The sequence below is a fragment of the Trachymyrmex cornetzi genome, unplaced genomic scaffold (genome assembly GCF_001594075.2).
Source record: "Trachymyrmex cornetzi isolate Tcor2-1 unplaced genomic scaffold, Tcor1.1 scaffold21, whole genome shotgun sequence".
In the NCBI taxonomy this organism is placed as follows: Eukaryota; Metazoa; Arthropoda; class Insecta; order Hymenoptera; family Formicidae; genus Trachymyrmex; species Trachymyrmex cornetzi.
In genome coordinates, this window is record NW_017296741.1 from 78,351 (window position 1) to 150,439 (window position 72,089).

General features: G+C 34.8%; 2 protein-coding genes across 3 annotated transcripts in view; both read left to right on the forward strand.

Moving 5' to 3' along the window:
- Positions 1–5,649: 5,649 nt before the first annotated feature.
- nmo (serine/threonine-protein kinase nemo) lies at positions 5,650–50,348 on the forward strand. The gene is made up of 10 exons (XM_018505519.1): positions 5,650–5,654; positions 6,016–6,145; positions 6,824–6,879; positions 24,875–24,981; positions 39,418–39,503; positions 39,739–39,948; positions 40,545–40,733; positions 41,320–41,521; positions 43,367–43,460; positions 49,920–50,348. The coding sequence occupies exons 1-10, from the start codon at positions 5,650–5,652 to the stop codon at positions 49,972–49,974; spliced, it is 1,134 nt and encodes a 377-aa protein (XP_018361021.1). The 3' UTR covers positions 49,975–50,348.
- A 20,098-nt stretch (positions 50,349–70,446) lies between these two features.
- Positions 70,447–72,089, forward strand: part of Sarm (sterile alpha and armadillo motif) — a 117,465-nt gene continuing 115,822 nt past the window's right edge. For both annotated transcript variants that reach the window (XM_018505628.1, XM_018505629.1), the window contains exon 1: positions 70,447–70,712. The gene's annotated coding sequence lies outside the window, so the exon portion shown is untranslated. The remainder of the gene's footprint in view (positions 70,713–72,089) is intronic.

Genomic DNA, 72,089 nt, shown 5'->3' on the forward strand with positions numbered 1-72,089 from the left:
GTTTCTTACTTTTATTAGTTAATTATAAGTTAACTATCATATGCAAGTATGGAAAGATGGTTTTGCTGAAGTGTCTAAAATTTTAGCTACATAAATCTGAAAATAATTTTGTTGGGCTAAAGTAATTATGTGTGGTCTAACTGATTGCTGGAATATCAAAACTTTTTGCTGCATTGCTCATCATATTTGCGATTCCTACGTAATTATTTTAATAGTCCAACAAAAGTTTCAATTTGTATCTAGCTAAACTTTGAAATATTTTAGCAAAATCATTCTTTCCGTGAAAATATAACTAATGGAAGCGTATGTAATTTCATTATATCTGTAAAATGTAGATTTACAAAATACCGAATTTTTCTTTTCGTTTTTTTGGAACACCCCGTATGTACAAAAAAGCGGTACATCAACCGTCTGCCTCTTGAGGTGTAGTATTGCGTTCGCCACGTGGCTGAGGATCGCGATCGGGGCCCAGTTTTTTGGAGAGCCCCCCTGCGGAACATCTGCCGCCTTTTAAAATACGCCAGAAGTCGCACACTTTCTCTCCGTCGCAAATCCTTTGTCGAATTTCAAGCGAAATATTCTCTGAGCGGAAGTTTGTAGTTATAACATTAAATCGCGAACACAGAGCACATAAAAACTTTATTTTACCATTTAATTAATAAATATTTATCATTTGCACAATAAATAAAGTAAGAAAAAATAACATGTATGATAACATATATACGTATATATTTATGTGTAGTTTATTCTTATTTTTATTCTTTACTCTACTTTATTGATTCTATTCTGTCTGATACATTTAGCGATACATATTTTTTTACCCTAGGTAATATTCCTTTTTCTTTGTTGTGTATGTGTGTGTAGATACATAATTAGATAAAAAAAATATGTATTGCTAAATTTATCAGATGGAATAGAATAGAGAATAAAAACAAGAATAAATTACGCATAAATATGGAACCTGACGGATAGAATATAGTATTATTTTTGCCACTTACAGTATAATATACACGAAAAAACGATTTTGTCAAAGTTTAAAAAATTTAGCTAGATACATATATAGATTTGAAATAGGTATATTTAAAAATATAACTATAAAAAATATATATATAATAATATATATCTTTTTTTCTTAAAATAATTTTATTGATCTATCAAAATAATTATATAGGACGCTCAAATAAGCAATACTGTAAAAAGTTTTGCCATTCTATAAGTCACTAACTTCAAATTATTTTAATGATTTGACAAAATGTTTGCATTTAGCTAAATTTTTATATTTATTAATATTTTCCAGTAAAATCGTTTTTTACATTCTTGGAAATATATATTAGAATATTTTTGTTTAAACGTTTTTCTCTAACATTGTCTTTACCTGATTTTTAAACTAACTGTATTCTTAACGATTGCAAGGCACGATATTTTCGTATGATGCAGGAAAACTCAGTACAAAAAACATTGACGCGTTATGAATGATTACATCTGGTATTTATAACCACATTAATAATGCTGTTAAAGCGATCGATCAATGAAATCCACTGCGGAATGAAATATTCAAGTTTGAGAGGATTAGAAAGAGAACTCTTTCGCTCCTTTTTCTCTTTCATCTGATAAATTAATTTATTTGATTGCTCACCAAACTGCGATTCTATTTTCCATCTGTTCGGTGTGAGAGAGGGATCGTAGCTGGTAAAATAAAATCGATCCGATATCGAGCCGATATCCAAGCTGCATGAGTAACATTGTTTTGAGCTTTATGCGCTTTTTTTCAATACATCCGATCGCATAACAACAGGAAATAACGTAACACTGAGTAAAGCTTTCACGAGTACCTTCAAACAAAAGCATAAAGCTGAAAAGCTTTTGGTTTTACTTTCTTGTTATTTTTCTTACAATACATGTACGATAAGCACGAAGATTAGAGCACGTACGACTTCATGACAAAGGCTATATTATCGCTCGCGATAACGTTTGCAAAAGATTGCGGACAATCGTTCGTTATATTTGTTTCTGTCGGACAAAAAGACCGCCGGCTACAATGACACTTTTTAAAATTCTCAAGCAGCAGGTGAATCACTCGCGAGATTTCGTTCGACGACCTCGCCGCACAAAGGCTTTCTTGAAATAACGAAGAAATCCGCTGACGAAGTGACGAGACACGAAAACCAGCGCACCCCAGTTAGATCACAACGGTCGGTCGTTAACTTCATTATCGGTCGCTAAACTGATCGACGACGTCTCGAGAAAGCTCATTATATATTTATGAAATCGCTGCAAGTCTGGGAGAGTAAAGAAAATTGGATCCGCATATGCTTTAAGTAAATCTCACTATGAATCTATATAAAGAGATGTGTTCACCAATCTAAGATTAATCTTTAATTAAGTATGGAAAGAACGGTTTTATTGAAGTATTTACAGCTAGATACAGATCTGAAAATAATTTTGTTTAGACCATTAAAGTCATTACGCAGAACGCTTAAACTGGTTCCAAAAATGTTAAAACTTTGGCGCATCGATACTTAAGCATTCTTATTTTAATGATCCAACAAAATATATATTTTCAGATTTGTATCTAGCTAAATTTTTTTAATACTTTAGCAAGATTATTCTTTCCACGAACAGATTTAATTCTTTTAATAGTTCATTCTTTTACTCTTGAAGTATCTTCTTTTCAGAACAATTCGTGACAGACAGAACGTTTCATAATTCGTAATTTCGACGGTCTCGTGAATTGGCTTTGCTTTCGCGAACATTTTGTGCAATTACGACGTTACGCTCGAGTATTCGTCTCTATATATCGGCAGTTTATTTTTTACTTAAAACGGACATGCCTCTTTTCGGCAATACCGTCCCTCCTCTTCCCTCAGCTTCCGGTGACGAAGCCAGTACGTGTATGTGTGCGCATAGAAGCAGTCCCCGTCGTCGGGTTGTCGGGATTTCGAATGAATAAACATTGTCTAAACCGCGACAGTGGGTCCCCGGGGGCGCGCCTCCGCCCTCCTCTCACCACCCAGTGCATCATTTCACGGTCGTTCCGCTCCAAAATTCGTGACTCCACTTCCGCCTACTACACTCAGCGCACTCCCGTGGCAGCGGGTGCGTTGACCCTTTTCGAAGGTCGTCGTACCTTTCTACGTTCGTGACTCGCTCGGCTTCGTGGATCGACCTTAATCTCTCGCCGGTTCGCGACGGCTCGTTCACCTCTTTTTTTTTCCCCTCTCTTTCCCCCTCTTTCCCTCCGGCTATTCGAAGAAGCTCGATGATGTAATTACCGTTCTCATACGTTAATTTTCGCAGGTGAATCGAATCGAAAATGCTCGTCAAAAAATCTTTAGGAAAATCCGCGTCAATGATGATTAATATGAGAACCTTTGTCGAAAATTTTGTGTCATGGAAATATTAATTACTTTACTTTTATCCTTTTTTTTTTGTGGAGTTTGATCCTCCATTTGTAGATTGTTTTCTTGACTTATGCGAAAATCGAAATTGTATCAGAGTGTCGTCAAGTAATTAGAATTTAATTAATTAATTAATGTATATTTAATATAGGCAATAACGTTCAATATTTTGAAATACTATTTATTTGAGCTTTCAGATTTCCATGCTTTGTAAATATCATTATACATAAATAAATTAAATCGTAATACAAGGACATTATTAATGGAGATATTAATTATAATCGACCTCAGTCGTTTTATCTTTTTTGCTTTCATTATTATTATTATTATTATTGTTATGCGATGCGCGTTATTTTCTTTGCGCGTTTATTCTTTGCACATCTTGTATCGACTTTTTTATGCCATTATAAAAGATTTGAATTTAAGACAAATAAATTCATATTTATCTATTTGTACATTACATTTTCTTCACCGAATTAAAAATTTGCAAAAATGTCGGGACTTCCGCTATTCTTTGCTTCTTCGATTCGACTATCGCGAAATCACAGTGATGGCGCAGCGAACATATCTGACCGGTCGGACATACATGTGAGTAGGACTTGAAGAGACGACACTCGAGATAATGGGCCCGTTTTGGCCGCTCATCGACAGCCTCGTTTATTTTGTCGAGTCCCGGTCCATAAATGTGTCGTGCAAATCTACACGAGAGCCAGCCGTCTCGTGCGAACGAATCGATTTAGCGTGCCATAATGAAGTTAACGACTTCGACCTGATTAGTACGAGAGATTTGTCATTCTCGTCTATCTTATATAAAACCTTATATAAAACCGGTATAAAGTACGAACGTTCGAAATAATTAACAGCTAAATAATTGATCTCAGTAATACAACATATAGCAATTAATTTATAATAACAGTAATAATAAATCGTAAAAAATAATGGTAATTATTGCATATATCGATAAATCATATATATAAAATTGCCAATTGCTCTATCATTTAGAAATACCCACTATTCCATTTCTTTATTTGCTTTTACTTGTCGAAATTTTATCAGTTCAACGTAATTGTACATCGATTTTTATTTATAGAAATGAATATTTTCACTTAAATCTGTATTTACATTTTTATTTGTGTCATATACTATTTTCTATCTTGATACGCGAGTGTGAGCATCGCAAATCGCGGAATCGTTTTCACTCTCGCCCTCTTTTCTTTCCCCTTCAAAAACGAGGAATTACTTTATCTGTCTGGGCAGATGATATGGCACACGACTGAAAATGGGATTTCGGCAGCATCAGATGCGTTTTCTATGTATATATATAGAGAGAGAGAGAGAGAGAGAGAGAGAGAGCACACATACACACACATACGTTCCTTTCCCTTCAAATCTCGTAAATCGGAATCGTCGGTTTTGCGGTAACGACAACACTCAACAATGAAATCGAACCTGTAGCCGTAAACGGACTAATTGCTGGGATAATAATTATTCTGGGATCTCTGGCCTAGGGCTGGGAGAGGCCGATGCAAGGGAAAAGGGGTTTAGATCATCGTTCGCTTGTGTTTCCGGGGTTATTATTGACGCAAGTTTCCGGACATTATTTAGCTAATTATTTGCCAATGTATATTCCCTCGAATCTTTTCTCTTAAATTGAAATCGAAACCGATTGATACTTTTTCCATTTTATTTTCTTTTAATTTCGAATCGTATTTATAATTGGAATATACAATGATATCTCTGAATGCTTTAACTTTAAACATAACTCGAGTTTCTTCCTCTTCTCGCTTTGTGTTTTCATATAATTCTTTATGAGCTTTAAAATATTTTATTATACGTATTAGAGAGTAGATAAATGAAGTAGCTGACTGTATATAAATAAATGTATGTGAAAAGTTGAAAAATAAAGAGAGAAAGTAAAATAATAAAATGAAGTAAATATGACGAAGCAAAAGAAAAGGAAAGTGATTTATTGTCTGAAATAACTGTACTTGTTAGCTATAATAATTATAACGAGATACCTATCCAATCACTTTTTCTTGTGTGAACACGTAACGATATTAATAAACGTAATACAATAATTACTGAAATATATTTGATCACTGCAATAATTATTATGATAAATATCATCATATGTCTCAATAGTTATAGAAATGCTCTTTTCTATGATAATAGAAAGATTCAGGTTTTGCAATAAATACTTTGCAGTATTTCAAGATGATTCTCAAGTAGAATAAGTCTCGATAACGTCAAAATGACGTAATTTTGACGTCATTTTGACGTTATCGTGACTTGTTCTTCTACTTGGGTTTATTAGCATCGCTATTAAATTGATAATAATTTATAATATTACAATTCCAGCTTTTTAATTTAAGATTGCGTTTGAAGTCCAACAGTAACCAGTGAATAATTTATAAAACTAATAAATGTGTTTAAAATTTACATAGAAATAGTTTTCTTTAAGCACTAAAATTTACTTCGATCGAACAAGGCTTCTTTTATTTGTGTTACTGACATATTTCTTTCTTGTCAAAATATATTATTTTTAGTAATTACATCGATTGTTGACAAGATATAAGAATGTATTTGTAAATTTTGGTGTTGTTTCTATGATTTCCAGGGCTGTCACGGATCCGAGGGATGGTAGGAGAGTAGCCTTAAAAAAACTGCCGAATGTCTTTCAAAGTCTCGTAAGCAGCAAGCGAGTCTTCAGGGAGCTGAAAATGCTTTGCTTCTTCAAACACGATAACGTGAGTAATATTATTGCGTCAAACATGTGTATGTGATCGATGAACAAACTCAGAAAAAGATAGAAAAATTCCGATAGAAACTAGCACGAAAATAAAAAAAGTTACAATTCTATCGATAATAAATGAAGTCGATATCGAATCTATACTTAGTTTTCAAATATTTTATATTTTATAATGATTGTTTACCACACATTATAATTATTAGAATAGTTTGTAATTTCCTGAAAAATTTATTGTATAATATAATAAAATTAAATTTTTTAAACATTTTTTTAAACATAATTTTTAACATTCAAGAACTTAATATATGTTATTTAAATATATGTTACAGTTTTATGACATTTTATAACAATTATTTAATAATTACTCTGTTGTGATAATAAAGTATGATAGCTGTTTTGTTTTATACACCTTGTAAACAAACATACTGTTTGACATATATTTTTTGACATTGAATACCTGGACGAACATTCAAGATGGATCGTATATAAATTGTATGATGGGGTCTCGGAAATTTCCGCGTTTTATTTCCCCGAGGACGAGGTTGTCCTCCCCCTCGTAGTCTTCTGCCTGCTGGATTCTACTTTTTGTATGAGAAAAGCAGGATCAATCGCGCTCTTTCTATCTTTCGGCTAGTCAAAGGACGGAGCACTCAATCTCTTCCTGTCTCTTTTGCAGGTCCTTTCCGCGCTGGATATCCTTCAGCCGCCGCATCTGGACTTCTTCCAAGAGATGTATCCTTTTCTAAACGCTTGTACTCAAGGACACACTGAAGATAAATCTTAGCATTGAGATTTCCGGACAGGTGAATTCTCCTTTCGACGGTCGAGGTATTTTCTTTTTTTTATCCCTCTTGCTGGTTCTCTCGCGGTTCTCTCGAATCTCGGAATTGTGATCGAGACAAATGCGATAATTCCCCGAAGTAAAACTAATTCGATCTGAATCTAATTAATTTTCTCGATTTTAATCTAAAGTTTTCGAATTGTCTTTAGCCTTCGGTGTGTTTGCGATGTTTCGATAGGGCGTCTCGGAAGTATTTCCAGTCTCCGATTTTCCTGGATTCTCGTGAAAGAGTGTCACTCTCTCACGCAACGCTCGATCTCTCGGAATGAGTATCTTGAACGACACGGAAACTTTTAATCGCCGAGCAATTAAACTCGCGCAGATCACGAACACGATTCTCTTCCAGTCGCTTTCCAGAAAAATTCTTAGGAAAGATAGAACTCCTTTCTCTCTCTCTCTCTCTCTCTCTCTCTCTCTCTCTCTCTCTCCCTCTTCTACTATTATTATTGAAAAAGGCCTATTTTCTAATCCATACATAAAAAAAATCTTCTTTACTTATTTTTCTCTCTTTATTATTTTTTTATATCAATAAGATTTCGGAAAAATTAATAAAGGATTAAAAAAGATTGTTTCCGCAAAGAAAGATTTTCGCTAAAATAAAATATCACGTTAATATTTGAAAATTGTATTTCTTGAAAAGTCATTCTATGAGAAAAACTCGTCCTTCGTATAAAAGTAGTAGATATTACGAGATAATTTTCCGGTCGACAGCAAAGCAGGAAGTTATTTCAGCAGCCAGGACAAAGTTCTTACGGGATTACTTTACTCGACTCTGCGAGCGTCATTCAGCGTGGTCGCATGATCGATCGATCAATGAGTCCTTAAGTGAACGGGATCTTTTGAGTTAATTTCGATCGACGTAGCGTGAGCAATAAATCAGTTCTCTCACGCACGTGTTCTTCTTCCTCCTCCTTTCCTATCTTCTTTTTCCGGTAAGGTCTCTGTCGCATCTCGGGGCCCGCCGGACCTCTCTCCTGTTTAATGAGTCAATTCTAAACAGAATCGTAAGACTCGTAACATGTTACTCGTAAAACTTGTAAGAACTTATGACTAGTATTTTAATTTTATGCGTATGTATCGTAAGACGTACGATTATTCGTAAATCTACGAATTTCTTATAAATTTTATAGCTAGTAAGAAGCTGTCTGTAAAAATATTGTATAAAGGTATAAGCATTTAAAAATTCTTGCAAGTCTTACAGGAATATGGCCTTACGATTCTGCTTACAATTTAGGCATAATTTACCCAGCTGATGCCTCACGGTCTCCTTTTTTATTTTTCCTTTTCTCCTATTTTTCTTTTATTTTCTTTTGCTTAAGCTCGTTCTGGCTTATTTCATGATTATGATAAGATCTATAAAATATTTCGTAGACGTACACGTGGACCTTTCAGAGCTTTGGTTTTGACAAGAGCGAGAATAGCTATGAAATAAATATAAATGAAACAAATGAAAATAAATTGGATTACTCCAGAGTTGGCTAGTCACTACATAGGCGTGCGTACACGTAATTAAATAAATAGATAAATCCGTGAATAAACAAGTGGATAACCGACGTAATAAATGATACCATAAATCCATCAATAAACAAACGCGAATGAATGTTTCGTTAATAAACGAACTACGACGGTCACGCAGATCAATCAGTTTTTCGCAGCGGGAACGACATTAATTGCGCTGACAAATAAATAATCGGGGCGCAAATTGCGCGCGCGGTCGCGGAAACTTCATCAATGGACCACCGCTGACTTTTTACCTCCCCTCCCCTCATTGTCCTTCCTGCGATTTAATTCTGCGGTCCCCGCTGCGATCGATTCTAATTTCGTCCGCATGAAAAATTCAGCGCGGCTCCCCGACGCCGGAGTTTTAGAGGGCGAAGGAAGGGACCGACATCGAATGAAACCACCTAATTTCTAATTAAGGAGCGACTCCCGATTAGCTTGCGCAGCCACGAACACAGAAATCGCCGGTGACCACAGTACCAATGGAACTGCGGGAAAGAGGAAGAGGGAAGCGAAAGGGATTATCAGTGATGTTACCAACCCTCCTGTAGCTGATATTGCATTTGCATCGCAATTGCGCCATTGCCTTGTCATCAATCTCCTATGTGCGTGTCTCTGTATCTCTTCGTCTATAAATGTCATATTATTTTATTTCTTTTTATCAGGGATGACTTACTTTTTGTCAGGGATGACAAAGGTAATACGTTATTTGCCATCCCTGCATCTTATATAATCCTAATCCTAATCTTATCATTTTAATTTTATTTTAAACTTCTTCAGGAGATGGAAATTTCTTGTCAGACCTAATCGCATACTGAAAGAAAAGATTGGTTGCTGCAACAAATTAGATGGTTAAATATGACATAGTATTTTTAATTGGCTGTAGCAACCAATTTTTGGTTTGCGTTAGCCAATCGAAATCTTATACTGACATTGCGGATAGGCTAATACAATCAAAAATTGGCTGTTGCAACCAATTAAAAATGCTATGCCATATTTAACCATTTAATTTGCTGCAGCAGCCAATCTTTTCTTTCAGTGCAGTATCCAGCTCGTATTAAAACTAAAACGGTATGAAAAAAGAAAAGACCAAAGTGCTCGAAATTACACGCGAAAATTGATAGCGAGAACGCGGGTCATTTTCTTAATGGTCGCGACCGCGGCGTTCTTCGTCGGATTCCTGGTTGCTTATTCAGGATAGCGCTCGCGGTTCCGGGTTATAGTTTTTAATTGTTGATCGGGGCGACAGTTCCGTTTCTGCAGATCGGGCGGAGGTGGTTTCTATCCGGGACGGACGGTGAACGCCATGAATACGCCATGGCGCGCCCGGGATGAGTTCGCTCGATGGTAATCACGTGTATTATTAATGCGTAAGCCGCAGCGCGCCATTGATACGTCGATAGTGCGCCATTAGCAGCGGCTGCGGTCGCCGACTGTACGCCGCCCATGCATCCTCGCATTGCCGTTTACAATGTCGCATGTAATTGATAACTACAACTTCCTCGTATAATATCACGGTTACAACCCCCGCCCGCAACATCACCCTGATTCTCGTTCTTAATTTCCGCGAGATCGAATGCAATAACGTCCCTCCTTACTCCGCGATATCGTCGCGACGTAATTTTAATTGTGGATCATACGATGTGTAACGACGAAACAAACTAAAATAATCGTATGCGTTTAATACATTATGATAACGTAATGTATTAAATTAATTGACATCAATAATTCGTATTGTAACAGCAAATGCATAATTTACCTCAAATTATATAATATCGCAACTGTGTATCAATTGGTGTATTATTGCTAATACGCGTCATTATCTTCAATGAAATATCTTGTTGCAACACTTGCAATAGTAAAGATCTCTTTTCTTACATCGAAAAAAATTTGCTAAGTCTTATATATTATATTTCTTTGAATAGTACTACATAAGTAAACAATAACTTATAAATATTTATTCAATGATAGTTAAATCGAATTAATGGTATTTATGTCAAATAAATACATGTTTACATTAGTAAATATATACTTGGAGCTATTTAAACACATATTTATTAAAATTTAGTATTTTTTTTCAGTGTATATTAATGCAATCCGCCCGTCCCGAATGGAAACCACATTAGTCCGATCACAAACGGAATTGTCGCTTCAATGAACAATTAAATACAACGCTGTCATTTTTCGCTGATTAGATGCGCGCGAGAGGAAGCTTAAAAGCCGGATGTTCTAATTAACTACATTTCGCACACTCTGACGTAAAATCGCCCGAAGCGATCGCAATCGATTTCATTCGCGAGAAAGGTGCATAGGCGGTTGCATCCGTTGCACCGATGTGGCTGGAGAATGACGTGGGTTCGATTACACATTATAACAACGTAATTTTTTCGCCGTGTAGAAGATACGACGTAACGTGATACGAACGGAAAAGGGAAGAAGGCCCGCACATGACATTCTCGATCGCCGACATCCGCCCGTATCGCATTGAGAAAAATGATACGACAGGCAAAAATTTCACCTTTCGACGAACTCGTTGTCGTACACGTGCTTGACGAGCGTGCGGGATCATTACGACGATTAGATCGTTGGATATATCAAGATTGAGTCCTTTTGAATTTTACACAATTTCTACCGGTGTTTAACCCTCCATCAGCCATGTGAAATTTTGCATTTTCCATCAACCTAGATTTTTGAACGTGCACATTTTTATATTGATCTGGACTGTATAAAAATCTGAAAGTTTTACATACTTGTGAAAGCTTCAACGAGTTTTTACTATGTTATAAAAGTCGGATTTTACTTATTTTTTACAGATTTAAATTTATCTATCAGAATTTTACAACGAAAATATCGACTTCGAAGTCCAACTTGGCCAGCGCAGGGTTAATTTTAACTCTCCGTCTACAACCTGAATCTTTTTTATCCAGCCCAAGTTTTTTACTAGTCTTTCAAACAATGTCGAAAAATTCAGGGTTACTTTCAACATCTCTGTTACATTGGCAAATAGTTTTTAATTCAAATGTTAAAACCTTTCTTTACTAAAAATTGAAATTTGAGCAAAAAAATAAGGATGAAATTTAAGAATGAAATTTTGCTTGTATTACAAAAGACTCAAATTACAGACAGAGAATTAAGAAGAATTTCGTTTCGCTCTCTGTGGGATGTACGCAGTGCTTTAATTTTGGTTGTCATCAAATATCCGCGTTACTATTGACAATAAAAAGAAGAATCGGATCTCTCTCTGTAATTAGAGGATCGCGAGTTGACGATAACGTGACTTTTCCTCACGATTCCACCATCGCTCTTTCGGCTCGCGGGAAAACCCGAGCTTTTCCTCAGGTTTGAACTCGGGGCTTTAATTGCACGCGAGACCGGTTACGTTGAGCTCGAGTTTGACGGTTTGATCTAAGTTCTCGGTGGCCGCAAACTAATTTCGCTTCATCCCTCCTCTTGCAGGGCCTCTTTGTCTTCCGAGTCAACAAGTCCATGTGCAGAGGAACCCGCTCTTCCTGAAATACGCGTAGAAACTCTACCTCGTATATCTCCAGATTCGTATTTTCACGTAATTATTAAGGCCGACTTTAATAATTAATCAACGCGTATTTCCGATATTGCATTTCTCGCTTCCGCATTAATCCAAGAGACTCAACGTTTGTTACTTTTTCAAATCCCATTATGGCACCCAGTCCTTCGGAAAAAATAAATTTGCAATCTATATTATTAACTATTTACTATTTCATTTATTTTTATTTCTGCCTTTATCTTTCGGAATATAATAAATTTATTATTTTTTTAATCTATATTTTAACGAGTACCATAAATGTTTAAATGTAGTAATACCGCAAATCTACTTTTTTAATAGATATTGAAAAAGACAGAATTTATCATTTCTAATAATAATAAATTAATGTAAATATCTGATGGATTAACGATCTTTTTGATTAATCATTGCATCAAATAATTTCCGTAATATTTAAAAAATTCCTGAAATACGCGTAGAAACTCTCCCTCGCGTATATCTCCAGATTCATATTTTCATATAATTATTAAGGTCGACCTTAATAATTAATCGACGCATATTTCCGATATTGCATTTCTCGCTTCCGCATTAATCCAAGAGACCCAATGTTTGTTACTTTTTCAAATCCCATTACGGCACCCAGTCCTTTGGAAAAAAAAATTTGCAATCTTTATTATTAACTATTTATTATTTAATTTATTTTTATTTCTGCCTTTATCTTTCGGGATATAATAAATTTATTATTTTTAACGAGTACTATAAATGTTTAAATGTAGTAATACCGCAGATCTATTTTTTTAATAGATATTGAAAAAAACAGAGTTTATTATTTTTCTACTAATAATAAATTAATGTAAAAATATCTGATAGATTAACGATCTTTTTGAATAATCATTGCATCGAATAATTTTCGTAATATTTAAAAAATTATTTTGGATCTCCTTTTTTAATTATGGCGACTAGTATTGAAAAAATTGAGTATTTTCACAAACAAAATGGTTTTTTATATAAACAATTATTCTCGCGCACTACGATTTACATGAAATACAATTGAACGATAAAAACTCTCTTTGCCTCTTTCACGATTCTATAAGATGGGAATGTAGTGCTACTTTTTTCAACGATTAATATTAGCTATGCCATTACATTCAGCCACCTACTCTTTTTAATCCATTAACGACACGCTATACTCGCGCGTGGCTGTTGTTATGTTAATGTTCCGACATTTTTCACGGTATCTAACGTGTTCGATCGATGTTACGTTCACGGGAAACAATTTTAACTGGAAGCGAATATCTTTGCGTGGTTTTTTGTTTGTGTATTGAGAAATATTTTACTACTTCGATAAATTAAAATCTCTTGTTTAATTAAAAACATCTGTATATGTAACTTGAAAGAAAGCAAAAGAAAAAGATTTTAAGATATATAAAATATAATAATTTATGTTATAAAACTATAACGAAATATAGGAAGGAAAGTGAAAATTAACATAAATAATGTAAAATATTAATAAAAACATTATAATATATGAAATAAATAATAAATAAAAATGTCATATTAGAAGCAAATATTTATATTTATAATGAAAAATCTCGTGAAATCTTGTGAATATAAACGTCCAATTTTTGCTTTATTCGAAAAAATTTTTCTTCACACTTTGCATGATACTTCAAAATTATCATAAAGATATTTTAGAAAAATATTACTCTTTACAATTCCTTGCTATTGTATTATTCAATTATCTTAAATAGTTCAGATTATATATATTTAAGTCTTAGACTACTCTGTATTTTACATTAAATATATCTTCTATGTATACTTCGATATCTTTCCGGGAAATTTTGTAGAAGCTCGGTGTTTCGAGCATTTATGCTATTTCACGACGTCTCGAGTTTCCAATGCGCGTTGGCGGTTGCATCACATTGCACACGCCACGACCTCCCACGTTTCGCTCGGTAGAATACGCGGCGGGAAATCGCCGAGGAAAATCGGAGGCGAGCGAGCGAGCGAGCGAGCGGGCGATTGCGGGTGAGAACGAAAAACGCCTCTCATCGACCTGGATAGGTTCCGGCGTGGAAAAAGAGTTTCCGGCGGGAACGAGACGCGCTCGAACGAGGCTCAGCTCGCATCTCACGTTAGTTGCTTTCCATTTGCACACAAGTGAAACTGAGTCTGAAGTGAGCTGAGCATTTCATACTCAGATTAATGACGTCATTATTTGCTTAGTTTGGTAAAAAGTTGTCACAGACAACACAGGTTCGAACCTGACTTTTAAAGTGAGTTTACGAGACTCACTAAAGCACACGGTCTCGATTCTGTGCAGATTATAGGCAAAAACTCAATTAAATCATCACTTGTCAAAATGTAAAAGGAACACGCATTCAACTGAGTTATAACGTCGCAGGTGAGAATTATCTGAGAACCGGTGTAAATGGAAAGCAACTATTATCTCCTTACGGTAATCACGAAATTCGCTGTCTCTGTCTCTCGTTCATATCTTAAAAACATTGTTCTATTTCTCGGATTTTACGCGAATTCCCTGTTATTTTCCGGTAGAAATAAATGAACGATGACAAACATAAAGTTTGAATAACACCTCAGAAATACTGATCCGTACAGCACAGATTGTTCCAGTGATATTACAGCAACGTTGCAAACTTTACAACAATATTGCTGCAAGTGTTGTGTGGGGAGTTCAGTTACATCGCGACGTTCACACATATTGATATTGCAAATATAACACCCCGAAAATACTGATTCGTACAGCACAGATTATTCCAGCAATATTACAATAATATTGTAAACGTCACAATAATATTGTTGCAAGTTTATGTATTGTGTGGGGAGTCTCGTTACATCGCGACGTTCACATATTGTATATTTATATAACACTCCGGAAATACTGATCCGTGTAACACAGATTATTCCAGCGATATTACATTGCAGCAACATCGCAATGTTTCAGCAATATTGCAATGACATTATAAACGTTACAACAATATTGCTGTAAATTTATGTGCTGTATGGCGAGTCTCGTTACATCGCGACGTTCACGTCGTGCAAATTAACCGGATGTCTTCGGTGCGTTTCGCACGTTATCGATTGCCGATGTCAATTCGTGATCAGTGATGTCAGCTGTCATCGTCGATTATTGCCTTACGCGAAGACTCAACTTGCGTGCAATTAACTCGGCGACACGGTGACGGGTGACAATGTTTCCGTTCCTTGCGGCATCGGGGGATCGGTTTACGCTGTTTATTAACGAATGGATATCCGGCGGAGCGCGCGGAGGCGTCTCTCTATCTCTTTCCCTTGCCGGAAAAACGCGAATCATATGCGCGGCCGCGTGGGCACACGCGCGCGGTTTCCCACGCCGTTATCCACTTGCGAAAGAGGACTACTCTGACGTGTTGGAAATTGCATTGGAAAGTGGGGAAGAGAGACAGAAGTTCGTCCTCAAAATTTCTATTTGCATAATTTCTATTTTTAAATATAAAATCGATAACAATAACCTGAGAATATCAAAAATGAAAACAAAGAGAGGGCTAATGAGAGTTTTTAATCGCGGTAATTCGTGAGATAAAGAAATTTATTGCATATTACGATAAGTCCGACGTTTCGGCTTCCTTTCGAGCCATCTTCAGTATATCTGAACCATACAATATAGAGTAACTTCTATGGCTAAACGAGAGAGTGATCACTCATTCCATCTCCACCAATTCGTGATACAAGGTTGACAAGTCTAGTGGCAGCAATCGATGATGAATTATATATACAGAGAAAAAAAATCGTTACCTCAATGTGTGATTAAAAAAATGACAAATGAAACAAACAAGCCACTCACCCGACAGCCATGAACAATTAATTACAAATTAAGAACATTCCGCAAGATGTCCATATTTAAAATTAAGAACGTGATGTCTAATGCAAGCATGACAACGATTAACAATCGAATGAGTCAAACTGAAATAAACTACTATTTTTAATTTATATTGAGAAAAGAAAGTTCAATTTCTCGATGAACTCAAATGTTGAGATAATATAATATGTACTTAGGCATAAATTATTCTGCGCGTGCGCATAAATCGACTATAATGTCAGAAAGATATCAAAAATCTATATTAAAAAAAATCTAGATTAAAAGAGAACTCCGAATTTAAGCGAAAAGCTAGAAGTTTACACGATATTTAACATTCTTTTTGACGTTTTTTCCACCTAACATGGGATATGAATAATTTTCTATCTCTCCCTTGATGATCCCTTTTTATCCGAGTATTCCCTTTGAGTATCGATGCGCGGTATTTAGAACGTGTGCTATTAATGAGGGCACTTTGTAACATGCACGACATGATGTTAAATGATAAAACCACGCATGAAAATATTGCGAATAAAAACTGTACAAAAAGACGTCAGTCTTTTTCATTAATTTCATATATAATTACATTTATTAATTATTCCAATAATACAAATCGAGTTTTGTTGATTCAATTTATTTCCGTAGAGAGAAGAGGAAAGAGAGAGAAAATTAATAAACGAATCATTTTGGGATGTTGAGCTTGCTGGGAAGAGAGGGTTGAAGAAGATTTTTCTCGACTCGATTCAGACGATTTATTTATTTTATTTTTTTTAAATAAACGGCTCGGGGCTGCTGGCGCGGACGTATCTTTTTTCGTCGTCTCGTCTGGAATATCTCGACGATCGACGAGCGCTGTAGGAGAGGCCGTGAACGCTGAAAGAGAGAGAAAGAGAAAAGCAGGACTTTATTGATTATCCGCGGTCAGATGTTGTGAACGGCGCTTAAGGCGTCGCGTCGTCGGGACTAGCTGAGGACTATATATGTATATTGTGTTTTAAAGATCCCTAAATCAAATTTATTCAATCTAATGGAATTAGAAGTTATTACGTGTTGATTCAAAAGTTCGTCTGTTTTTTCTCATACACGACTTTTAGGTATAACCGACATAAAGAGAAATCAAGAAAAACTTTCCGTTCGATCCGATTTTGCTGAAGTATGTAAAAATTTGTCTAAATACAGATCTAAAAATAATTTCATTGGATTATCAAAATAATCATGTAGGACGCTCAAGCTGATTGCTATAGAGTGTCAAAATTCTTTGCAGCATCGCTCATGCTTGAGTTTCCTACATAATTATTTTGATTGTTTAACACAATTATTTTCAAATCTGTATTTAGTTACATTTTTAAATACTTCAGCAAAATAATTCTTTCCATATAACGTACGTTCATTTTTTAACATTAATTATGAAGTATGTTAAATGTCGGAACTTGTTAAAAGTAAAAGAATGAACAACGAACAACGTAATGTAGGAATTCGCGATAATTTGACCGGATCTGAGGTACGAAAAGTTCGTACCTCGCGTCTCATATTTCCGAGATTGATCGCAGTTTCCTTTCGCTTCTTCGAGGCGTATTGAATATCACGCTCTGTGGATATCGATCCGGAGTTTTTGGTCGGTCTGTTGAGGGTCCTTTGTTCGCAGCCATTCGTTTCCTTCCATTTCCCCTTTCTTTTTCCCGCTCAATATACGTACATAAAATTTCATCGAATAGCTGTCATCTCCAGTATAATCATTAGACTCCGGTTACACGAACGAGAGAAAGACAGAGAGAAATAATTAGCTCTGAATAATCAGCTAATTAAGAATCGTGTTATTTGCTGACCAAATGAGAAGTTCAACTTTTCTGCGGTGATGTAGATATACCTACAGTATTCTCTCGTCTCTCTCATTTTTCGTCCGAACGCTCTTAATTCGTGATTATTATAGAAATAGCAAATTCGTTTTACCTATATAATGGACTGGAAACTTTACGAGATGATGACTTTACGTACTAAGATTGTATATCTAATCCGACGTAGAAAGTCATAATAGTTAATTTTACAAATTTAGAGATTTTATGAAGAAGCGAGACTTATCGAAAAACGAAGAGAATAATAGTTTTTAACGACGTTTATTATTTCCTATAAAAAAATTTCTACTTTAAAGTATAATGTGACTTTTCCGGATAAAACCAAACTTAAACGGTCGAAATAATTTTTCTATCTCGTTTTAATTTAAATTCTCTTTTTTTGTATTTTTACTTTAATCTCTGGTTCTAGAAACAAAGGGGCCAACTTTTGCGCTGTGCAGCATGTACTCTCACGAAAAACGTGGTTGGTTGCATTTTCCGAACGGGTTTTGCTCGGTCAAAAATAGAAAGAAATATAGAGAATCGTTACTTCAGATCTGTTCGCGTTTTTACGATATTACGCGAAATGTCCCGATTCGATTTCCAATATATATCGATGCTCTGACGAAACGAGGATACTGGCGGAGTTTCTGCGGCTTCAACGACACTTTTAATTTAGAGGCCTCGAGCTCGGCGCATTGCGAGGGATTTATCGCCGACGTCCTCTTCTGAAATACAGATATTCTAATGCGAAAATCGACGTGAGTTCCTAACTCTGACACACGAAATAGCAATTGAATGGGACATGCGAAAGAGTTTATCTCGTCGCGTTTTGCTCACGCTAAATATATACCGCGACTCGAAATTTATACCGGGTGTCCGCATTGTGGATCCTCGACGAGATTCATCGCGAAAGTATTTAAATATATGCAAAATCGGGAGCGAGCACGTGATTCCCGGGAGAACGAGTCGGAAGGAAAAGTCGCGGAAACTTATTTTGTATGCGCTTCTCCCGGTTTTTAAACGGAGCGTGTTAACGTCGCAGGTATAATTAATCGCTCACTGCTGCTCGTTACGTTTGCGCAAAACAATCAAAATTATTTTAAATATTATGTTAAAAATTATATTATCTTAGAAATTATTATTACCTACCTGAATTTGGTATATAAATAATATGCGTTTGCATGTATAGGTGCTCATCCTAATTATAAGTCATTGTACAGTAAAATTTGCTTTCAATTTAAGATATTAATTATTTAATGAACATGCTTCGTTAACACAGAAAAGTATCTATTTTTAATTATAATAATACACATTTTAATTCTAATAATCCAAATTTTTATTGATTTAAGTTACTTATTGATTTAAGAATCTCACTTTAAATAACTTCAAATTAAATTAAACATTAATTTATAATTTAAAATTAAATATTAATTATTTAGAGACTGTATATATATTTTTTAAATTGATATATTGAAAAAATATTTTTTTTATCATTTTCTATGAAGTCGTTCGAACAAAAACCGATCCTGAAATTGAGTTTTCATTCACGATGTGTCGCAAACTCTTCTTCAAATCGATGCAGCTTAAGTTCGCGCCTTTTTTAAGCAGCGCCAGAGAGCAGCATCGCCAAGAGTTCTTTCTCTTTCTTTCTAAAGGTTCCAAAGTCGTTCGCGCGAGTCGAGTTCGAACTCGGTTGACCGGTCGGACGAGCCGGATCGGCCTTGCTCGAACACCTCGGAGTCTAAGTCTTCATCATCATCATCCTCATCCTTATCTTCGTTGTCGCATTGAATGGTCACTTCTTTGTCATCCAGTTTAGCAAATAATCTGAAAGGGTGTTACCGGTATACATTCCTGACAGATGCAAAAGCTCGAGAGTCCGATGTAATCCGATACTCCTGTTCGATACTTGTTCGATAGTGAATTTTAATTTACGATCCAGACACAAAGATGAAAGCGTAAGGTTTCGATCAATAACACAATATCTACTGAGGTTTATGCCGAGAAAAAATTAACTCCAAAATTCCGATTTTAAAAAATATAGTAAAGAAATAAGACGCATTCTTTCGCCCTTCTCATAATCTCTCTTATAACACGTCATGAATCTCACTGCTTATTCGCGAGATAGGACTCCTAGCGAATTCGCACATCCAGAGTCCTCCAGATTCTTCTTCCTTGGACCGGTATCGGATAAGAGCGACGAGAGGAATGAGGAGGGAGGGAAGAGAGATAGGAAGGGTACGGAAGGGAAGGGAAGATGGTAGAAAACGGCAGGATACTCAATTCCCTTCGCGCTCGCTGGTTCGGCGCGGTGCGGAGCAGAGAGCTGGGAGAGAGATGATGCTAGGGGCAACTCTCGCTTTGTCCAGGAACCGGTCGACGTGCCTACCAGGAGGCAGGCAGGCAGGCAGGCAGGCAAGCAAGCAGGCAGGCACGCATCGATCCGCCAATCGTGCGGCGGTGCCTTAAGCATGCTGCACAATGCCGACAATGACGAGAGCTTTCGGGGGAAGTGTCGTACGTGATCCACCTCTTTGTACTTTCTATTATTCGTCGCAATACTTTAATATATTCTTACGTGGAATATTTGCACACATATCGTACTGTCAATTTTTTTTGCAGTAGATTGTTCATTATTAATTTGGAATTGATTTTTTTCTCTTCACGGAAGTATTCTAGACACCAATGACATTGATATTGAATTTCGAGGAAATTGACGCATCAAATATTTCTATCCTGAGAGAAATATCCCACGTCAACCCTTCTAATCTGATCTCTAAAGTTCTGGAAATGTATCTGGCGCGCAAAGTCGCCTTCGGCTATTGTTTCTCGTCTCTCGCATTCTCACCTTTATGGTGTATCATAGACACCGCAAAAAGATGATAATTTCCTACTCTCATTGATAGTTGGGAAAATTTTTATGGTTTTAGTTAAAAGAGGAAAATCGTGAGAAAGGATCGCGTGAGAATGATATAAAAAAGAAAAATTAGAGTTACTTTGTCTAATTTTTACCTATTGTGATGTTCAACTATATAACAAAGAATGTTTCAATTTGAACTTGAATACTCGTTAAACTCGTTGAATACAATTACAATAGGGAGAAAATATTCTTTTTCTTCGTTTTAATCAACGACAAAGAGAGAGGCTTGAAAGAAAGCACGAAAATTTACCCTTCTCAGCGTCCATAACATGATTTTCCTGGCGAGATCTCGCGGTTGTTTGTGTCGGAAGGCATGCGCGGCCATCAATCATGGTACTGAAACAGCAATAGAGACGTTACGACGTAGTGAAGAGATATCGTATTCCTGTAAACGCAAAGTTCAATTCGAAATGGAGCACACTCGTCGAGATAAATCGTCTTTTGCTACACGGATTTCTTTTTACGTGGCAAAAGATACGAAATCTTACGTTCCTTTAGATGAAGTTGCTCTAGTAAGCAATATATTGTAAACTTTTTATATTTGATTTCAGATAACGCTCACGTTAGAATCTTTCACGCATAAAAAGTCTTTCATTTCTTTAAATAAAATATTTTCATATTAGACAAATGGATCTTTTATACATGAAAAATATACAGTTATTTATTTATTAAATGAGAAATTTTACATCAAATTATACAATTCTATCATAAGATGCACAGAAGATTGATAAGGAATAACTTTATTTTTTGTCGCGAAATTTATATTTCATAAAATTTGATTGAAGTGTGTTTTTTTTAATCATTTAGATATGAGGCGTAAAAAACAAAACGTTATAAGTATTATTTTTTTAATTTTTCAGGAGAAAGGAAAAACTTATTCTCTTGAAAACTATCACTTAAAAAATTCCGCGAAAAATTACCGGAATAACCAAAGATAAGAGCAATCAATCTCTGCAAATATTTTTAATTAAGTAATTCTAATTTTTGAAAGATCGTGTTAAAATTATTAAAATTTTAAAACATTATAAGTAAATATATGCAAGCTAAAACGTTGTAAGTCCAAGTAAAAGTGCCAATTTCACAATGAATTTACAACGTTTTAAATTGTATCATCCTTTTTTCTCTGCTCTTAGCAGCACTTTTCGCAGATATTAGTATGTGGTAGAAAACAACACTTGCAAGCTATTCATAGAATAAAACACATTTTCACAATTTCGGCACTAACGTTTTATTGTGGCTTGCCTCATATACTTATAATGACTGTCAAAAAAGTTTTCGACTAAGTATTGTAATTTTATTGTATAACAAATCTTAATAAATAAAGAGATCTAATCGAATACTTAATTCTAATTTTTATTTTTAGTTCTAATATTTAAAATATCGTATTTTTAAGTTGATTATAACAAGAATTTTATTAACTTATAAACGGAAAAACAGATTGACAAAAATTATCGTAAAATTTATATGTTAGCCGAAAAATTTTGGCAGTCACTGCCAAAATTTTAGAGAATTTTTAAAGTATAATGAAAACAACTTTTGTTGCTCGTAATTCGAAAACTATCAACGTTTCTATGTCGAAGCAAATAACTCTTTTTCGTATATTCGTCATCATTGTATGGTTTTCGTAGTTACAGTATATCCAGTATATCCTTCTCGACGCTTCAATTACCAAACGGTAATTATGCGTCACGAACACTATGAACTGCACAGTACCCTATCCCACTTCGCATCGCGAAATCGAAACGTCGAGCTTCTGATAATTCAAAGGGGCCGATGTGTTCGCTCTTCAGTCTTTGATCGCGATCGATCGATCGGAGCTTCAGCTTGGTTGCACGCTTTTAGGAGTGGCACAGCTCTCAAACCAATACTCACTTTTAGACAATAGATAATTTGACGCGGCAGAATATCAAGGCATGAGGATAGTTTTATTGCGTGTCTACGACATTGAGGTACGAAGCCACAAAATTTACAACCGTCTCAAATCTTAGTTTCAGGTTCTCTTTCAAAGCCAGTTTGAGTTCTCGCAATCTCTCTTTCTTTCTCTCCTCTCTCCCTTTTCCTCTCTCTCTCTCTCTCTCTCTCTCTCTCTCTCTCTCTCTCTCTCTCTCTCAACCGCGTCAGGTTCGCGGCAGGGCAGCCTCTACCTGCATTCCAATCTACCCGGTCGACCTCATTCCGCCATTATACTATTTCGTTCGGTCTCTCGACTATCTCGCGTTCCCTCGAATATCGTCTCCCGCGTGTTTGTTCGCGCGAGAGTGAGTTTTCGGAACCGAATTATGTCACACGACGTCGCGTCCTGTCCCTGACATTGCACTTCCGATTCGAAGTTTGTTCCTTCGATATTTCCGCGACATTCTCGGCCACCACAAACATAATACAGTTTTGTATCTGTGATCATTAACATTTATGAGAAGAAAAAAATTATCGGTATAACATACAAACATCGCTAATCGCGAAGTCACTTAAATAAATTAAATTAGTTTGAATTTTTTTAACGATGCTAATTCTTATTTTAAAAAAAAAAAGAAAGAAAACTTCTGTCGCGAGATAAGGATTAACCCTTCGTAAGCACACATAGACGAACTGCGGAAAACTCTTCTTTATCTTTATAAGTAACTGTAGAATTAGATTTAATGGAATGTCGTTCTAACTTCACAGATCCACATAAATTTGGATTGCGAAGTTAGCACGTCTTTTTATTAATATAAAAAAAAAATAATGACAGTTCCAATAGCACTCTCTCTTTTCATAGTTCTACAGCTCCTTATAAAAATAAAAAAAAGTTCTGCAATTTTTAAACACACTGGGGATGTCTTTTTTATCTAGCCTAATTTTTTTACTGTTCTAGGCTTTCAAAAAATCCAAAAAGATTCAGGATTACGTTTCTACATCTCTGTTACATTACCAGATAATTATTTAACTCAAATGTCAAAACCTTTATTTAATAAAAATTGAAATTGGTGCCAAGAAATTTGAAAGTAAAATTTTGCCTGGATAAAAAAAAGACCCAGTCTTTTAATGGTACAGAGATGAGACCACCGAAGAAACGTCAAGTTTCAACTATTAATTTTTAGTAGATGTGTTTTTTAATTAACCTCGATATTAATTTGTCCGACATTGTTCGTTTTGTAAGTAAAGTCTTCCGGTAGCGATTGGCCATTCTGTGTAATGGACCCACTCTCTCTGTCTCCTGGCATTATGACATCGACAATCGTATTCATTATGACCGATTCGATCACTGTCAGCAGCAAGCAAGTAGATACCATCGAGAACTGTATATCGATATTCATTATCTATTACGTTATCCCGAGCGATCGGGTGCTCGGTCATTCGCCAAATGCATTCGTATACGTCATAAATCAACTGCTGCGAAAATATTAACTCTCTCGACCGCACACGTGACACGGATATTTCACGATGAAGCGATCGCACGCGTGTTACTTTACACCGCGTTACAGCGCGATTGCAGTTTTACTTTGGACGTTGATGGATCGGTATAACTCTGTGACGGATTATTCGCTCGGTGGCTGTTGTTTCGATAAAAATTTTTCCTTTTCAAAAGACCGGCCGATCATTATTATTTTAATCCGCGACAATTAAACGGACAGTGAAATATTATTCGGGCAGTAAGGAAATATAAAATTATTCAGCAATGAAGAGAACATATATGTACAATAATAACAATGATAAGACAAATATTATCCATGACGTTCATGGTAAACATCGATAAAGTAATTATTAACTATGAGATATATATAAAATTACAACCCGATTAAATTTGCTTTAATATATTAATTAATGTCCCAATTAATATATCCTGAAAACAGGATATATTAATTTAAACACATTAATAAAAAGACGTGCTAACTTCGCAGACACATAATTTGATATTTTATCTGAAATATTAAATTTAAAATTTACTTCGCGTAAATGAATATTTTCATTTTATTTATTTATGGATATTTAAGCTTTTAAAAAATAAATTGCAACTCTTTCACCAAAGTTTAAGACCTACTATATTTGCATTCGTGACGTTATCGAAAACATTCCCATTCAGTGTATGAAAAATAAAATTATTAAATGGGTTAAATAAAGTCATCACTTGTGAAATTAGACCTGTTCTACGGATGCGACGTAACGACACGGAGAGGAGAATCACCTGTTAATTGCTAGTCGCTGGTATATGTGCGACACAACTGAACATAATACAAGCGATGATAATCGATAAATTCCTTAATGAGCCATCCAATAGATACGTGATCACCGAGCTGCTCCAGAGCGACTTGCACAAGATCATCGTGAGCCCACAGCATCTCAGCCCGGACCACATCAAGGTCTTCCTTTATCAGATCCTACGAGGTGAGTTACAGCAGCTTTAACATATCACGTTCTTTTTATTGCGCGTGTAATGATACGGACGGGAATTTTTTAAAACGAAGAAGCCGAAGAGTACAAAGGTATATCACGATGTGCTTTTAAAATTTATATAGCAGCGTATTTTAGCGTAACAATATACTTATGTGCTTATATAGATATTTATTATATTATATTATAATTTTTTGTACGGAGTGATGCATTTTTAATGTCAATCTTAAATTAAATGTAGTGAAAAAGTGCGATATAGATGGATAACTAGTAGGTCAGCTCGATTAAAACATAATGCGCGTATTCTTGTTAGGAAATGAAAACCTATAAAAAAGACGAGGGTACGAAGGGATGAGAAAGTTCGAAGTTAGAGCTCCTGGGACGGCGAAGATGCCGGTCCAGTCTCTCTTGACGACCTCTCAGGAGTCGTTGAGGTCGAGATTTCGAGATAGTCTACCAGGTAGGAGGAGGGGGAAAGGTGGCGAACAGGATATGGGGGATGGGTGCAAGAAACGAGATGAGAATGGCGAAGGACGAGGGAAAAGTCGGCGGTTATAAAAATCCACGAACGGCATATTGCCTCCGTCGTCGCGTCGTCGTCGGGCGATGGTTAGATAGGGGGTGGCGGAATGGAGGAGGTTGGGTGTCGGTGGGAGCAGTGGGGGCGGGAGAACTGGGATAAACAGGATCGTTTCTATTCATCCCTCGGGATCATCCTGGGATCTCGACGCTCCTATATCGTCCTTACATTGTCTGGCTTGCCGAATTACTCGTTTCCTCCTCCTCTTCTCCATCGTTCTGTCCCTTTCCCTGGACTTGAAAAATGTTCGTTCGCCCTTTTCGTAATTCTCATTTGTCTTTTTCTCTTGGTCGCTCCCGTCACTATTTTCCTTCTTTCATAAAAAAAAAAAGCAATTTTTATTCTCTCACGGCTCATTTTTTTTCATGTGATTGAAATTTGATTTGTTCAACAAGAAAATTATACGAAAGATAAAGATTCGTATTCATCAGGAATTCTTATAAAAATTGTGTTAGTGATATTATTATTAAAATTTAACGCGACATCGTTACATGAAGGACCAACGTAATAAGACAAGTGTAATATTTACAACTTTATTCTCCCTCTGTAGAGATATGAAAAACTTGAGATTCTCCTATGCGTTAGAAGTTGCATATTGCACCGTTGAGCGTAATTTTAATCAAAGGCACAGCGCGCGTGATTACATTTCATGGATGCGGAATTTTATTAGAAAACTGCCGTCCCTTTGTATTCCTTGCAAGCACGATTTGGCTATCCAAAAACGCGGGATAAACATCTCTCTCATCGAGCGAAAGAGAAAGAGAGAAAGAGAGAGAGAGACAGAGAGACAGAGTGCGGATCAAAGGGTGCGCTGGATTAAAAGGGCTTGACACGACACGACATAACACAGGAATGAAAAAAGAAAGGCATCGTCTGAAAATGAAATTCCACTGCGGTAATAGACAAATTTGAAAGTAGCTGTACTTGTATTAGTTAATGTTAAAAACTTCTTAGTTAAACTCACTTCTCGGATTTTCCGCTTTAGTCAATATTATTTTCAAATAATTCGAGAAATTATGTTTTAAATGTACTACATTATATTACACGAGTGTCAATTTGAGAAATTCATTGGATTCCATATGGATTTATTGGATTTTATATGGTTCTTGTTTTTTCTCTGCTCTACATATAAAATAAAGATAACAAGATAACATAACCCAAATATTGTATAAATACCTTTATAACTCTTTTATATTTTCATTTTCAAGAGATATTAAATCGAGATACGTGGTGAGGCAATTATTTACGACGGACACAGTCGCAGATTTTTGATTGAACATGGAAGGAATGGCAGCAGAGAAACAGAGAAAAGGAGAGAAAATCATCCTTTCGTACGATCGATTTTGCTTATATTGCGACAGAATGTGGCATTGGATGAGATGAAATGGCCGATAGAAAGAAAAAGAGGAGAGAGAAAATGGGATGAAGGTGGAAAGAGAAGAGAAAAGAAGAAAAATGAGAGACGAATTGCAACGCACTAAATTCGTTACCCATCCTTCTCTCTTTGCATATACAGCACTTCTGAGCGATATTAGAGCACATCTTATGATTTACCGCGTGCGCGATAAATAAATTCTCGCTGCCGATTGAACCGCTTTTCTAATTCCAAGCATTGCGATGTTCATGTTGAGATGTTTACGAGAATTCACATAACGTTATATATTGCAATCATAGACGGAAAAGTCGGCGTTTGTAAATAGAAAATACATTCTATCTAGTTGCAGTCAAACAAATCAAAGCCGGAGGCACGATGCTATTTCTCTTGCTAGATAGCATGTGATCTAGTAAATTGGTAGAAATTCTGTGGTGCAGTTTTAGTAAATTTACTAAATCACCTCTGTGTGGTTTAAGATCGAAAATGAACAAATCTAGGATAAAAAAAGATCTAATTTAGAAATAGATCAAAAATACATCAATTAAGAAAAAAAGAAAATTTTTGTGTGCCACTGTGAAGATCGAATTACAATTGATTCTCTCGCGAATGTATATCTTTCTGCGGCCGAGTACATCCTTTAGCTTCTATTATAAAAAATCTAATTTAGAAATAGATCAAAAATACGTCAATTAAGAATAAAAGAAAGTTTTTGTGTGCCACTGTGATGATCGAATTACAATTGTTTCTCTCGCGAATGTATTTTTCTGCGGCCGAGTACATCTTTTAGCTTCTATTATATAAAAATGTAAAAGACATGGCGGACAGGCGCAAAGGGAGTAGCTACGTTAATTCATCATTCGTCGTGTCATCACTTTTGTTTCTCCTTCAGTCGGTTTTCGAGGATAATTTGTCACGACAGGTTTCGCCGCATCTCATGCTCTCCCGTTCTTCTCTCTCGCCTCGAAGGATGCAACTCGATTCGCGCGATAGCAGCGAAGGCGAAGGAGAGCTCATGTTCACCCTTCGCTTCCGCTCTCGGCCGAAAGGAGCAGAAAGGAGGTTTGTGGCGCAACTAGTGCAACGCGAACGCAACGCGAATGCACCGGATCATTATGCGCTGGCCAACCGAGGCGTATCGTCGCGAATAGTAATTTTTCCCCGTTTTCTCATTATTAAGATCTTTCTAGTTTCGTCACGGCGACGTCTTCATCTTGTTTTTCTTTCCTTCGTTTTTTTTTCCTCTGTCGCGATGAGATAGTTACTTCTAGAATTACTGTCTTCGATACTCCTGAGCAAGCACGAGAAGAAATGGTGTCTCGATGTAACGTAATGTGATTGGAATGACTCTCGAGGCGAAATTGCGTTGCGAGTCATGTGGAATTATCTTGGAGATATCAGGGATTTGTAATGTAGATAACGAATGAATCAAGTGCGGAGAGAAAGAAAACGATTTAAAAAATTTACTGTGATAAAACAATTGGCATAATTATACAATTAAAGTAGAAAATCTTGCACGTAGGTGTGATAAATATAATTTTTTTTTTTTTTTAATTAAATTCAATGCTATTCTAATTTTATATTATTCTTAATATAAATCCTGAAATTCTCGCGCGTTAACCTAGATTTAATTTCTACATCCCAACACTAATAATATTTTTCAGATAAAATTATCACTGAAAATCTGAAAATACCTGAATATCCTTTACGTTTGTTTTGAAACTTGAATTTGTACTTATATTTCTAACGTAGCGTACAAATCAGGTGGCTGAAATAATAATGCAATCGCTATTAACGCATTTGCTCTGAATTGCGCATTTGCTGCAGGACAGCGACATCTCTTGATAAGCGCTGCTAACGGATCTCGTCGCGATTTTCCTTATTCTATAAATTGCCATTTGGCCAAAAACGAAAATAAATATTTGTCAATCCTGGTTGCTCTCTTGGTCGTGTTCATGGATCGACGTCCGTTCGAATCAGATCCGAGCCTTATCCTCTGAATTCGTTTAAGCTTCTGCGTTCTTCAGCGGTACATGTCTCAAAGACGCATCACAAACCGGAAAACTGAGCAACACACATTTTTTATATATCCGACATATAAACTGCTCATTTACTGCGAGTTGCAAATAATCGATCGCAATGTGTAATTTTCAGCGTTTTGACTTAAAGCTTTAGAATTAAACTAAGATAAGACATTGCAGCGATACAGGAAGGGGGAGGGGAGACTTGATAATGTCTATCAGTCACTCAATTAAATACGCAACATTTTAATATTTTTTTAAATATTTTATTTAAGATTTATTTTTTATTGTATTTTCTTTAATCTAAAAAAATGAAAAAAGATGATTATTCGTGGCATGACTGCCTATATCGATAATATTAAGAAGTAGGAGGAAAGGACGATGATTCTCGTTAGCAAAATCCTCTGTGTGATGATTCGATCGTTAATTTGTCGCGGGTCCATTTCGGACTTTTCCATCCAGTATAACGCGACGCGTAAAGCTCGGATAAATAGAACAGAGAACAGCTCTTCTCTTGACTGGTCCGAAACCAGTCCTGCCGCTGCCCATTCGTGACCCCGGATCCCGTCATCCGGTCGGCTCTGGCTTCTTCTCTAACTACCTCACCTCCTGCTCCTTCGTTCTGCGTCCTCCTACCTCCTTCCTCTGCTCCCTTTGCCGGTTGCGACGTTTTAATTAAGGAGCAACATCTTTTTGAAGAGAAATCGTGGCGTTTCTCTTTTTAATCTACCGATAAGGCGGATACCAACATTGTGTAGCAACAAATCGATGTCTTGCAACAGGAACAACCGATACCCTTCTCGAGAGCAAAAGCGGAAGGAAAGGAAATGTATTTTTAAATGGATAAATAGTATCGGGGGATTTAGTAAAGAATTTAATTCAATTTCGACGAGAACTGCATTGTAAAACTGTGCTCAAGTGGATCTTCCTTCTGTATTACGTATTCTTGAATTAATTGATCTAATTCTGATTGATCGATTTTGTTAATTTTATTTAAACATCAAAGACTTTTGGCCAAGCATTAAAAATATAGCATTACAAAATTTTAAAAAGAATGCAGGTGTAAAAAATATGAAATACCGTAATTATGATATGCAAATCTTTATTTCCCGACTTTCGACATTGTTTTCAAAAAATTAACTTTCTACATAAACTTATATATATTTTATAATATTAAAAAAACACGAGATTTCAAATAAATTTATTATAAATTAATTAATTTTCTCTAAGAGAGAGCAAATGCATCTTAGGGATATTTTTAATCTATAACTACAAGATCACACGTGTTAAAGCGATTTGTAGTGATGGTAATCGTAATTTCCGCGTAGGCTATGATACGTGTCGCGCGGCGTGTCTGACTTCACCGATTTGTACGCTTGTACTACTTGCCAGTGGTTGCGATCAACGTCAAACAAATCTTAATGAGCGGATTACACGGCGTATAATCTCGTTTGCAGTTAAGTGTAACGCGTAACATAAAGAGGTAAGGAGAAAGAGAAAGAGAAGCAGGAAGAAACAAACAAAATAATTTAATTAAACACCGGCGCATTTTACGCATAAGCAAGCAAGATAATGTTTTTACTTTAAATTAACGCGAAGTCGAAGATAGTAACAAGAAATCATCTTTCACTGTTGTATTAAATCATTTGTCCAAATAAATTTGACGACATATTTTTTTAAATTCGTTAAACTATAATAATGATTACGATAAAATTGTGCGATTTCTTATACGATTACTTGACTTGCATGTAATTACATTATTATTATAAGTTCAGTAATTTTCATTGGTATATATTACTCATTGCAATTGTAATTATAATTACAAGAAAAGTTACGATATACATATATTTTGTATACAATATTATGCAATAAATTATTAATTTCAGCAAATTTTAAAAAACTATTCAAAATTTACGTAGGCGTAATTGATCCACTTTTCTTTGTCAAGATATTATCTAGATGTGTAAATTCTCCTATACTATAATTAGTCCTCTTTATTTCACGAACGAGGACTGTCATTTCTCCCGAATCGCTATCTCGAGTCGAAGCCTGAAGTCGACGAAGTTAATAATTCAAAGTCCTGCTCTCGAGAGCAAATATTAGCTCACATTCTCTTCAGTTACCTGTCATTCTTCTACATCGTACATTAACAAGCACCGACATTAAATCGGCTGGAACTTCGCCAGAGCGAACCCTCTTGGCTTTAAGTTTTCGTTGCACGTGCAGCGACATATAGATTGATCAAATTTTTAGTTCAATTTCCCACACCATATTCCGCCCTTAAAGCATCGCTATTCCATAGCCTAAATCTTTATTTTGTACTAAAAATTTGTTTTATTTGATTTTATCGAAATCGTTTTATAATATTTTATTTTTATTATTTGGTAATGTATAATTTATGTATATGATACAATTTTTGCACGGTACGTGTTACTAAGAAATAAAAGTATCTATGGAGTATAATCATATTATTGGATAAAGACAGAATAAAATGAGTAAAATTGATTTGGTTTATTAAAAAACAAATAAATGAACGAACTATAAATTTGACATAAAAGGCTTATATGAACCTCCTTAAATGGTGGACTTATGATAAAAATGTAATGCTTTTCTTTTCTCACCTGTGTGCAATTTAATTTAATTTTTATTCACGCAATAAGTTTTTTACCCGTCTTCGAAATTACCTTTGATACACCTCAATTTATGCCTCAGTATTGATACACCTTAGTCTACGATCTAATTTGACGTTAAATGTGGTACACGAAGACAAGACGCATGGCGGAAACAGGTCGATGTGATGCAATGTACATAAGTACGTACACGTACGCGCGCACATGTTGTTAATTAAATTCAACGTCTGATCGAAATTGACTTAATCGACAACAGGTGTATCGATCAAGGATAATATTCTGAGAACGACGTGGCTATATATGCACGCCACGAAGTTGAATCCTTAATCAAGCACGCGATAGAAGCTATGATGTAAATTATACATTTTCATTAAACGGAATAATACGATGTATGTCAATGTATCCGGAAAGGTAGAATTATCCAATTATTAACAGTTAAAAATACACAATTGTGGAAACAAAAAAAATCAGAAATTAGAAGTTATTTAGAAGAACGAGAATGCACGTATTATAGTAAAAGTAAATTATGGAATTATATATCAATTATCTTACATGTCGAGATTTTTTTAATTTTTAAAGATTTTTATTTCTGAATATTTTCGTACATTTTCTAGTTCTAATTTTTGCGAATTTTAATTTAAATCTATATTATACTTCTGAATTTTCGCATAACAAAGTAACTTTGTCACGTATTGTATGATAAGATTCCGAAATTGAGAAGGATTGACGAGCTGGCGCGCTTTATGTGGTATAAGAGGGACGAAACTTTACGAAGACGAGCGAAATTTCGACGGAAGTGCAGAAGCTCGTGACGAGCACATCGCTCTCGGCGATCTACAACGCCGCCGGCATCAGTGACGATATTAAGTATGTTTTTTTTTGTGATTGAACTGGTATTACTTTTGAGACTTTAAATAAGATCGGTAATATGTTTGATATTTGGCGAAAACGAGAAAGAGAGTGAACAGAAAAAAATGCTGTTGATTCAATTAAAGTCTATATTACGAGCTGTCACTAACAAAAGTGATTAATTCATGTATATTTTTATTGATATAAAGGCATAAATTATTATTACAATAATCAAGGCCTTTATGTTAATAAAAATATACATCAATTAATCACTTATGTTAGCGACAGCCCGTAATATAGACTTTAATTGAATCAACAGCATTTTTTTCTCAGTATAGTGCAGGAATAAAAAACAGATCTATCGTGTTATATTAGGTCTGTATTTTATTCCTGCACTACGCTCTAAATTTCTTGCAGTGAAATCTTACTTCAAGAGAGTGAAAATATAATCATTCAAAAAAAGAGAAAATATTTCACTTCTTGAAAAAGAGTGATAATTTTCACTCTTTTCCAAGAAGTGACGGGTGGTTGTACTTTCATTTTCTTGTAGTGAGATTTTACTGCAAGAAATTTAGACCGCACTAGAACTGTCTTTCCCGCTTTGGCCAAGTATCAAATATGTATCCATCTCACTTCAAGTTCCAAAAGTGTACACTAGTTCAGCCACAGAAAACAAACCCATTGTTACGACTCGATGTGCGAGAGCCGTCCCAGCATCACTTCGCGAGCTCCGACGCGTGACAGGAAGCCGCGCGACGGCGCTCATTATACGAATCCTTTTCTATCTCCTCTCCACGAGATAAATTACTCGGCGGGGATTAACGCGACGGGGTGATTAATCGCGCGTTGGCCGATTACTGCCCATTAACGGACTTCCCTATCGTTCTCGAAGTCCTCAACGCGAGTCGCTTTTTTGCCAAGCGATCCCGCTTTTGCGATTCTACTGGCTCGTAAGGAAAAACGAATGGGCATTCAATGCTCCAATGTTCTCGATAGCATTTCACAGCGGATCTCGCGCATTTACAAAATTCTTCTCTCGCAAATGTCGAGATAATACGAGTTTTACGAGTACAAATGGATCTAAATGGGAGCGCGGCTACGCGCTGTGCCAAGACAATCTCAGGTGGTTGCGCGCGTGCAACGCGGTTATCGGCCTCGCTGAAAATAAGTTCGCGTGGTGAGGCTTCTTGTTTACAGCAGGCAGAGGAGTGATTCCGATGACGTGGCGGCGGGTATCAAAATTAACCGCGAGTAGCGTCGCGACGTCGTCCGCGTTCATGCCACGACGCACTGTACTACTACGCAGCGTTATACTTGCAATCTTACCGCAGATATTTGAATTTTGCTTTAATTACACCCGATTATATTAAATATTTACATACACTGAAAGAAAAGATTGGTTGCTGCAACAGTTTAGACAGTAAAATATGGCATAGCATTTTTAATCGGCTGCAGCAACCAGTTTTTGGTTGTAGCAGCAAATTTTTATTTGCGTTAGCCTATCCGCAATGTCTCAGTACATGATTTCGATAGATTAACGCGACTAAAATTTTGCTGCTACAACCAAAAACTGGTTGCTGCAGCCGATTAAAGATGCTATGTCATATTTTACTATCTTAATCGTTGTAGCGACCAATCTTTTCTTTCAGTGTATACAATGGAATTTTATTCGTATAAATATGATATGAAGTCATTAAGCAAAAGATAGAATATTAATATTTGTACAGTCTACAAAATATTGGTGTAGATTTAACATCTCTATTATGGATTTATCATCCATATGGTGCCTATATAATTCTCGCTGTGTTAATATTAATACTAACACAACATGGTATGGATTTAAAACCCATGGTGTTGAATGCACATCATATTGGTGTTAATATTAACACCAATACAATGAAAATTATATAAACACCGTTGTTTTTTTAGAGTGTAATATTTGAGCGCATTTTTCGTCGTATTTTATTTATTTAATAAAATGTAACTCCATAAATAATCTTTATGCACTCAGTGTGTATGAAATATAGATAACTTACTCGTTGAAATGTTTTAAAAAAATTAAACTGGAACTCGAGATGAAACGATGAAGTACTATTCGATTATTCGAGGATATGCTCAAGATCATCGCTAGAACGGTCACGAATTACATTTTGCTTCGGCCGGGCTGCCATTGTCGAGTTCATCGCACCTGACATCACGGCATTCTCGTTGGCTGAATTCTTTATTTCTTCTCCCATTTGGCCGACGAGCGAGGTCAAGCGATTACCGACGTACGAAAGTCAAGGCCTCTCTTCGGGAGACCCGGTCTCGCCTCGGTTATCGACTCCAAGGTTGTCGGCAACCTTCTTTCAACGAGGATGACATGAGCAGACAGATCAGACAGATCATACCGGTAATTCGTGAATACTTGCAAGAAAAAAACTGGCGTCTTAGACGAGAATAAACCTACGCGACCGGTTTTTCATATTCTTTTATCTGTTTGAAGAGTTGCTCTCCTGTTAATAAATGTAATGATGATAATTACGTTTGAGATACTTCAAAGAATAAAAATATATAAATGAAAATGTACGAATAAATGATAAGATTGTCTCAAAACTTTAGCCACATTGACTGGACTTTTTCGTAAAAAACTCTATTGATTTTTGACTCATCGATATCGTTCGAACTTTTCGTCACATCCAATCATCGATTAATTAGCGCGATGTTCAATTAAATTAATTCAGTTACCATGGGATGTGAAAAAAAAAGAAATGGAGAGAGAAAGGTGATCAAATACACACGAAGTCAAATGAAAATAACTGTAATTCTTCATCGAGCAACTCGTCCGTAACTGGTCAGCATTAATTAGCTTTTTTTATCACGTTATTTGTTTTGCATTAATCGGAAAAAATAACGTTCTTGCTTTGCGGACGCATTATCGACGTGGCGAAATGACGCGCGCGTGAAATCACGTTGATTACGAAGGGAGTACACGAGTCAGCTAATTTCATTGATAAAGGACATTAAATAATTGGGATATTCATAAGTGGCTCGCTGATGGACTTTAATTAGCAGGCGTTTCCGCACGCGCACCGCTAGTTAATTGCTCGGTATAACTGAATTCACGATTTATTCTGCAGCTCGCCGGATTTTATCGTGGGCAGCGATAAAGTTGACTTATAATGTGTGATCGACACAATATCGTTACAAATGCAGATTCTAACAGGATATTTTGTCGTGTAATATTCCAATAGAATGCAATAGTGAATTCTGTGGATTAATTAGAAACTAATTAAATTTTAACGTGCGAATTCTACACGATATCATTAGCTAGCTTTAATCGCTTATAATATTTTGTATTTAATATATAAAACGCACAACATTTTTTTATTTATTGTATAAAAAGATTATAATAATCTCGTTTTTATATTGAAACTTTCGAATGTATTTAATCTTTAGATCATGCTTTGATATTGTGTGTTTGTAGAAAATTCTATGTATCTTTTAGGAAGAATTTTTTCTCTCTGTATTTTTATATTTTTAATACATTAAAAAAATTTAAGATTAAATATCGTTATATTGGTTTATAAGGAAATTTTTAGATTACAAAACTTTTAAAGTGTATTAATGTCATGGAGGACTATTTTGAAAAAGATAAAATATAACGAACAAAAAACAACCAAACTCAGGGCTAATGAGAGTCAGCGCGAACGGAGATGCTCAATAAATCTTACACAAATAATTTTGTTAATCCATCCGATGTGATGACCTTATCTTTATTCAAAATCTTGAAAACTTGTACGTTTCTCTTTTGAATCTTCATCAGCAAACTTCTTAAACAATATTAGATTTCGCGAACGTTCGATGTAGAGTCACTCGCCAGGTTGCCAAAACTGAAGTGTTATTCACACGATCGCCAAATCTCATCATGAAACCTTATGGATAATGTCTTTATTTTCACAATTAAACACACATTCTATATAAATTTTATATAATTTGTTTAAACTCCGTCCAATCCATCTGGAGCGACAAATGTGTCTTATAAAATATAACAATTTGTTATTTGAAATGTCTGCGTTTTTTTATTGCTGCAATCCGAGGGCTACACACACACACACACACACACACACACATACAAAATATCAGACCATGTTTATTATACATTATATCTAAAATTTATCAATTTATGCAAATATTATATATTCACTGTTATCTAGCCACTATAGCTTTCCTTTTAAACGCTGAATATTTTTCTCGTCGAAAAGAAGAAGGGAAAGAGTACAAATTCATCTGTAATAATTTAATATTCGATTAAGCGGTGCAGCTCGGCGGTTAAATGAATTTTTTACACTGCTTAAACAAGCGCACGCGAAGATTCCGGCTTGATGGGGGAGAGAGAGAGAAAGAGAGCGCGAGAAAGAGAGAGAGAGAGAGAGAGAGAGAGAGAGAGAGAGAACTTTCGGGATGCGAGTTAATCGCGTGCGAACGGATACGATAATAAGAGCGGGCACACAGCAAACCCGGACGAGGGACTTTAATTACGGCGAGGCGGACTCCCCGATCTCACTAGCCACCCCCCAGACGACGGATTACCCCCGATAATATTACCGAGTTTTATTGCCGCGAAGACTAAGCCTCGAATGTATTTGCAGCGTGACTCACATTCAGAGCGGTGATTGAACGTAACTCTGAAAATAAAAAGAATATAGTTTTGGGACATACGTGTATATATAATAAATTGTATAAGTTATCAGTACATTTGAGAAAAATCCAAATAGACCAAGTTCGTTAAACCGTTTTCTTTCGCCTAATTTTATTTCATTACGCACGTCTGCGAAAATATTCCGTAATAATCAATTTTCCGATAATTTGCTGTCGCATCATAACGATCTGTTCCCTGACGGTCTTCTTTCAATTTAAACGAACACTTTGAAAGAATGGGAAAGACTGAAACTGTGATCGAACGTTCGGCCAATTAACTTGCCAATATGTTGTACCTTAAAATACACGCCGTGCCTTTTTTCAATGTGTTTCCTCTGAATCAACTTAAACGAACGGCAAAGTCGATTCGTTGACAGGGATGGATCGGGAAACAACTAAAGGAATCTCGTTACGGCTCTGCCTATTTCTCGCCTTTCCACGTCCACCATTCTTGTGCGAGAGAGACATTGTTGCTTTAAAGTAAGGCGAGAGGAAACAGAAGCAAACGAAAGGAACTTTCGCGAAACCTCTATGAGTTACGCCGATTTTCCATCATTAAGGCTGGATTGTTCCACCTTTCGGTGGAACTTCAGCTCACTATCTTACTCTCTTACTCTTATGTTCTTACTCTTTTACTCTTTTGTTTATCCCGAGGTTTATCCAATAAGTAAATTACTTCATAGTTTATCTAAAGATGGAACAACCGGTCCTAAATAAATTAATTTAAGAAATGAGTCGGTGAAATTACATTGTTTTCTTGAACTCTTCATATATCGACTAATCAGTGCTGACTAATTAAAGCGTATCTCGTGCATCACTCGCGTATTTATAAAACGGATGAAGAATGCGATCGATTTGAAACGCCCCGATCGTCACTCCGTGTTTACGGTATTTGTCAATCGATAGCGGGACACAACAACGTTATGATTAATCGTTAAACTTGTCTGACCCTTTTCATAACGAAGTAATCTGTCGGCTATTATATAAATTCTTACATATTATAAATAATTTAATTCGAGTTTTAAGAAACTTACCTCTCTCACCACCATCATCATCATCATTATTGTTATTATTATTTTCAAAACTTAATGTGAAAACCGTAAAAATAATGTTACATTCTATTTATTTACATTTTATTTTATTATTTTTTAAATCCGTATAAATTTAATATCGTGATGAGTTTATGATATTATAAAGTGCAATTTTTTATATTAGAAAATCACTTTTCCCGAATTTCACAATGTAAATTTGTAAATTTTGATTTTATAATTTCTTTTAAACTCATTATTGGACTTATTATTATATTTCTCTTCATAATTGCTAAATATAAATATATAATAGATCGATTAAAGAATCCGTAAAAACTGCTACGCTCCGCGTTGTTCCATTAAAAGGAGTAAATTCGGTTATTATTCATCACATTTGCGCCGCACGCAAATTTATACCGCGCGGCACGAATTTCATCGACGGACATTTTCGACAAAATAATAACCGATTTTTGATTAAGCTTGATATAATCTTCGTTCCAAAGTGCTCCGAATTTTCATCAGCAAAAAGAGCCGGTCTGCATTTTGCTCGGGGCAAATTTTCATCGGCATGAAAATTGGGTTCACGTTGACACGACCGACGTGTCATGTCACAGCAGCGGCGTCTCTGATGTTTTGTCAGCTTGTCATGCCGTCGAGAAAAATTCTTCCATCACTATCATTTTCGCAGTCTCATACGAGCGAGACGGTGCGACGATCTCGTGTCAATTTTCATCATCGATAAAAATCCCACATGATTAATCCATCGGTACGTTGCTGCCATTCTCATCAAATTAATTAGCGAGCGAATCGAATTTAACTTTGACAATTTTTCTAACTAGAATTTCGAAGATTATCTAACATTTGCAATTGTCTCTTTCACGAGACATGTGATTAAATTAATTCTTTATATTCATCTTTATAAAAATTTTTTGATACACCTTGTACTTCTTATTGCTATCTAATATAAAAAGTAATTTAAGTTTTTGAAATTTGATACGATTGTAAGATGGGGATGTTCCGATCTCTAAAAGTTCGATCTTTCTAAACAACAGTAGCGATTTTAAACCGACCTATTTTGCGAAAAATTGATTCTTCTAACTAAAAGAGTATTTGAAACCGATTTTTTTGTAAAGAATTGCTTCTTTTTTTTAACAAAGAAGGCTATTACGGAGCGATCTTTTTGCAAAAAATTGATTTTCAGCAAATTGATCTGGAGATAGTACATTATTATTGTACAGGTTTATAATTTGGAACATATTGTTGTTTTCAGGCCTCAAGTACCTTCACTCGGCCCGAATTCTCCACAGGGACATCAAACCCGGAAATCTCTTAGTGAACAGCAATTGCGTACTAAAAGTAAGTCTCGATCTAGATATGTCAACCTGAATTCAAACATTAACGACTTTGCATATATTATATATTCTCCCCGATTGGACTCAATAGTGAGGAAATACATACTAATTAAGGATCTGTTTGTCCTACATAGATGCTTTGTTCCAAATAGAAGCCATATTCTAAATTTAACTATCTAGTTCTAGATTATTCTATTTACGTCGAACGGCCAAGCGTATTAAGTGCTCTCTTTCTTCAGATCTGTGATTTCGGATTGGCCCGGGTGGCGGAACCCGACCAGAACGTTCACATGACCCAGGAAGTGGTGACACAGTATTATCGCGCGCCGGAAATCCTGATGGGCGCGCGACACTACACCGCTGCGGTGGACGTGTGGAGTGTCGGCTGCATCTTCGGCGAGCTCTTACGCCGACGGATCCTCTTCCAGGCCCAAAGCCCTGTGCAACAGGTGAGTAAAACGGACCCTAAAAATTTAACTTGAGTCTAAAAGGCCTTACTCGTATGTTAAACTTGACTTACTCAAAAAGGATGATTTAGCTAAAATATATAAAAATTTAGCTATATATACATATATATGTAGACACAGATTTGAAAATAACTTTGTTAGACCATCACAAAATAGTTGTATAAGTTCAAACTAGTTATTAGAATGTCAAAACCTTTTACACATCACTTATTATGCTTGAGCATCCTACATAATTATTTTGATGGTCTAATAATATTATTTTCAGATCTGTAGCTATCTTTAAATACTTCAGTAAAATCGTTCTTGATGTGCATGATTCCGGTTACACGAGATATCAGTAAATATATCTCATACCCATTTCTATAATATCAATGTAGATTAACTGTGATCTCGATTCAACTTACTTTTCATCTTTTTTAATTATTGAAACTTGAAAAAATGAAGAGTAAGTTGAACCGAGATTAAAATTAATATACATTGGTAGAAGTAGGTATTAGTTAGATATCGTGAGTATTTTACGTCGGTAGGATTATCTCTAACTAAGCAATGAAAAAACGTGCCTTCTATCTTGGTCTCAGCTCGAATTAATCACGGAGCTGCTGGGTTCGCCCACTCTCGAGGAGATGAGGTATGCGTGCGAGGGCGCGAAGTCTCACATGCTAAGAAGGGCGCAGAAGCCGCCGTCGCTCGCGACCCTGTATAATCTTAGCAGCCAGGCGACGCACGAGGCCGTCCACTTGCTCTGCCAGATGCTAGTCTTCGATCCCGTAAGTCTTTGCTTAACGCAAAAATAGATCGTTTCTTTGCATTAAATCTTACACTATTCTCATTTTACTTGAGTTCACTTTGTTTGATGAATAAATATTAACTTCAATTTACACAATTGTTACACATAAAATTAAGTATATGCTGAGCCTCAAAAATTTTTTTAGAACTTTTCACTTTGATGCGGATAGTATTCAGTTTAGTTTATTTAATTTATTAATTTATATAAATATGTATATATATGACTTATTTAGTTTATTTTATAGTAAAAAATGTTTCAAAATCATATTTATAAATTTATTGTTTTTTTAAATAAATTACTATTCTCTTGCAATATTTATCACTTTTAATTCGATAATAACTACTATCTCGGATTTCATATTTTATTATCAATTTCAATTATTAATTCTGTTGCATTTATTTATACATAAATACATATTGATAATGATACAAAGATCAATTCCTACTCTATTCTCATTTATTGAAATTCATATTATTTAATACGAATTTGGTACTTTTCATTTTATAATTTAGTAATTGATATTATACTTATTAATGTTCTTTTCGATGTGAATTATTGTTACGCAGGACAAGAGGATCACCGTGGTGGACGCCCTGGCGCATCCTTATCTGGACGAGGGACGGCTTCGATATCATTCGTGCATGTGCACATGCTGTTATACGACGAGCGCCGGTTTGAGACAGTACAGGGTGGATTTCGAGCCTTCGGCCGCCCATCCGTTCGACGATCTCTGGGAGCGAAAGCTCACTAGCGTGCAGCAAGTGAAAGGTGAGAAATCCTGCCGCGTTGAAAATTCGTGTAAAGATGAAAAAAAATAATGAAAGAAAAATCTCGCGAATGCCTTATTTTTTGAATTTGGTGGAAAAATATATTTAAGAATATTTACGAAAGTACGTAACATTTAATAATAGCATGTGAATTTTGCGACAGCTGTGCAATGAATGTCGAGAATATCTTTTCGTATATTTTGTGATAAAAAAATGACTAATGTAAATTTAATTTACTTTCAATGTAATAAGTAAGATTTACGTTTATATATGTAGTTGATTTAGAATGTTATTAAACAGGAAATTTCTGATGCTTAACATTTTGACAATTGCGAGTTTTTTTTATATTGATTTTTCGTCGACTTTTTACGTTAAAACTTATACAAAGTGCGACTGGCAATTAGAAATTCGTTTTTGCGGTACAAATTGTGTAAAAGAAACTCAATATATTGTCTCGAGAATATCGCGCGTATCGTGGGTAGTGACGTACACGGTAAGTATCTCAGGCACGTGCCTGTGCTATTCGAGAACAATAACCGCGATAAACATTCTCGCGTGTGTGTGCGTGTCACGATAAATCATGGTTTATCTCAGCAACGCCTGGTCGCTGAGAACCGTGAAGTTCTCGTGTGTCTTTTCTCGTTGCTATAATCGTCAACGATGAAGCGAAGAACGGCGAACCAGAATAACATAAAAAAATGCTGCTGTTATTATTATTATCGCGTAATTCCTTGCTGGACGTGGTATTCATATTAAAATCAGCTGTGATAAAAAGTGATATTTGCAAGTTTAGTTGTTTGCAACGATTGACAGAAACGTACAGAAAAATATTACGTACGACGTATGACATGTAAAAATTTTGTGCAATTTAAAAATATATGTGAAATTTGGAAAACTGTCGTACAGAAAGGTTTTTTAGAATTTTTAAATTTAATAACGCGATTGCGATAATAAATGAATCGAGAGTGCAGAAAGAGGACGAGTCACATTTATTAATTTTTTCAGTATTAACAAAAAACTGTTCAATTTTAGTTCCAGTGAAAAAATAAGCAAAATTACTTTTAGGAATTTAAATATGACATTCAATAATATTTTTGAAACATTTCTAGCTTTGAAATGCTTGTCTATTAAGCGAAAAATTTAAATTTCAAATCTGTACTCATATTCTTTCTACACTCAACGTTGGTAAAGTTAAAAATTTTATAGTACGCCACTCAGATACTTTATTTATCTTCATTTTTCTTAAACAATCATTATCTCGCTTTATGTGAAACAAAATTATATTTACACAAAATACCTCGAAAACGTTGAAGTTAAAATACTGACTATTAAAATATCTCTTTTGATTATTTTTCAAGCTCAGTCGTTAGTCATTCGAAAATCTCATCAAAAAAGTTTCTACAATATAAACAAGAAGTAGCGTTCAATTTTTTTTTTCAAATTGCGAAAATGGATAAGTTGTGGATTAGTGTTCCTTTTTCCACTTATTATTTATTTTCTTAGAAGTCTAGGACAAGTGTCTTTGTACTGAAAACATACCTATACCTATTTCAAGATTAATGAGAAGAAAAACTAATTTTCGGGCAAAATTGAACTCATTTCTTTTTTGTACTCAATAATTCAAATACATATACTAATAATCAAATTTAAAAACTATGAAATTATACACACAACACGGACGAGAATGAGGACGATTTAGCTGCGTTTAGCGCTGGATCGCGCGGTGAGGATATAGCCATGGCATTATTCACAGTGTCGTTATCTCGACCGCGGGAAACTGTATCGCGTCATCAACGTCCCAACTCCATCATTCACTTACATGGTGGTACGTCGTTGTCTGTTTCAGAGGAGATGCACAAATTTATAGCGGAGCAGCTGAACACGTCGCGAGTGCCGCTCTGCATTAATCCGCAGTCCGCGGCATTCAAGAGCTTCGCGAGGTAAGCCGCATTATAAAACGAATCCACGCGAGTCGCCCTTGGCCGATCGGTACACGCTTTTGTTCCAAAATTACCGGAGAAGGTTAAAAAACAAGATTGTAAAATGCACAGCTTATTAAAATATCAACTGATTAAGAAGCTTTTCAAAGGAATTATTACTCTTCGTATAATTTTTTGAATGAAATTCAATGCAGTAGAATATCGTGAGATTTTTCATATTGATTGCGAGATTTGATAAATAGTGACGAAGAAAGAAGATGCGATTTGTATCATTGATGTATGAATATATACATACAGCTGTAATGCTTCTGTGGTTTTGGAACAAGCGATATGACATAACCCGACTTACAAAAGTCTCCCTTTCGCATACAGCAAAGTCACTACACGGAGAGAATTTTGTCTTAGAATTTACCCTGAAAATATGACAATGGTGGGACAACATTGTATCTCGAAAAATTTTAATATAAATCTCTCTCATTCATTAATAAAACTACAATAAAGTATAAAATAAGTTTGATCAATTTTACTGAAGTGCATGGTAAAAATCTTTAAAATACTGTATTGTACCACAATCACCATATTTTCAGGGTAAATTTTAAAAGAAAATTCTCTCCGTGTAGAACTGATCGACGAAAAAATACCTAAGAGAATTTAAAAAAAAGAAAGAAAAACCGAAAAAAAAACATTCGCAACATTCTCCCTTTTACCGTCCCTCGAGATTAATATTATAAAGAAATCAATATATATCTCCCCTCCTTCGCATTCGTACCTCTCCTCGCATCGCGAGCCTTTATCCTAAATCCTAGATAAAAAAAGACAGACAAGCTAATAATCCCCAAGAGAGTTCATAGAGGGGCGCACAGTGTTTCTTATCAAGCAATCGAGTAGCGCGAGCGGGATATATCGGGTGTTCGAAGAGTAGCGCTGACTAGAGCCGGCTGAGTCTTTCAACGCGTAACGACGGAGAAAGTAAATTTCGAAATCGATCGATTATACGAAACTTGAGATGAAAGAAAAAAAGAAAGAGGGGCCTTTCGTCCTGGCGATCCTCTTGCTAACGTCCACAAAGGACGCAGTGTAGCTTTTGATGTTGTTCCGAGGAAGAATAACATGTAAAGTCTAAAATGTATGTGCATTTTTCACGTAACCCTGTCGGCCCACTGTGATACAATCGCTGTATGCGATCTCTTGATATAGCGAAGGAGTAGAAATCAAGTAGATAAGAAACTGATAGTTATCAATATCGTCGAACGGAGAATTAGAATGATATTTTAAAGTTGAGGATTAGAATGATATTTTAAAGTTGGAGATATGAAAGATTCAGGAACATGTATAAAATCTTTTCTATGATTTTCATGTTTCTTTTCACTCTCTTTGTGTGTAGTCTGTATTCTTTTTGACAATTTGTCATTTATTTCTCAAAATTATTTGAACATTATTGTTTTTTGTTTAATTGATAATAATATAAAATATCGCAAAGTGTGTCACCATTCTTTAGATTTTAGATTTTAAATGTACATATATATATATATATTTATTTATTTTAATTAAATTTTAATATAAAATATATTAATGAAATTATTTTTCTTTAATTTTCTACTCTAAAGTGTATTATCTATTCTTTATAAATTTTCAAAAAGTGATTTATGTTCATAAATAAATAAGAAGATAACTTTATATTTTATTTAAAATTATGGCGTTTTGAACAGCAAAATTTACATTATTAAAAGTAATGAAAGCACCGTATTAACGGAATAATCAATTGAAGCGATCAATTTATTTCATCATAAAGTGACGGGTAATATTTTGTGATATTTACCATTGTGTAAATTCTCGACATAATATACAGATAATAATTAGATGATGAAAACAACGAAAATTACATGATAACAAATATATAAAAGAAATATAATATAAAGATAATTAAATAGAAATCCATTAGAATCTATTAAAAATTTCTGTGAAGTTGAAAAATAGAAAAAAAATATAAACTTTTTTCTATAATTTAATTTTGAATATTTAAACATTTTACTAATTCACACAATTTAGGACAATTATCAAGTATCTTGTATTCTAGAATATCGTTCTAATTTTCCCTCTGCGATATTGAGACGAAAAAACATCTCTAATAGTAACAGATCTACATATGCAATATTTTTCCCCAGATTACACTACTCAACAAAATTTAACTTTCCTTTTGTAGAAGTATAACAAAAACAAGATAAAATTTTAAATTTTTATTACTGGTTTCGAAATTGAAAATATCAGTACGTCTAGATTTTTTTGTATTATAAGTTGTTCTCTGATTGATTTTTGTAACGTGTTTTGGCACTTGTGACATATTTAATAAAAAATAAGCTATAAAATATACTATCTTAAAAAAATTTACTGCATTAAGATGTATTAAGCAAGGAATAATTTTTACGAATAACGAATTTATAATCATTTAAAATTTAATATACATTCAATATAAATTCGCATATAATTCGAATCGATACAAGTTATCTTGAACCATTCGAAAAGATTCGAAAATCTAGGCGTGACTCTTATGGCAAAATCCTCCACGAAATCGATCTATATAGATTTCATTATGATTGTCTGAATTGTCTCCTCATTATCTAATACGTATGGAATAAGGACATTTACAATGTACGTCTCGGCCTGTCGATTTGATATCCAATATGTACCGTTATCGTCGTAACTTCTACAAGGTGTGTGTTGTTGGGTAGTGTTACTTACAACTGATGGTGGATGTGTAACAATTGTACGTCTTGCTTACTCTACCGTCAAGTTAGAGCAAGCCGATCGCCGAACCAGCGCCCTGCGCCGCGTATACGTACACGTTACTACTACCACTACCGACTCAGCTATCTACCACTGTCAGCTACTATCGACTACTACCGCTATCGTCTACTACTACTACCACTACCACTACTACTACAAATCGTGTTACGCCTCCTCCTGAACGAACCGAACGAACTGAGAGTCAGCTATAGTCGGCGCGACCTCGCTCGCAGAGGTACATGATCCAGCCTATTTTTTATAATATCAAGTATATTGCCTTTTGCTTGCGTTACAACTGTCTCACCTTGGGTTCTCTGACCATCCTTTGTTTACCTCATAATGTACATATGCCGTGCCTCTAACATTTTGGACGCTCCCGCGCGAAACCGATATACACGGTGCCTTCAGAATCGCTGATGTCATCGATCCTCTTACGATTTTCAATAGATAAATGCGCGTACAAATAAATGCTTATCTACGATTACCCGTAAAACTGCTATATTATTATTTGTACGTGTTTGAAAGTTAAAAAGAGAGTATAGTTAGCGATTTCGAAGCGCTCTGTATAGTACGTCGCATTTCCGAATCGGATCGGTCGCGTCGTGCATTTCGTGTCAAGGCGGGTTGATTGCGCTCAAACGGGGTGACATACTTGTTTATAATTAAATATAATTACAAATGAATTCGATATCACCACAACCACACGACGTGGTTGATTAAACATTCGTGTTTTAAAATTAAAAAGAAATTATGAAATAAAATTCCTCGAAGATCTCTCCGTATCAATCCATATAAATCCGAAAAAATTATTTCAAGTTAGGGGATTTTTTTGTAAGAAAAATTTTAATAATATCAATCCAGATAATAATTTTTAAATTAACTCTGTTAAAAATGATTAAAGCCGGATTGAATATAGTTCTTATAAAATATGATACGTATTTAATTATTGTAAATTAAATTAAAGATTATTATCGAAATTATTGAAATGGGTTATACCCGTCGAATATATAATCCGAACATTTTCTGTAAAATATTTGCGAGTGATATTTCAATATATTTCGTAAATAATTGTATTATTCAAAGTACAACTACACGCTCATTTTGTTAGAACTACCTTGTGTATGTTCGCAGTAACTGAATTAATTGAAAAACGTACGAGTGTATAATTACTCCAAAAAAATCAGTACTATTTTTTGGAATAAAGATTTAAGATTGCGTACTAACTACCACGCTGACTCTCATACGCCCTGATTTTTTTGGATTTTTTATTGTTGAATTTGGGAGAGTCCCCGTAAGAAGATTACATTATTACTATTTGTATAATTACTCGTAATGAATTTCAGAAATAAATTCTGTGGAATTGCACGGAAATTGGAATAATCTAACATTAGTTTTCGCGGATTTCGGCGACATGTCTTAAGTGACGACAGACGAGGTGCGTTTAGCGATGCTAATTAGCGGCAGTTTCGCGTGTACGCGCAATTAAACATCCGGCTCCTTAAACATCCGCACGACAATAATGTACTCGGCATTACTCGGCGAGATACCGTTCCTTTGTCCGAAGAGTGTGTTTCTGTCCCCTCTGTGTCTCTCTCTTTCTCTCTATTTCGCGAGAGCGTTGCTGAAGCGAGAAATCGCATTGCTGGCTGGCCCACTTTTGCGGCTAACTTAAAAGCGAGCCCGAAAGAATCTGATTAAAAAGGAAACAATTACGATCTTCGAGGAACATTTGCCAATTTGCGACTAATCTCGTTTTTTAAACCTGTTTATTTGAAAGAGTATTAATGCATTTTGTACATAACATTAAAATGTTATTTGCATTAATAATATGTATATTAATAATTTAATAGTAAACTATAAAAATAAATATTTCTTGAAATTGAAATTTTATTAAATTTAATTAAAAAAAATAAAATTCGGAATTTATTTTTCAGAACCTTTAAAAGATAAATACATTGAAGAAATATATTCGTTTTCCCGTCTCAGATTCAATTCCGATTAAATAATCGAAAATTTAATTTCCTATAATCTATTACGCAACGTTAATAATCTGAATACAGTAATTTGCAAGCGGTCACCCCGGTTTCGTAAGCGCACGACACACCCGCCGTCATTGTCTCGCCATTCCGCTACTTGCGCATAAAAGAAAACAGAGGAAATACCTGAACGGAGCACATTGTTTTGTCGTTGACATTATGAATGTAAAAGAAGGCCTGATCTACCATGCAGCCTTCAGTTGAGAGAAATACGTATCGATGAGAAAGACAAGCGATGACGTCGCGACGCGCCAAAAAAAAAAAAGAAAAGAAAAAAGATAAAAACTCTCTTTCGAAGATCTGCATGGTTTATCTCCCCAACCTCCCTCCTCTTAAATTCACCTGGAATTATAATTCATAATCCGATGATCCATGCAAAACATTTCCTATTCCATAGATAGTATCTACCCGATATTAGGTCAATATTAAATTCAATACATGTGAAAAATATATATCAAAAAACGGATAAGTAGATTTATATTAAAATCGAAAATGTGTCTAAGGAAGGAGAGAGAGAAAGATTTAAAAGAGAGACGATCGGCTGTCACGCATGCTGACAGCTGCATGGAAATCAGACGAACAATTTTGATATTTTGCTTATTAAGATAGTCGAGATTCATCAATTCTTCGAAATGATCGTCACGAGCGGGTAGTCCGTGCTCCATAACGGTAATTAATAATTATCGACCTCGATTTGTCACTTGGCGATTAAGTTGAAACCAAAATAGAAAGTGATTTGTTATCGAAAACGAACAAAAGAGAAACCTTGATTCAGTGTGTAACGATTGTCTTAGGCATGATGCACAAATTTAGAGTTGTTTTGTGTTGTACATATGCTTTTAGTTGTATCTAATTCCTTTGTGTTCCTTACTTAACCAATTGTAAAGAATAGACGAAAACAGTGCTGTTACATTTAACGAACATAAAAGTGAAGAAAGAAAGTAAAGCACACCTTACTGCTCGCTGACGATTTCAATCCTTACGATCTAGTCGTAATTCTAGATTTTATTTATGATACCGAAGTGCGAAATGATAGTTATAAATTATTATTGTGGCATTTCGTACTTCGCGTTTTCGATCATTAGAGAACGCGGATGGCCGAGCAAGTACATTTAATACGAATTAATTTCAATATGATATTCTTGATTAATGGCTACATAATTAATTAAGCTGAATATTTAATCGAATCCATTCGAATTTATCACTTCAATAAGCTCTATGTCTTGTCAAATGATGTAAAAGGCTTTCGAAAATTTCCCCAATTTTAACGTTAAGCTTTGCTCAGGTTAAATATACGAAAATTCTGATTTGAAGAGTAAGCTCGACGATTCGCACGTAGTTGTACCCGTTCTCCCTTCACTCACCCCCGCGATCGATTGCCCTAACTACTCCACGGTAATCAGATTATTATCGTCTAATAATAAATTTTTTAATTTACGTAGAAAAATTATTAACTTTGTAATAATTTTGTCGAGATCATTTCGGTTGAAATACCGATGGCCGTTACAGGGTGGTCGACTCGCTTTACCGCAAAAGGGTCGCACGTCTCTCCCCCCCTTCCCCCTCCCCCAGCCTAGCTTTCTCAGTCTCTTCTTCGCCCTTCGTCGCTCCTCTAATGTCTTGTTCGTACGACTTGCAGCTCCACGGTGGCTCACCCCTCGGAATTGCCACCCTCTCCACACCAGTGGGAATAAAAAGTCTTCCCCGTTCCCGTTCCTGAGATAGACCGTCGGACTCGAGGGTGACGACTCCGCGTCGCTCTCCAAGAAGAAAGGAGAATCTTCGTCGACCGGAAGATAGTAAGTCACCGATAACAAGAAGAAAGAAAAGGAGGATGAAGAAGAAGGAAAACGGGGAACTAGAAGCTACGGAGAGAAGAGCCAAGAGAGACAATAGACTGCCGCACACTATAGCCTCAATTTTCGACTAGCTGATACATATACATGCATGGGATATATCGCGAGGGATGCGTAGAAAAATAGTAGGAACGTTCGATTCGAAGAATTTGAAGTTTCTTTTAATTTATCTCAGAAATGCATCTTTCAATTTCACAAAAAATTATTCAATTTACTCGTACCATTTTTTTTTCAAGAAATCGAAAGTATTTGTCGTAAGTACTAAATTGTTATCAGTATTAAATAAACACATGAATATTTTCGATTTCATGTGTAAGAATATATTTCGAGAAACTTGGAAAAAATTGGTTTTTTAGATTTTTGTGTATTCTTTATAAAAGAGAGAGGATTGAAGTTCTTTCAATTTTTTCTCAGGGATATATAAAAGGAAATGAAAGATTTCTTTCATTTTCCTTTGGAAATACATTTCTGGATATTTTTTTCCCCAGATCTTTTTTTAACGAGTTTTCTTCTCGTAACTTTCAATCATAATTTAATCAGAAGAATTTGTATCAATGAACATTAAAGTACAAGAAACAGGCAGTATCCTATTTTTCATGGTATATTTAAATTTAATTTATACTTTAAACAGGATTTTTTTCCGATAGATTATTAAATTTCTTTAAATTTTCGTGGAATATTGTGATTATCCGTGTTCACAGAACTTTAGTGACATATACGGGACGAAAATTCTAAGAATACTAAGGATCAATACTGAGGGTTAAAAATGATTAAAAAAAGAACAGTATCCACTGGTGTATTCCTCAAGCATTTTCTAAGAAAAGACTGACTTAGAACTCTATAAGAAAATCTTACTATCATTTTTCTACGCATTTCATTGCGTTTTGCATGTATATATAGCAATATATTATACGTATTATACATTGTATACACATCGAGGGGAGAGATGCACCTACGTACACATACACTCACACAGACACGTACGCACGCACACGTCCATGCACACAACACACACACACACACACACATTAGCCAATTTTAAACACAAAGTAGCCAATTAATTCCAATAGAGAGCGGTGGGAGATTCCCGAGGATTGGAATCATAAAAGCGGGAGAGCGAAGGGGTGGGGAGGGAGGGTGATAATTAATAGCTATTAATAAACGCGAGCGTCGAAAAGACGGGCCAGTTCTTTTTTTTTCTTTTCTTAGATTTTACACACGTGTACAAGGTCGCGCGAGGTCAGCTGGCCATTTATGATCAAATACGCGCGCGCGAGAGAGGAAAGTGCCGGAAAAGGGGAAGAAAAACCCTTCTCATCTCCTGATCGAGAATTCTCCGACAGTGAGAGATGTCCTTGAGAGTATTATACTAAATCAAATCATCCTCGAAAGGATATCCCTCGAGAACGTCGCATTGACGAGATTATTGCTGTGAGTCGAATAGTCTTTGATAGGAGATTACACGAGGATGCCGCGAGAAGTAAAAAAGATAACTCTGAATCGACATGATATCCCTCGAGTTTGTCGCTGCGAATAAATTTGTTCTTGAAAAGATATCTCTTGAGGACATCTTAGTAACGATAAAATTATTGTTTCGAATTTATCCAGTAATACTGGACAAGATATTTTCCAGGAGTATTTCAAGGAGGATAGTTCTAGAGCCACAGTCGTCCTCGATGAGATATCTCTAGAGGACGCCACGTAAGAACACTCGAGGAAAGTGATCCTTGGCGAGATGTATCAAGGATGTCCGAGGATATCTAAAGATCAACTGAAGTTCGCTTCGAATCGTATCGTCCTTGAGATATTGTTCGATTCGCGAGATATTATTCGTTCCAAGATGTGTGTTTATATGATTTATTATTTCTCCAAATTGGCGAAAACTCGAAAACTTTTTCGAAAAAAAAAACGCGATTTCCGTATGAGATCTTCTGTTTGCCGAAGGAAGAGCTAAACCTCGTGCGAACCAATCGATTATCGCGAGCGTTGCTATTTATCGAGATAAGTCTCGATAAATCGACTACGAAGAGGAATCAAGGAAAAGAAGAAGAGAGAAGAGAAGATCAACGAGTCGAAGAAGTCGTCATTGAGCCTTTTCGACGAAATAGCGACTACTGTTAGCGACTGTAGAAATAATAAATGGTATATGATCGGCACTTTTCCTCTCTAGCGTTAGCATTGGTAACGAAGCATTTGATTCCGATGAGCGATCAGCGCGTTCGCTAGAAATAAAGACTAATAAATCCTAGATTGAGATGTCTTTCCAGAAGCGATATATTAGACGAGGAAAGGTAGATGAAAATTCGGGCAGACGCGCGCGATGAACGAAAATGCGGAAGGGACGGGAAGTGCGGGAAAATTACGGCGGCGAGTTACAAACGCGGACGTTAGATTGTAAATTCGTAAAGAAAATGTAAATGATCGTGATGTTAACGGAATAGAACGAATGCTTTCGTTACTCCCGAAAACTTTACATTCGGGAGGCAAATTGACGGAGCAGAGAGGCAAATTCCGTAAGAGCGTGAATTGTTTCAAAGTGATTACAAAGGAACGAGTTGACGACTCGACTGATTGCGAATTCGGTGAAGAAAAATTAGACGAATTCGAGGATCAAAGGATTCTGAAAAAAAAGTTAAAGAATTGTCGGTAATGTTCGAGTTGTTCCCGATGAAAATTACTTGCAGGAGCAAGGATTAAGTCTTTAACAATTTTTCCGCGTTTATCGACAACTCGCTGCCTTGATAGGACAAAAACCATTCAAATCCTATCCTTTCATGACTGTCCCGATCCCACGTTCGCTCGTTCTCGTCTCTCAAAATCGAGATCTCGAATGACGGGACTCCTTGGATCTCAGACTAGGAAATAAAAAGAGGAGGATGTCCCACAGTCTCGTCGCGCGGCAGGAAGGGAGGACGAAGATATGCACGAACTGCATGTATCGATGTTCAACGACCTTCCTTGTCGCCGGCCGATCTCGAAAATGTTGAGAATTTTCACGTCAAGAAAAAACGATTCTCGTCTACCTCGGTGACGATGATTTCCCTTCGTTTACCTCGTGAACGCGAGTTTCCCTCGCGCGATCGTAGAATCGCGATTTATTCCATTAAATGCACTGCCGACTTATCATGTGAACGCGATGGTATCAATTCAGGCAAACAAAAGAGAGCGAGAGTGAGAGTGAGAGAGAGAGAGAGAGAGAGAGAGAGAAAGTGAGTGAGAGAGAAAGTTGAAGGAAAGAATTAAATAAATAGATAGCTAGAAAAATATAGGAGAATAAAAAACAAGAAAGGAATGAAAATCGGGAATCGAAGCCGGCGTAATTTCTTCAGATTCGATTTCTTAAGCTAAAAACACGAAGAAAGGCTAACATCACTTGCCTATCATTAATTCATTAAATTTGAAAAAGAAGTAAATACATGATATGGATTATAGCGCGGAAATCCGAATCCACTGATTTTACGTCTGAGCTAAATCTCCCGAGAATCTACATGGAGGATCAAGACGGAAGAAAGCGACAAAACGAAATTCGTTTCTGTGTGGATAAGAATCGATATTATTTTCAATTACGTTGTAAGCGCCACTACCGTACGACTAACTGTCGTACAAATAACTAGACAAGCGAATCCAAACGATTCGAGCAAATCCCAACAATCCACGATCCTTCGATTAAGTATCTTTAAATACTTGTTAATATAAAAAGAATCTATCTGAAGAAATAATTGTTTGCAATAGATTTAGTTTTTTCTGCAATTTTATTAAAATTTTATTCTACATATAAAATTGTAATGTATCTTGTAAAACGTTTAATTTAAATTAGAAGAATTAATTTACTGTACCCTTTAAGCGACTGTTTCATGTAATATATCGGATATGAGTCGTACTTGAGATGTGATTATCGGGGATCGTTCGAATGCTTTCACTCTCATTTCAATCCCTGGTTCAAACGATAATTTTTGTAAGATAGCAGAAGTGATAGGATCGAAACACAGTAACATGTCTGAATAAAATAGAAATGCAAAATATTCGATATTATCGATTAAAGTTGTCAAAAATAATAACATTTAATATTGAGAATAAAAGTAAATAAAAATAAGTGCATAAAAATGAAAAACAGAAACGAATATTCGATAGAGCAGAATATTGTGACGAAGAATATTATGACTGCATATGTAGTTACAATTATTTTCCGATGCTGTTTTGTCGATGATGAATATTATTATTATTATTTTTTTTGCGCGTGGAAAGTTCTAAAATCAACAAAATTATATCGTTCTCTATCCCTAAATAATTTCTGCTCTCATTTTATCGCGAGTCTCGTGTCTTAGGGAATAGAAGGAGATGTACAAAGAAAAGAAAGGGCGCATATAGTTATGTTCTGAGTGTGATTTTAGATTAAGAGATTTTAGGTAGTTAGTAGTAGCTGATGAAATATTTTTAGGACAAAGTGAGAAAAAACAATTTAGCGAGGCACGCCGCACGCGTTTAGTTTAGTTCTCATCGACGGCAAAGGGAAAACCGTGTTCTCTCTTTGTACGCAGCTCTCTCTTTATCCGCTCGCGACCCATCGGTTATAGATCGAGATGTGAAAATTTGTCGTTTTGAGACAGCCGCGTATGAATTAATTATATCTGTTTTAATGAAATTATTAGAACCAATGTGTCGTGTGTATGATTCACGAAAGAGAACGCACTGAAAATGAGATTGAGAAAGCTTCTTCAATGTCGGTATTCTCGCCGATAAAAATTATAACGATTATCCGCTTAGTATCATTGTGAATTAAATTGCGACAACGTAGGGAATACTAATTGTCTATCTTACAATATTTTAATATTCGTTTTAATGCGTTTATTTCACTAAAATGTTTTACGAAAGTATTTTCCTTTGTTTCTCGTGCTAAATTTTCTTTATTTCAAATTTTTTTCACTTTACATCTTCCAACTGCACAAAAACTCGCATTTTATACAAAAAGTGCGTCTTCTTTTTTATATTTGTAAATTTTTAAATCATCGTAAGTACAAATCTGATTTGTATAAATAAGAAAAGATAAGCGGAAAAATTCATTCATGGAGCAAAGTATTTCTATTTACAAGCTTAATTTCGGAAGTTCACAGAAGAATATAGACAAAAAATTAAACTAAGAGACATATTTCATCGAAATGAAGATATTTTAAATACGTGTTGGAAATGGAAGTGAAGAATTAAAAAAGTATACTTTAATTGAATTTTCTCAGAAGTTTCATCTTGAATAAAATTTTGTTGCGTAATTTGTATAAGTTATTGTATCTGTAATTTATATATGGATTCAATATATTTCTATAAAATTACTTATGTTTCATAAAAATCAGTATGTTCTTCCTTTCGAAACAATACTGACTCTTCGCTTCTTTCGTCCGAGATCCTCCTCTCTGTAATTATTATAACAACCGTACTCTATCATCTTATCATTTTTGAGGTACATATGTAGAGCGTAGCGCGCTTCTCTCATCATTTGTAAATAAATTATCATCATATTCATCATGTACATAAATTGCAACTCATCAAGAGATTCGTCGCGATTGCAAAATGCGCGTTAATAATAAGTGTTTTGTGTTCGAATATCTCCGTCGTCTCTAATTTTAAATTAAAACAAAGCAAGTTCTGAATGATTCTTCAATATAAAATATAAATAATTTGAATATAATAAAAAACAGGATCAGGGAGTTTATCGATATTAGTACGTGATACAATCATTTAATAATTATCCGATCAGTCTCTTTCTCTGTTACATCTTGTTTATCATCTGAATTTCGGAAATAGACATGTCCTTCCGCTTTTAATTTCAAACAATTTATATTTTCTCTTTTTTTCGCTTAATTCTACCTCCTTTCGCAGGAGTTATTAAGGACTAGTCTTTGACTAGTCAAAGGCATGTCTTTTATTAAACGTTCTGATCACGATTAGTTTTGAATTTTAATGAAACTTTGAGGTTTTCAATTAGCAAGTAATCTTTAATATATATATAACAGCTTTCTATGTTATATCATGTTATCAAGGAAGATTTAGAAAGAGCTGAGATTATATATCTTTAAAATAATTATTAAAACATTATGTATAATGCTGCGTACCAATATCAATGACTAAAGTTGATCCTTTTTTTGCTATTATTTATATTTAAATTAAAAGATATCAGTTCGATTAGAAAAATCGAGAAATAACGAAGAAATTTTTTGTTTTGTGATACTTCTCAAATGTGCACGATTATTGCGGCTTATCGTCGCTTAATTAAATTTACTATTACTGACGTCGGAGCGTTTTTACCGAAGATTTAATCACAGACTTTGTTCTTGTTCTTTTTTTGAAGAAAGTTGATCCGGATGCGAGTCAAGCATATAAGCTAGAGATTTTCGAGCATTCGAATATGATAAATAATATGATATACATACAGGCGCGTTCACGATCAATCAGCAAGTATTGTAATTCTTGCTCGGAAGTGATAACAATTCTTACTTTTTCTACCTTCCATATTTTTAATGAATAATTAATAACAATTAACGATCGAATTCGGCTTTTACGTGCGCACATGTATTTTAGCACGTTCGATTCGGTTCGTTTAAATTCAAGTAATAGCGAAATTGAGAGTAGCGTTTCCTTTTTTTACAAATTTTGATAACATTTCATTCAAATTTATAATATTATTATCGAACTATGTATTCGAAATATAAATCATGAGTATTGAAGATGATCTCGTTTTTAACTTGATGGCTTTGTTACAATTGTTTGCGCGTGATCTTATACATTTTTTTTTTCAAACTGTTGCGACGCGAATGTTGACAAAGCGTGGAAAAAACGTAAGCGACTTTTTTTTATGAACAGTCAGCAATTCATGCCCATAATTCGTCGCCGAGAAAGACGCGTGATTCCCTATGCGATTTAATCTTAGCTCAATCAAGAACGAGCGAACGGGAAAGACAGTAAACCGGAAGTAAGATTGGATACGTACGTGTATGATATGTGTGAATATAATTAAGGACTAAAATCGGTATAATTTAGGTATAATTTCTATTTCCCCTGTGTAATTACAAATTATTGGAATGATTAAATAGTCGACTTAATGATACTCTTTTTTGTTTGTTTAAAGTTCTTTAAAACTTTATTTCCTTTCACTTAAAATTTGGGTTTTGATTAAAAGGAAATATTAACATTGAATATCAATTTAATAATCATTTTCAGATTAATCTCGAATTATCATAAGTCTACTATTTGTCGTAGAAATACAGATAGACGATTTAAAAGCTTAATTTAAATGATTAATAATATTAATTTTAATACTGTTTGTCAATTTTTGCGAGATTATTTTTATGCATATATGAAGCGGAAATTCTGATTTACTAAAATTGTACCGATTTTGATTTTCAATGTAAGACAAAAAAATAAAGAGGAAAAGAATATGCGATTAATGTTTCCTATTAAAAGTAGACGAAATAAATGACGAAGTTTGTAAATAGTAGGCTCGCTGTAGCTGATCAGTCCGATATTTATCGATTTACTTCGATACGAAAATCAATTGCGCATTCTTATACACGCATTTGTGTCCTCTTATACGTACACGCACGCGCGAGCGCGCATATTGCATTTGAGACGCAAAGGTACGCACGTATGCATTTTACGATGTGTCGTATGAATTACGATAGCGGAGGCTAGACGATAAGGTACCTACGTTATAGAGATAACGAGTAATTAAGCGACAAAAAAACATAAAATAAACAAGTCCACGTATACTCCACACTAGCGAATATGCCTTCATTATGGAAAGTGGCTCTGGCACGAGAGATGCACGAACAATAAAGTTGCTACGGAAAAGAAAGAAAAAAAGTGTAAAAGGATCGAAAGCGATGGTTCTCTTGTTTTTGATTTAGCACAATCCCACACATATACACGCACACGCATATACCCAAATCCGATCTTACATCCTCCACATTCCTGGCTTCTTTAGCATCCAATTAAGTTTCTGCGACGCTCTGCAGCGAGCACGAGTGTCACTTGGAATTAATTTGATTGATTTAATTAACTTCGATTAATTTTGCTTTTCGTTTACATATTATCGTCCCTCGCACTCGTATTAGCGCAAAATTTTTTTTTTTTTTTCGATTTCGTTGTGATGAAAGCACAGAGAAACATTGCGGATATGGATTTTCGTATTGTAGACAAATTCCTCTCTATCGTGTCAGACAGAAAGAAATCGTTTGAACAGCATATGGCGATTAATATAATGAGATGGTAAATTGATTGTTACGAACGATCTCGTTCGTTGCCGATCAATGAGGCAGCAGGTGAGCAATTATATCGCCGTATCGGCGATCCTTCTCTGAGATTCGCCAACGCGAGGTTGTACAAATTGTAAATAACTTGAATCTCTCGCGACAGAAATCCGCCGATATCGAGCGCATAATGAGGAACGTCTCGCTAAAGATTTTATTTACATTCCGCTGCGGAGCTATATTATTGATTCGTTGATATTCTCAAGTGGACCAAGAAACTACGGTGTAAGAAAAATTTTACTTGCGTTTTACCATCGCATTTAAAGTGACTGAATCTTAAGAAAATTATTTTAAAACGTCTGTACACAAATAATGACAGATAAGAGGATTGTAAAAATAACAAGATAATGTTTCATGAATTTTTCTGAGATTGGCAGATACGTCATTGTGTTTAGTTACAAAATGCAAATTGTCTCGATAACGAGAAATATGAAATATTGCATTATTTTTCGTTTAAGAGTGAATTAAAAAATTTCATTTTATAACGATTGTATTTCTTATTCCGACGTTTTGGAAATATGCGGAGGTCGACAGGTCGATATTCGGCGGTTCTGTAAACTGTGGGACGAAATAAAACGATTCTTGTCGCTTTCCTATCGGTAGTGTAGTTGTAGCGATCAGAGATATAAAATTGTGACGACTTGTCGTTAGTAACTAAGAGGCCTTAATATTATCAAGTTTACAATTATTATTGTACGTCGGTACAAGTTAAGAGTAGTGTACTTAGGTGAATAAGGAAATCGTAACGATCACCGTTACCGATTATACATACTTGCTCGGATCGAGCGCGACTTCGTTTGATTTTTCGCCGATTTCTTGCATGACTTCGGTCGTCCATTTATGGTATTAAAGCAGAATAAAATCCCACTTTCTACTCTGCAAAAATTTTAAAAAAAGGCAAACCTATTTATAATATTTTGAGATTATCAATTTTAAGAAAAAATCCAATTTATCAGACTTAAAAATAATAAATGTAAATTTAAATTATGCTAATTTAATTTGTTTGAGTTTTTTTTTAGTTATTCAAGATATTACTTATTTTTGTTCTTCAGTTTAAACATATTATTTTGATTTTCTGTAACACTTTTTCATTTTGTTATTATTATCAGAAAATAATAAGGAGAATAACTTAGCTATATCCGATAACGTCTACAAAATATGAATTTTACGGATCTGTTTCTCGGCACTTTAAAATCTGACGATTCTCGCGGTACTCGTGAATGTTCGAGGCGTCAAAAGGTCGACGAGAGATCGCCGATTGACAGCAGCTAGCAAAAAAAGCCGAAAGAGTGTGAAAAGACGGGGGAGCTTTCATCCGTGCAGTTACATAGTACTTACGAGTCGTAAACCAGTATGCGAATGAGGTGCGTTTGTCGCAATCGCACGTTTTACGAGCCGTGTTTAAAGCATCTCGACATACAGGACCGTAAATAAAACAAATATAGCACATAGTAATAGTGTGAAAGTAAGCAACTTTCTTTCTATTCGCGTTCAGAAAAGGCAATGAAATAAAAATTCTAGCTTTGAGAAAATTTTGATACTAATAATAATATCCATATTATCAATTAAAATGCTAATTTTTTCATAAAATTTCTTCTCAATTCCTACATTTTTAATTTTTTTACTATAATAACTATTGTTTTTTTTGTGTTAATTAAACTAATTTTTTATTCATGTCTTATTATTTAGATTAGCGATATTTAAATATTTAATTGAAGGCATAATAAAAGAAGAGAAAAACAAAAAATAGAGAACGAAATATAAAATTAATAAAAATAAAAATGAAATATATCAAAGTAAATTAAAATAAAAAATAAAGTCTAAAATAAAGTCTTTATTTAAACTGAAATTCGTTTCCAAGTGTTTGATATGCTCTAAAACGTTATATATAGATATTAATAGTGTATAATAAATTGTTAAGAGTGTAATTTTATGTGGCATTTATTGTTAATAAATGCAGATGCACACAGTCTTTGTAGAATTATAATTACATCATTGGCAAAGCATTTCAAGTTTATGCAAGAATATGCAATAAAGATTCTGTGGGCCAAGGACTCGTGACGATTTGCATGAAGGATATATTGTAATGGCTATAAGACTATAAGAGACAAACCAATAAGATATAATCGCAATAACTAAAATCCTGAAAAAAGTGATCGTGATAAATCGAATTTGCCCGAGTTATATATCTTGTATTTTTCTAATACAAAAAGGAATACAAAAAGAATACAAATTCAAAGTCACATCGAATGAAGCAAAATTAAAATAAAAGATCGAAAATAAAACAAAAGTTAATAAAATTGTGCGTGAAATCAGACGAAGTCGTCAGATTGTACAGACTGCGGCTTTTCGAAAGCATGCAGAAGCATATTTCACAATTTAATACGATCTATAGGATGTTCGGAAATATATATGTTTTATGTGTTTCATAGTAACATTTCTCGTTAAAAGTTTAAATAACTTTATACATAAAATAATAACATTAAAAAATTACATTTTACTTATGTAATTTCATTTCATTCTCTAGATTTTTATTTTATTATTTTTTACATTCTCTAGAAGGTATTAAGTATATTTTCTAAAGAATATAAAAATCGAAATATCGTCTCTTAGATTTTTTTTTAAAGGTTTTAAGTATCGGACATTTTAATATAAATTTATATAGATAGATCTACCAATATATTTAACAAATTGTTGCATAACAAAACTCACTTTTTTTCAACAAATATTACGATTAAACTGTAATTAGAATTTCACAAATATCGCAGAAAAATATTCTAAATTGCGATCAGCATAAAACGTATTTAAAAAAATGTGATCAGTTCAATAGATGTACCTATTACCAAACATCCTATATACGAACGAGGACGAGGTCGGGATTCGTCACAAAAATACTCAACGATCCTTCGGAGGACTTTGAGGGGATATTGACGTACCTTGAAAGTAGCCCGAAGCCTTTTCAAATGTTTTAGCATTTAAGCGATCGCGATGCTGTCGATGTACATAGGTAGAAATAGAACATAGACGCTTCTTCGCTTTTGCAAAGGGCACACCGAAGAGTTCTCACTGTGAGAAAACGGATAATCCACATTTTAGAACCTAGGAATTCTTCTATCTTTCGATTAAATAAGCCTGTGAGCTGGGAATGCCCCTCGTACGATTTCACTCTAATCTTTCGATAGATATCGGGTAATGATTAGTCTTCGATATGATATTAAAGGATCTATCGACATGTATTTATAGTACCAGAAGTGATCGACTTTAAAAACATTTTTTGACATATTCTATGTATATATTTTTTTCTTTTCGCGAGAATGATATTCGTGTAGAGTAGCAACATGGTGTTTTCTAAGATCAACGATCGCTGATCGAGCCTTCGCCTCAGACGGCGCGATTATGACTGGGGAAAATTGAGATTATCACGCAATGGCGGCTGTAAGATATTTTAGAGAAGCTTCGGCGGGAGTGCTATTTTTTATAAATATTACTAGACGAGAATCGGAGACGAAGTTTCAAGCGCGGACACGCTCGATCTTCGATTATCGATTTCGTGTTTTCTGTGTCTCTCGTTCTTGGTGTTTCCTACGTCCTATGAATAGAATTGTAGTTTTCGTCTGCGATGCTCTCGTATGTTGTAAAATCCAACAAAATAATCTGATTTATAATGTGAAAAATTAATTATCGAAATGATAATTCAGTAAGAAGAATCAGCATTTGTCATAAAAATAACAATAAAAAGAACATTTTTAATATAAATTTCAAAAATAACAATTAAAGAATTAAATTATCGCAAAAACAAATTTCTTTGATATGTCTTTGGTACGAAATAATTATCAATTAATTATGAATCGATCTTTTAACATGCAAAGAAATATATGTATATACTTTTTCTTTTTAATGAGATAAATTAATTATTAATTAATTACTGTTAAGCTAATTACAGTAAATAATTAGTGATTAATAATATTAATTTAATTAATATTAGAAGATGTAGATTCACGGAACTAATTACGAGAGCATCTTAATCACGATCGGATCCTGCGATATTCTCGCATTCGTGATTAAAAGACTTACCAAGTAGACCTCTCGATGGGCTCGTGTGTCTAATTACTATTTATCTTTAAGACCGATGCAGTTAATGCGATCTCTTGTAAATAGAAATCGACGATCTTCGGCAGTGTGTACTCGTGTGCGTAAAGCGATACGTGTAAAAACGAACGAGCGAGCTCCCTTTCAGCATCGCGCGTCCTTCTCTTAAAGTTTAATACTCGTACTCACGTGTACGTCTAACGGAGTTCTTTCTCTTCAACAACGTGTCAACGCCACTGTATTACACCTAGATGTTAGTCCTTTTGCGGTTTAGCCGATATGTGTGTATGTGTAATATATTCGTGGCCCGGGTGTGGTGCGTTCATTCGTGAACTCCATTCGCGCCGATCCGGACCTGAGCCACCCTAAACTCACGGCCAAAATAATTTAGAAAAGCTGCTACTCTGGCAATGCCTTCTTATACATCGTTACACACACTCCGCACACAAACACATGTACACGGACTGCCCGATAATTAACCGGGTTCCAAGATATTCACAATTATTCATTTGACCGTCTATCTAAAGATCGTGGAAGATCAAAAACATAAACAGGGTATAACGCAACTTCTGTTAAATACGAGCAACGGCAATGTAGGAATTGTACGAAGAAAATTTCGTGATGCTATACGTTATTTAAATTGTGTTGTTAATCGTAAACGCGAACATTTAGCTTTCTGATAATAATAAGACACCATTTAATGTGAGCAACATTGATTTCGTTACGACACGCGATTAATTATGGCAGCCTGTTCATATATATGTAATATATACTAAATGGCATTCTTCTTCCTCTAGCCAACTCAAGACGAATTTCAAACATCAATCGCTCGCGAAGAGGACCTCGTAACTTTAATCGCCCGAAGACCGCTGCGGTCTCTGCCGCACAACGTTAAAGTACATGTAATAAAGAAAAAGAAAAATATTTCGTGCAACAATAAAGAGGATGGTAGCAAGAGGAACGTGTAATATACGTATATATTGTACCACAGTTAGAGAACAAAAAGAAAAAATTATATATATATATATATAAATATATAAATATATATCTAGATATGTAGAGAGGCTGATCTCCGCCGTGTAATTTTTGTATTTTGAACAACTCGAGATAAGCGATGCCGACGAGATGATGATTATTATTATTATTATTACTATCATGGCACAGTACAACTCGTCGCGACGCTGACTGCATTGATATTAGTAGCCCAGCACTATACGCTCTGTATAATATTGTAACGATAATTACATCGGAAGGATAAAACGGGAAATAAAAAGAGTAGAAGCGCAGCGGTTCTTCGACGATTTTTCGTCAGAAATCGCAAGAGATAAAGAAAATAAAGTCGCAATGGGCGATTCTATCGTCGATCGATATGACACTTCCGTGATGAATTTTCGCAAAAAGTCGTGAAATTTTAATCCTCGTTTTAATTAACTCAAACGGAAGCGAAAAACAAGCGAAATTAGAATTTTTTTTATTATTCTCGCTACTCACAATCAGTCTAAATATATAAAGAAAGTAAAATATAACAATTTATTTTATATTTCTAATTACATATACATATATATCTTCAATTTTATTTTTTAAAAACTTTATTATAATCCATGTTTAATCAGACTTTTATATTTTCATATTCTATTACCTCATTGAATAATCACATTTTCAGAAAGTCTTATATAATTATCTTACATTATCTTATCTCTTAAAATCCCTCGCTCCATTGAAAGAAGAAGAAATAGCTTTCTCTGATAAGGATTAATATTTCGCGATTAATATTTCCGACATATTTCTTCTTCGTATTTTATATAATGTACAGCATATTAGCATAGGACGACGCATATTACATAGAATATTACGTACTCCGATTGTGGATAATGGCAGGAATGATACGTGAATATAATATTACGCGAAAAGTTACTTGGCAAATATGATGTGAAGATCTCTTCGCGAGCGATAAATCACAAAATTCGCCGTTCGATCCATTGGTATTATACCTCGACATTATATATTGTAGATTATACTGTAACACACGTGATATAAGACTCGATATAAGCCGTCGTAACGGAGAAATGATGTAAATAGAAAGACAAATTGTAAAGAGAAACAAAGTAAAAATGTAACGTCGATGCCTATCACAGTTCTACTTCTACGTAACTTAAGAGAAGAAGCAACCAATCACTGCTAATCGCTATATTAACGACTAAATGCAGTTTATCCTATCTGTATGTGTCGGTTCTGATTGAACATAGATTTTGTATCAGCTTTTTCTCCGTGTAATAGTATATAGTCGATCGACTTCGAGATTCTCAAGATACAATTTTTCTCATCTTTATTTTTTCTTTCAAGTCTCATTTACGTCTCATTTAATAATAATAATAATAATGATAGCGACGTAATTTATTTTTTTTTATTTTATTGGATTATTATGAGAAATTATATAAATCTAAGATATGAAATTTAAAAAATTATAAAAACTAGATTACCATTTAATATAACCAATATATACAAAATAAAAACAAATAACTGCATCTCTTGAATTTCTGCTTGCGCAACATCGAGTCTCTCGAAATCGATCTTTCGGATCGTAGATTCAATCGTGTCTTTCACAATTAAGTAGATCTTGTGTGCCACACTCGGCGATCGAGAATACGCTTCGTTTCTTACTGTAAACGATTAATCTGTGTCTTGATTCAGAATGAGCGTTTCGTGAACTTGCAACTATTATATATACGTCGACGCGTTTATAGTGTGATCTTTATCACCACGAGAAATTTCTGCCACAAAATAAAATCCGAAACGGACGCTTCCTTCGCGATCACTTGAGCGACGTTGTTTCGATCGCCGATCGTGACAGGATATCGAAAATTCGTCGTGCACATGTCATAGATGTGTTTACGCACCACGTGCCAGGGACCGGTTTCGTAAAAACCGCGCAACAATTCCGATCTTGGATGAATAATGCTGCCTGGAGAACGTTGCCTGGAAAAAAAAAAGAAAACAAATTTAACGAGTTATCATTACAACTGTTTGAGTACAGAATAACAGAATAATAATTGAAATGACTGATATTTATAATATGCTGCATTAGTATTATTTCTCGCATTACGTAATTCATCCAGGATTAAATCGTTGAATATTATATCCTCCTTCTCGACAACGTATTGTAATCGTTTCAGTTTTGCAATTTTTGGATTTGTTAAATCTCGTAAAGTAAGAAAAATTCTTGTTAATTGTTATATCCTTACCCGAGAATTAGTCGCAACTTGCGACTCGCAAGAAACAGAATCGATCCCGGGCACTCGTTTCTTCTGATACTAGCTGTAAATCTTCGTGGAGGAAGTCACATCTGAAAATATCGAATCCGATTCCGACGAATCGAAGTTGGCGCATTTCACTCGTAATAATCCCGTTATTGAGCAGATACAGTTATGCGGTAATTGAATTGAATCGAATTGAAACAAACTGCCCCTTCGTCACTCGATTTGTCGGAAAGGCTCGTTTCTCTTGAGCGATCGATACTTCTCGATGTAATATGCACTTGCATCGCCGTAGAGAGCCGAACCTCACCATCGGGAAATCGTGTAGCCGATCCCAGCCTTTCTTTAAATTATCGATTATCACGTATCGAGCCGAGTCATTTACGAGTCGTGTCACGCGAATGACGCGAAATCAAAGCACGTATTTTCCGAATCAAAACAAAGATGAATACTTACCTTGGGAAATGATGCCGAATCGACATAACTCTCGATTTTTCATCAAAATCGTTTCGCGAGTAAATTACGCCGATACACTTCGTTTTTAATAAATAAAATTATTAAAATCTTTTTTGTAAATCTCTTTTATATTAACGCAATTATGACTTTCATGTTTAATATTTTGATATATTTCTTTCTTATTTATATATACATTTTATTATAATAGACATTGTAAAATAGTTATAACAATAAAGAAAAATGTAAATTAGACACAGTTTAAATTAAATAACTTTATTGTAATTTACGACTCATTACATATAAAATTAAATTTAAATTAATATTTCGTTTTTCGTGGAAGGATAATTGAGAAAAAATACGTCGTTTTATTTTCGCATACCAAATTAATTGTAATCAACTATAATCGCGAAAGTTAATGTCATTCAAACACGAAAATCTGCCGAGGGTTTAATCGAGTATTCATATAGTATTCGACCTTTGGAACTGAACAAAGAAAAAACATCAATGAGATATAAAGATGACCATACAAAAGGAAACACAAAGCACCGAAGACTGGCAATCAAAACTACTGTAAGCTAATCCATCGCGTATATTTATTGCGGCCGGCACGATCGCGATCGGCGATCACTCCTCATAACAGCACATTTACACCGCACGATTGTGTTGCGATATCGTGAATGATATCATTACAATACATCATTCAAAATATACTACAGAAAATATATTACGAAGTTAGGCAAAATGTAATCAGATTGCAAAAATAAAATAATAATTGAACAATTTTTAATCATGATGAGTAAATAATAAAAATGAATAAAATCCTTTTACTCTGTTAAACTACGTATAAACAATTTTTGATTATGACTGGTTGAGAAAATTAGCAAACATTCACATATTTTACACAAATAGATGTTATACGATCTCGCTCGAAAATCGTGCAGTGTAAGCACGCCGTTGGCCAATTCTTTTCGCAATCGCGAAAGAGAACCATGAAAAAGACTGTTCCTTTCCTTCCGCGATATCGACCAAGGGAAAAGATTAAGTCACACTTTTGTAGCGCATCTTAAAACGTAATGTACAGTTTACCGTTATCGTAGCAAGCCAATAGGCGACAGATATCGTCGTTATAGCCGTCGTCCATTTCCGGTTTCCATATACCATACACACCCTCGTACGTACACACACATACACACGGCCGTCGATCGTGCCGGCGGAGAAGAGAGTTCGATACGAGACTAATAAAGAAAAAAAAAAAAGAAAAAAAAGCGACTCCACAAAACACAACTCTCCTTCTAAATTAGGCACGGACCGTATGCGTACACACGGTCGATTTTTTCGAGTAAAATTGCGCGTCTGATGTAATATTAGCGAGTAGATATAGATAGGTACCTGCATTTCAAGAAATTTAACATGCTTGGATAGATCCTCAATAAATCGTTATACATGTTTTGATAAATATCGGCATTTCTTTATTATTCCTCACTTCTACAATATCCGCTTGTTATACAACAAATTTAAATACGTCGTTTTTTATTGTAAAAAAATAATCTTTATCGTAATTGTAAGTATTGAAAAAATATAATCGAAAATTATAATCAAAAACTTAAACAAAATAAATTATAATAAAAAACTTTATAGAAGGTTAATTTTTTCAAAGTTAGGGGCCAACTTCACACTGGTCCTTCACAGTGTAAATTCTCGTACGGCGTAAATAACGGTTTAACTTATTAAACAAAAAACTTTATAAAATTATAATTTTACAAGCAATGAAATTTATTTTCTTTAAATCTATTTCCTTTTTGGTAACAAAAGTTTTTACTGGATATTAAAAAGTAGATTCACCTCATAGAGGCATCGCCTCAACCAACTAATTAGCGTATCAGATTAGTGATCATGTAACTGTTTTCTTAAGACAAAAACGTTGAAAAGTGAAAATTTTTAACATTCAGAAATTTTTCACTTTTCACACTTCCGCCATAGGAAAAAAGTTTCATGATCGCTATCTACATTGAAAAAAGTAATATCTGATAATAGCTACTAAATATTGAGTGAAATAATTTCAATCTAATGTTCGATTAATATATATAACCAAAAATAATTTTACTTTTTTTAAATATTTATATTTAGTAATTATTATCAAACTATTAGTTATATTATGTTTGATAATACTTATTAAATATTTGGAAAAGTAAAATTAGCTTTGGTTATACATTAACCAAACGTTTGAGTGATATTATTTCACTCAACATTTTGTAGCTATCAAATTTTTTTTTCAGTACTGGTATCCTTCTTAGGGCAGTATTCATAGTCCGTTCTTATTTCAAGACTGTCTTAAGTAATGTCTTAAGACGCTAATACGGCCCTCTGATTGGTTCGTTACTTCTTAAGACTGTCTTGAATATCTGACTATGAATACCGCTCTTAGTCCGATTCTTCTCGTTGATTTTAGCCTCTGGCTAAGATGATCCCGTTGGTAATTATATTATCGCTTTTCGAGATATAACTCTTCGGATCATTAAAAAAAGTACGCAAATTCCCTCATCCAGCAAACTTTCGCCTTCGTCAAGGTGAGGATACCATTAAGAGGGAAAAATGTTATGGAATGATATTTATTCTATTAAAGACGTTAAGCAGCACTCTCAAGCTTATCGTTTCTTCCTAGATCATTCCGATGTGTATCTTACACACCCAGAAACAATTCTGTGTACTTCTACTCGAGTCCAGAATTTTATTGTCGTCTTATTTAGTATATATAATTACTGTCTTATTTAGTATAAATATATAATTACTTTAAATTATCAATTAAAAAAGCTAAAGTGTCTATATGTCATTTTTTAAAAAAGTTTTTTGACAAAACTATTTATTATTGTTTATTATCATACTCTCTCTCTCTCTCTCTCTCTCTCTCTCTCTCTCTCTCTCTCTTTCTTCATTAGATTCTTCATTTCTGTCTCTCTTCCTTGTTTCCAATGTTTCGAGTTTGATGAGAAATAGCTACAAGCAGCAATTTAATCTGAACGTCCATTCTTTAAATGATTCCTACACGACGCAAACTATCTTAAATCCGCGAAATGATTTCCTGCCGTGACTCTTTCATTGACAAAACGGATTTACGTATTGAGTACGTCGCGTCTGACGTAAGCTGATGTTTACGGCCAGCACGTGTTGCGCGTGAAATGCATGAGCGATGTCAGTAGCACAACGAACGTATCGTGATGCACCCGTCGTATAGTTTCTCTGCGATTCTTTTTGCACTAAAATCACGAAGTTATTTATCCGAAGAAAGATCGGTGCGTTTCGGTCAGAATAATATAAATAAGTCATCTTTAATTTGAATACACATCTGCAACTTAAAACAATATCAGTTGAGTATAAGTCAACTCACTTATTTTGTTGGCAGAATAATCACTTTGCTTACGTTCTCAAATATTATTAAAAACAAATATTTTCAAGATCGGTTTTTTTAATAAGTAATAAGTTATTTTGTAAGTGTGAATTATATATATAATTGTAATACATATAACATTTTAAAGTATATTAATTTGCAGGCGAAATTCTCATTTGAAAGATTAATTCATAAAATTATATTACATTAAAAAAATATATCTATTATATTAATTTATTAAAATTTTATTTGATACAAAACAACATTGTAGATAATCAATGTATCTCAGTAAAAATCAATATAAGCTATAAAACTAACATTTAATCAATCAATATCAAAATATTATAAGAAGTCACACGTACACAAAATGTCTCTAAAATTACAGATAAAATACAAATGTTTTTAAAACAAAAACAGATTAAAATTATCCAAAAATGAATCGTTATACTCCTTTTTAAACTAAACCTGTCGTACTTGCCAAAAATAAAAAAAGATCTCATTTCGGCTTCGAGTTTCATACCACGCGTTCCGATCGGTTCCGACGATTCGGCCGATCGCGTTGCATCGCGCCGAAACGTCGCAATCTGCATCCTATGCAGATTATGCGTGCGAGTTGCAGTTTCGCGTGCGAGGTTTATTTGCGTGCCGATAAGAGTGAGGCAGCGCGTTGTGAGGCCGACGCGATGTCGATGCCGAAGCTACCGGCGCGACAGTGATGTAACGGTGGAAAATAAAGCGGTGACTCGCCAGTATGGATATTGGTACCGTGCGCTCGGTCGCATCGCGCGCGCGCACGCGTAAACACGCGCGTGTCGGCCTGCTGTTCGCGTAGAGCGCGCGTGAACCAGGTCCTTCCTACAATTCGGCCGGCAGTTTTTGGAAGTCGCCGCGTCGTACCGGGACGCGTTCGGTGACACGTGCGTGAACACACCGTACCGTTATCGCGAGCTTGTCGAGACGCGTGTGCTGAAAACGTCGGACGCGAACGATCAATCCGCGAATCCAATCGTCCTATCTTACTCATGTGAATTACTAACGTGATCTCTTCCAGTATGAGTACTGCTACGTGGGACACAAGCCGAATGTAATTCTCTGGTAAATTGAAAAAAAAAATTGTACAACTAATCCCTTGTTTGTGTATTATAATGTATGAGCAGTGATCTCTTGATATACAGGTGCAAACGAAAGCAACCATATCGTCTCTGGATAGAAGTAAAAATTGTATGAACGTACAGATAGGAATTAACATTGTTCTTTATGTACTTTGGATAATATATAGATTTAATTCGATTTTTCTTAATATATGCAATATTTGTTTATCAGTGAATGATAAGTAACAGGATGTTGTGCCATCCCGAAGATGTGAATGTATTTCAACTGATCGATTTTGTGTTTGGATTAATGTTTTTCTCTTTTTTTCGACCTTTTTGTGTGAGCATAATATTTTGATATAGAGAGACAAGCGATTCAATTAACATTGGACATATACGTATATCGTAGTTTGTTTTCACTTTCGATCACTTTTCTTTCTGTTCTTTTTATTTCAAACAGTTTTCATAATATTAAAGTATAAATATATATATATATATATACAAATAATTCGTAAGTTATAAAAGAATAAAATTAGTGAATGAGTAGTAACAGTTTCATAATATTTTTCAAATTTACAATAACATAAATAATATTATTTAATAATGAAGAATCTCTCGACTATAAAGAAGAGAGTATGATAATAATAATATATAAGCAAAATAAAGTCTGTATAAGAGCAATATTTTAATACGAGCAAAATGAAAAAAAAAACAAAAAATCTTTCATCATTATTTATAGAATATTTGATAGAGTAATAAATAATGATCCAGTCAAGCAACGCGCGCGCGCGAAGAAGTACGACTTTGAGTAACCTAAAAAAAACTTAGAGATTCCATCATACTCTATTTTTATTGTAGAAAAAAAGTTTCTTACGGCTGTCGAAATACTTATGCATCATTGATCATATATTCACTAGTAAAAAATGACTGCATATTATATATTAATTATTATTAAGAATATTACAAAAAAAGCAATTATTAGAGAAGTTTAAAATTATAATCAAAAGTGATTAGGCTTGGTTATAATTGATAACGATATTCGATTTATATTGTAAATTGACTTTTTCAATCAATAATTATAAAATCAAGACTAATAGCAAAGACATTTTTATTCTTCTTTTAATTCTATATTTTTTAATTTATAACTTTATTGAAATTCTGCACAAATAACCTTGCATTAAATCAATATTATCATTTAATTCACGATTTAAAAAAAAAGAATATATATATTGCAACGCGCGTTGTGCAGAATATTAAGACAAATAGCTGGCAATGCAAATTAAGGGGAAAATTAATTAAAATGTTGCAAGTGCGATTAATTAGCCACGCGATTAAGATCTTAATTACAGCCGCGTTCCATTTTATGAACGCGCGCTGACAT

Coding starts and splice junctions, on each gene's coding strand:
- nmo (XM_018505519.1), top strand. Junction 6,146..6,823: donor GCTTCTTCAAACACGATAAC/GTGAGTAATATT, acceptor TCTCTTTTGCAG/GTCCTTTCCGCGCTGGATAT. Junction 40,734..41,319: donor AGATGCTAGTCTTCGATCCC/GTAAGTCTTTGC, acceptor ATTGTTACGCAG/GACAAGAGGATCACCGTGGT.